The sequence below is a fragment of the Thermobia domestica genome, chromosome 3, assembly GCF_964235325.1.
Source record: "Thermobia domestica chromosome 3, izTheDome1.hap1.1, whole genome shotgun sequence".
NCBI classification, from domain to species: Eukaryota; Metazoa; Arthropoda; class Insecta; order Zygentoma; family Lepismatidae; genus Thermobia; species Thermobia domestica.
The window spans coordinates 212,839,810-212,911,898 of NC_137456.1; the positions used below are offsets into that span (position 1 = coordinate 212,839,810).

The 72,089-nt window shown below is 34.4% G+C and overlaps 1 protein-coding gene across 1 annotated transcript; it reads left to right on the forward strand.

Annotated features, from left to right (window-relative positions):
* Window positions 1-14,200: 14,200 nt before the first annotated feature.
* On the forward strand, window positions 14,201-44,890 carry LOC145680952 (beta-1,4-glucuronyltransferase 1-like). The gene is made up of 4 exons (XM_081752164.1): window positions 14,201-14,478; window positions 19,203-20,436; window positions 22,858-22,983; window positions 40,088-44,890. The coding sequence occupies exons 2-4, from the start codon at window positions 19,345-19,347 to the stop codon at window positions 40,298-40,300; spliced, it is 1,431 nt and encodes a 476-aa protein (XP_081608290.1). The 5' UTR covers window positions 14,201-14,478; window positions 19,203-19,344; the 3' UTR covers window positions 40,301-44,890.
* Window positions 44,891-72,089: the final 27,199 nt, after the last annotated feature.

Below are 72,089 nucleotides of genomic sequence, written 5' to 3' on the forward strand. Positions count from 1 at the left end.
AGTTCTCTTAATGCCAGTTTCATCAGTGACTAACCTTTATTTCATGAGTTTTCTCGTTCCGAACAAAGACACAAACCTGTTAGCCTTTTACTGTCTGAGTTTGAAAGGATGATGGTTTGACAATAAAATTTAATTTCTTTTTATTGTTTTATGATGTTATTCGAACCAAAGCCATTTTTGGAATCGGAAAGTCACATAGGTTGCATTTCTTAATAATTTATTTCATACACACTACAGATAGAACTACTCATAGCATTTTAATTACACAGCACATAGTTCTTTGACATCAAGGAAAATCTCCTTTGGTTATAGCAGCATCCAGTATTACCAATGGGGATTTCCCTCATCCCCCTTGTGATTCGCACACCGTCAACAGATACAGAACATTGTTGAACATTCCTCGAACCACTTCATCACACTAATGGCCTTGTGATATGGAGCATTTTCTTGTTGAAAAATGCCACTACTGTTGGGAAACATGGTTTCATGAAGGGGTGTACGTAGTCTGCAAACACTGTGCGATACACCTCGGCCGTCATTGTGCCTTGCTCGAGCTCCACTAGACACATGGATGCTCACGTGAATGTTCCCCAGAGCATTATTATTATTATTATTATTATTATTATTATTATTATTATTATTATTATTATTATTATTATTATTATTATTATTATTATTATTATTATTATTATTATTATTTAAAGTAAAATCAAATATCACGACATTAATTATTAGTTTTAATTAACTGAATTGAGTTTAAAATTAAATCTTGATTTCGAAAGATTAACTATTAAGTTTATCCGTTCTGTACCTTTCTAAAGTAATAAATGCTGGAATTTGTTTCATGGCTGTTTCTGAAAAAATACTTTCTTCAAAATATGATTAAAAATTATAGAAAGATTTTCGAGACATTCGAGTCGAGTCGAGGTTTTTACGAACAGTCTCGACTCGAAAATTAGAGTCGAAAAATACGTTTCTCTCGACACGTCTCGAATTTTACAAAGTGTGTCTCGACTCAAATTCCAGTCGAGATTTTAGACGTCTCGACTCGTGCGCATCCCTAAATATTCATATTTTAAATGTGCAATACTACCTCGCGAAAAATGACCAGTAGCGTAGCGTGGTATTCCGAAGTGGGGATGCCAAAGTTAGTCACTTGCACGACACAATACTATTGCAATCAGCAATACATAGCTATTCCGAGGAGAAATATAGAGTTATGAAAAATTTAGAAGGGAGGCCTCCCTAATTGGTGGCCTAGTGGGACATACAGAAGCAAATGTGTGGATTAGGGTAGAAGCCAATAAGCAATTGTCTCAGCTTCTTCTTGCCACTACCGTTGGGACGAGAAAACTCGACCCCACTGTTGTATAAACATTGTTTCCAGTATAGTTCCCTTGGGCAGCTTCTTTCTCCCCATACCATACTTCAATCTCGTTCTTTAAAAAGTCGCCCCTACAAATTTGTCATCTTGGGTCCGGAACTCAGGCCCCCATTCGTGAATATGGGTCTGAGTGTATACGTATATCATTTGTAGATGCATGTAGAAAGTACTTAAACCAACTCTGGGGGCCTGTTTCTGCGTATCTATTTCGTTGTCAGATATCCAGATACTGAAGGCAGTTGAGTAAATCTGTCTTCAGTATTCGGGGGACTTGTAAGACCGTTCCCATATTTTTTTTAAAAAAGCGATGTTCAGATATTTATGAAGTTGAAAAACAATGCTGTGGAGGATCAGGGGAGCAGAGTTGTCTTCAACATTGGGAGGAGGGTAGATTTGAGGGAAGAGGGCATATTTGAGGCCTTTTCTAGGGAGAGAGGAGATGAGACCCAAATTACAGTAGATGAATCTGATTTCTGAGGTGAATCTGTTGTAAGCGATTAGATGAAATTGTAGTACATATCAGTATTAAAAATCAGTGCCGTGAACACGTAATCTGAATACATGCATATTTATAATTGATATGTTTCTACTTATGCATCCACAATGATCCAAATTAAAATTTTCGGACACTTGTTTTGTAACAATATAAATAATGACTTCCCCAAAAGTATGGAAGAAAATCAACTATGTATGGCGCAACAATACTCTTATTTGAGCAAAATTATAATGATCACAATATAGGAATTAACCAAATAGTTGAAAATAGACTAACAATAATTAATGACAATGAAATATTAAAGAATACGATTTTTTTAAAAATGAAGCAAGTCAAGGTACATCAATTTCATCTCACTTTCCTTTGTGGCAGTCGCATACAAATCTTCACAATTTCAAATCGGACTATTAGGAAGCACAGTCCCCTCCACGATTCGAGGGGACATGTTCCCCTCATCTCCCCGGGATATGTGTCAGTGACTGAAGGGCCCAAGCAATCTTTGCGAGGAGCGAACAGTGCTGGCTCTCTTGACCTACCAGATCGGTGACCGTGATTCTACAGAATGCTTTATGTTTATGCTTGTGTGTGTGCTCCCTCAAAGAGTTTCTGGCAACGCCAATGGACATACTGTATATTTATGAAGAAGATTAATAATTTGCCTTTAATTACGATTACAATTACAATGCATTTCATTACGATTAAAGCATAACTATTCTTATACTATTATTTACATAACCAATTTGCTTCAAAAAGACAATTAACTAACCATTTTTGCTTTGTTCCATCTCCTTGATAGCGCTCGTACGTTCTGTTCAGAAACTATAGCTTAGTTCAAAATAGATAGAGTTGGAAATACTTGAATATGCCAGCGTATATCTAAAGCAAAATGTAGAGTTGCAGGGGTGTGAAAGGAAGCAGTTGGGCATGCGCATTCGACAGAAAGCAGACGAAAACCCCGTTGCTTGCAGTAGGCCTGGAAGCCCAAGGAACATAGCATCCGACAACAGAAAAACAGAAAATGTGCATCTGAGTGACGCGCATGCGTAGGTTCCGCTTGTCTCGGGGAGAGAGCGCATCCAGAAGATTGCAGAAGGAATAATTGTGATAATAACAAGCAAACAATTTATATATATAACGAAATACGTATTTTATCTTATTAACAGGGGATGCCGGGCATACCGGCGTTCCCTTACGCTACGCCGCTGAAAATGACCCCGAAGTTAATTTACCAATGTCTACTTTCTTCTTGTTAGATTAGTGATCGTGGTTTAGGATAGATTATGCAAAGTCAGATATGGTAATGTATGTTTACACTTTCGTTTCTTTCTTTCAAAATGTATTCCTATCTATTCCCATTTATTATTAATAATATATTTCTTGCATTTATTAACAACTATCTGAAAAACCCATTATTCGCATGGTGGCCGTATTTGGAAGTCAACGCCTGTAGTAGTATCACCGTTGATTTCAGCGAGTGCGAAAACTATGAATTCGACACTAATATCGGTCATTTTCTACTACTTTTACATGTCCCTGTAAACGTCTCCTGAGACCCCCTGGTTCGATTTAAAAAAACGCTTCATCTTGATGTGGGATCTGGACCAAGGTACCCGAGATCAAAATTTGGTAACTCTCGGTCCTCTCGTCTGGTCTCCAGGTAGCACACAGATACATACATACATACAGACAGACAAACAAACTTTTTATTTTATTTATATTAGATTAGGTGTATTTCAAACAGTGTTTCTTCCAGAAGTGTTTTTAGGGGGCACTGCTCGCCCGAAGCTCTGAGAGTACCCCTGGAAGAGACCAATGTAATACGTCTATAATATAAAAATAAAAAGAATAATATCAACAGTGCCTCCAGAATACGAAATGTACCCCCCGGAACATAGTTTCTGAAAGAAACACTGATTTTAAACACAACAGATAGAACCAACGGCGCCGACTTTGCAAAATGTATGTGGGTGAATATCAATGGCGGGGCGTGTTATATGTTCTCACGGGAGTCACGATTTTTTTGGTTGATTTCTTTTCAGTTAAAATATTTTATGAACACTGTCATAAAGGGCTGTGCTGTGATAAAGTAAGATATACCGGTAATATAAGGATAAGTTGGGGCTGTCGTAGCTCAGTCGGTAACACGGCTGACTTAAACGTAAAGAAACAGGTTTAAACCCGGGTTCAAGTTTAATTGCTATAATGCATATTCCCAGCATATATAATCGTGATATTTAGTGTATATTTTCAACAACTTACATGATGCACAATGAGTGCAAGAGGGAGTGATATTATCAATACGTTACTAAAAGAAAATACTACATTTATACAAATTAAAATGAAAAAATCATCATAAAAGAAAATAATTTTAATGTTATTGCAGAAAGAACTTGCAAGGATTTTGTTGTGGACATAAAGTAGTGACTAATTTAGTGTGTTCGTTGGTTGGCTTTGCACAAACTTGAAACAAATAATTATGCTTTAGAGGTTAGAAATTTTAACTTCCATCTCGATGTTTTAATTGTTTTTTTATAGTGGCAGGTGAGAAATATTTATTTTATTATGTTTCTATGAACCTAAAAGTCTTGCCTGCAGCGCCCTGACAAGATTATTTGTGTGAGTGCTGGAGCCAGGGAGCACGCACGTAATCGGCGCGCATGGACAGAACAACCCCTAGCATTTCTTACACAGCACATGGTTATTTGGCATAGAACGTTGCTACTATACTAGAGAGTTTCAGCTAGTTAAGCCTTTTATTAGCAGCCGGAGGCAGCATTCTGTTCTATCGTTATAGTGAGTCGCGTGTTAAAATACTCCTAGTATCAGCTTTTTCATTCTTCTATTGACCTTGAAGGACAAATCAAATGCCTTTCGAGGAATACAAGTTCCCTTTAATTCATGAAGTTGATATAGAAATAACCTTCCAACCTATGCTGTGCATAAATGCTGGAAGTCTTTCTAAAACGAGCAGAACGAGCGAGCCATTTATCAAACGGCTCGACTCGAAATTCGACGTCCAAAACAATGACTCGGCTCGGAACTCGATTCGAGAAATTTACCTTTGATAAGCCTCAAAACTCAACTTGAATTCGAGTCGAGTTTTAGCTCGACTCGTGCTCATCCCAAGGCATTAGAAAAAATGGCTGCTTATTATTATTCTGCTAAACTAATTATATAATAATAGCAATGTTGTTATGTAAAATTAAAAATACAGAATATAGAGAAGCGTAGGATACACACACTGATCTGAAAGAATTCCAATATTACATAACATCAACAAACTATTTTCTAGTAGTACAGTAGGCCTGCTCATCAGAACACAGTTTATTCATATTAACCACTTATTGTATATCGTTAATTATGGTACCCTAGTTTTCAGGGTGCGAATTACCGGGGGGATGAGGGGAATTTTCCCCCTCAATCACATTTTGTCCCCCGCAAAGATATCAACTGAAGTATCCCCACCGGTGATCTTCGCTTTCCCCCAAAAACCATGCTTAGTATAACGCCAAATTTAACTGATTTTGTCATTTCTTGTAAGTTTAATCTGCTAGCCGTATTTCAAAATGAGCAATGTAAACTGTTCAGTTTTGGTCATTCTAATTTCCCCACTATTTTCACCGTTGCTTAGTTTAACTATAATATTATGACTACAGTTGTTACTTGCAACGGTATCCTCATACCCTTCAGTTCGTCGTGAATATTGAATGTACTAATTGCGCATAACAAAGTAGGATATGTATTTACAAATGCTCTTAGTGGTTGGCCAAGAAGTAAACAAATAGCTTCTTCCATCATACTCGGGCATGTCATATCCATCCTCTACATTTGTATCGATTATCATCTTGTTTTCATTTTTGTTTTACTTCATTTTAGTTTGCAAGTTTGCATAACATTTGTAATATCCAATAAATAGAACAAGTGGACTTAATAGAACATAAGTGGACTATTATTGCTTGAGCATCACTGCCTTTTACAGTTTACGGAAATGAACTTTTCACACTGTACTCAAAATCTGAGTTCGGCCTATATATTCTCTCGTGGCTATATGTTAATGTATAAGCTTACGATGCGTCCGTAGTGAGCAGACACGTTAGTGAAAGTGAGTAAGAGCATAAGATTTGTTTTAGCATTTGCTATTACGACTAATTCTCCGTGTCATTCATTGTCTGTGTCTGTATAAGCACTTCAACTGGAGGGTCCGTTTAAAGTTAACCCTTCACTTTCTATCTTTCTTTTCGCTATACAGTTTGTTGTCCACGCCAATAATCTTGTCTGGAAAACTTTAATGTAATATTTATACTTCATTTGATAACATAGAACATAATGAATCAACTCAGCTGTATCCTAACAGTAAAGTAATTATGAGTGCTGATTTCCTGAGCTCCATCATAGACTTGACTTGATTTTGAGTTTAACGTCCCGTTTAGCACCGAGGCTATATGAGACGTGGACCTACTGATTAACGTGGAATCCGAACTACATGTGCTCCCGCCGGGAATCAAACGCGGGCCTCCCACGCCAAAGCTCCATCATAGAATCGATATTTGAAAAAATGGAGAGCGCTGCATTAGCGAGAAGTAGAAGCGCAAGCTCGAAATTTGAATTACGAGTCTTTAAATATTTGGCTTTCGATTTAACCTTGATGCCAGAAATCGGGCCCAGCAACAATCCAGTTGTATGATAGGCTAATATGTAGATTTTTTGAAGTAAATCCGGATTAACTGATAATTTTAGGGTTTTCATAACACTGAAGTAGGTTTTCTTTCGCAAGGCTGTTCGCAAAGTGGAAGATTTTAATATAAGCGGAAAAATTAACATGTGTTCGTGATCATGGGGGCCGAATTATTAAGTGAGTAAACCCTAGAGAGCTACGAGCACAAGAGTGAGTACAACATTTAAACACGTTCAGAAAGGTTAGGTGGGATGTGTGCATTTCAAACAATATATTCATAGTTATTGTCAGTAGATTTATTGAATTAACACAGATGTCACAACATATTTATGTGTATGTGGGGGTAAGGTATTGTCTCATTTTGAATTATTGCTCCTTCAGACTCTACGTCAAGTTGGTCTAATTTTATCCCCCCCCAATATAAATTGTCTAATTCCCACACTGCTAGTTTTTGATAAATATTTCCCGCCGGGGCACTTCAGACACTTTACTTTTAAATTCTGTCCACCATTATTCTCAGCCTTTAAGAAAAATTATTCTTTGAAATGTGCGAACGGTAAAGTACTTTTGTTCTCCATCTTTTTAAGAACAACATCAATGAAAGTAAAATAGACTACCGATACCACTGCACTAGTAGTTCACTTAATGAATGTATAGATTCAGAGCTATCAAAATCTATGACAAAATCCTCCAGGTGCTTGCAATCAGTACACGTGATTTCCCTGAAGCTGTTCTCATCTCCCAAAAACGGTGTTTTCCCGTTTGGCCTATTCCCGTTTTGCTTACAGACCTCCCAGCAAATTTATATCATTATCTCACTGTCATCTTATCTGTAAGAGAAACGATTATTTCCGTACGCACACTAAACGAGAGATATTTAGTGTTTGAGGGAATTTTTGAGTGTTTGAGGTGGGAAGGCTATATAAAGATAATGAAAATATTAATATACCTACTAAATATAGTCATTCCATTATCAAGTTAAATCTGTAGAATTTACTCAGTCTAAGGTATAATAAATTAAATGAACAGCAAAGAAAAGTCCAGAATTAACATTGCATAGTAATCCTTTTATTGTCTAAAATTCTCATACTAATTAATAAATATTGCAGTGAGTTTGCCTTTTCTCTAAATTGTTTTTAAGTTTCTATACTTAAATTTCTCAACTTATGTTCTTTTAAGGTTATGAGTAAGGTAAATTAAGTGTTATCATAATAGTTTTAAATGCGATTCAGCAACGTTCAAACCCGTCGTTGTCTGTTATCATCATATTCACTTTAAACGTAATTCCTTGTCTCAAGGCTTATCCTGGCTTATCATTAAGAGAAATTTTGTATAATAATTAATAATTTAACTGAAATAAGTTTAAAGATATTGAGAAGGTAATTAGCGCCCATTCGAGCTATTCTGCCCTTTATTCCAGAGCCGCGTTAAATACTAAGGTAAGTTGGAGGAATATGGCCACATGGGGAATATGGGCAATATTAAGCTTATACGTTCACAACTCCTGACCGTAAACATGAAGAAATTCGAAATCGGAATTGGCAACAATTGTGGAATGTAATTGCCTTGCTGATGGCCACTGTTTCATGCAACTCTGCACTTAGAGGAATTTGTAAAGGAAAAAAGACAAACATATTTTAAATTTTGTATTTAAATATTGCATGAACTTATATGTTCATAGTAAGTAAGATTTTATTGCAAAATATAAGACAACAGAAGAAAATCTATGTCCCACGCATATGGTGGGAACAATGGACTGTGTGAAGAATGGTGTGCGGAGCGCGCTGCTATACTGTACACAGCAGAATCAAGCTTTAAAAAAAAGGAAGCGTAGGTTATGGGATTCGAACTGAAGATCGTGGATAAAAACAAGATAATTTGGGAGCGTGCGATAACCGTCTACTCTACGAAGGTATGCTAAGGTTCAGACTGTTAGCAAACGCATATTAGAAAATCACTACCACAAACTGCCTGATCGCTTCCCATATTTTGTGGCTTATTTTCTTTTTTGTTTGTTCACGTATAAAATGTTTAATATCTATTATTATTAAACGGCTGTGCAATATGTATAGTAACTAACATTATGAAATATTTACGTTGTATTTCTAATAAAGCATAGAATCCCCTCTCTCTCTTCCTCTCTGTAAATTTTGCCGCGCGTTTGCCACACTTACGAAAACGGAACTTGGAATTTGGCGATGCGTTTCGGAGATTTCTTTTGTTAATCATGACTTCTTTATTTCTTAATTTTTTACAGTAACATTTTTGGAAATGTGTGGTTTCCTTTTTCTGCATAGACATGCGACAGAAATTCTGGACAGAAGTCTAGTTTGATCTTTTATTTATACTCCATTCCTAGACACAGACAAAACAGCTTTCCTCCATTTTATTGTTTCTTTAAACAGATCATGTAATGACCCATACCTTCGGTTTGGTCTTACTTGTCAGCAATAAACTTCATGCGTCTAGATTCGTTTTTTTGCCTTTTCCACTTGTGCTCAAGGAATAAAATTGGTTCTGTGTGTGCGGGAATCAATCCGTGGATTACAAGATCTTAAGACCATCTTGCTATCGCATACTCTACGAGGGAGGATGGCCAGAGCAGAGAAACTGATTTTATTGTTCAAGAGACATACGCACATTACTCTGGCTTCGTTACCTCGATCGTTACACAACTAACTTTGTCTTCAAATTTTACACGTGATTTCGCCAACAAATTAGCTTAAACGCTACATGCAACGTTGATAAATCATTAAAGGAATAACACAAATTATAAATAGGGATCGAACTTACAACTGTAGTCATAAGAACGATTCTATTCAAGGTATCACCTCAGCTTCCTATCCAGAAAAAGACCCGACTTCGATTCCCGGCAGGAGCTTATGTGGTTCGGGTTCTACGTTAATCAGTAAGATCAGTTAATCAGTTCAATGATTTTCTTATATCTTCCATCGCTTCAAGGGACAAAAGATACTATCCCGCGGAAAACATGCATAAACTTATGTGACAAACAACACACATCAAGAGAGATAGCGAAACATAGATATAGTGAAAAGAGACCGGAGAATCGTGTTTCTAGAATCATGTTTCAAAATTTAATGAACATTAATGAAAAAGTAGTTTAACGTCCTTCGTTTAAGTCCTTTAGGATTTAGATTTCTGGACTTTCGGCATCTATGGCCATTTAGCCCTCACGTTTGAGGAATGACGTTCCTCGGTGAATACACTATCCGGGGAAAAGGAAGGAATAAAGGATAGGGGAAGGATGAAAGCGGCCTGGGAATTACAAGTTAGGTCCCACCCCGGCATTTGCCTGGTGTGAATGAGGAAAACCCAGAAAAGCCTTATTCAGGATGGATGGCTTGAAAAAGCTTTTACATTTTTTCGACCGAGTGCTCCCATCGGGAATCAAACCAGCGACTGCTCGCACCAAGTTTTTTTAGGCTAAAAGATAATTAATAAAAGTTAGCTACCTAGTTAAAGTTTCAATTATTTTCTAACGGGACTCGAACCCCTGACTACATGCACCTAATGCGCACACGCTAGCTACTAGACCAGCAGGAAAGGATAGAACTATATTAACAATGTCATACAAATTCTCCGTGTGTTTGATGTTTTGTTTTCTTCAGATGTGTTCGAGTCTTACCGAGTCACATGTCTGACTGATTCCAGGTCACAAAATTCTTAACCAGTTTCATCCCTACTTACCAATACAACGTTTGTTCCAATCGCAACAGGTGAGAATTGACTGTAGTGAGATAGATACTCTTTTCTGAAAGCGGAGTTCAATTTTCAGTGGGAGCTCATGCGGTTCGGATCACACGTTAATGCTCTATGTCTCGTATGACCTCGCTACAGAACGGGACGCTAAACTCAAATCAACTACTACAACTTATAACATATATTCTAGAAAGGGCTCTTCATATAATTTTCTTCATAATAAACTTATCTTCATGTCAAACAGAACAAACATTTATACATAACAATAAATATTTAGTAAAACCTCCAGCAGTATTCAAAAATTAAAAAAAAAGATTGACTATATGGGCTTCCACCATAAATAGGTTCTAGCAAGCGAAGTGTGTTACATAATGTTCATGAAATTAATTTGTGTTTGTTTCAATGTAGTATAATTAGCACTTTTTGTAGTATTACAAATTACTAATTTAGAAAAAATCACATAATTTTGAAAGTATCTGTGTACGCAATTACAAACTAAATGTATCTGGGTAGGAAATTACATTTTGAAAACCGAAAATTTCGTGCCGCAACCCACTCCACACCCTATTCACCTAGTAGTGTTAAAGTGAAACGTTCCTCGTTGTATTCTGTGGTTGTTATTGTTGTTGTTACTGTAATTATTTTAAAGACAACAGTTTTATTATGAAGTTTCCTAAGTTACAATTATTACAAAGTACATGTACATCTACAATAAACTTCTAGTATATCTTTGTTGATCAATAAAATTACAAATCTTTGGAAGTTACATTTACCAAAAAAGTGTACAGTAATTTAAACTGTACCGTCATTATACTGAAAAAGTTACGAGACTGACATTTTCGGGAAACACGTAGTGGATAATACCAAATAGTCTACTTGCCAGACTTTGCCATTTTCAATAAGACTATCTTCGGGAAACTTCGGTAATCTTCGGAAAAGTTAGGTAATTTTCGGAAACCTTCGTGTGGAATTTTTGGAATCGGATAGAATTCTTGGAATTTGTGGTTCTCTGCATGTATATAAGAGATGCAAAGTTGCGTTGCGAGTCAGTATAAAAGAAGTTGTATGCTGAAGACGTTGCTGGTTGTACGTTGTGTGGTGCAATTAGCTTCAAGAGAATTTTATTATGGGAGATTGTAAATTACAATTATCGGAAAGTAGAGAAGTTTTTACCGATAAACTTAGAAGTACATCTACGGCAAACTGAAAAAGTTACGGGAACTTGATCATTATATTTAATAGTTATCGGAAAGTACTAGTGGAGTTGCCGATAAAACTTTCAACTGCATCGTCGGTAGACTATCAAAGTTATGGGACATTATAATTTTCAAGAGGAACTGCTGATAAAGTTTTAGCAATATCTTTGGTAACATTGTAATTTCGGAAACATTTAAGTGTATCTTTGAAAAATAAGAGACAATTTGATTATAGTGTTCTAACAAACAGTAATTGAAAACTAAAAGTGGGTAGAACGGGAGAACCGAAACGGGAGAACCCCGAGAAAACCCACGAGCACGGCGTTTGTCCGCCACAAAGCCCACACGGCTCGAGCTGGGATGAACCAGGAATCCCAAGCACCGGAGGTAAACGCTCTACCACTGAGCCACCGCTCCCACTTCTCCATGAGAGGTCTCAGATCTAACAACTATAAGTTCCTTTAGGAGGCACGATGGTTCAGTGGAAAACTATTCATTTACGGGCGTACTGTGGTGAGTTTGAGTCCCGATTCGAGTATTCAACAATTACATTATGGAAAAACCAGCATGTACCGTAGATCTCGAGTAATACACATTTATTTGATAGGGTACAATAGGAGAAATCAATATAAAAGAATAAAACTCACTTGAATTCTCCTAAATTGTTTGGAAAACTCTGTGTAAAAGACGAGGTTGCCCTCTTTCTGTTCAAGGATGCATATACTGGTAACCACTCGCCCGGGGCGAGTGGTTCATTGGTGCGGGCGAGTATATAATATCATACCTAAAGCCTATTATAGACGAACAAATATTCCATCATATATTGTATCAAATATTTAATCAAAGTCGAATTTGAACGTTGAGTTGAGTTGATTTTGAGTTTAACGTCCCGTTGAGCAGCGAGGCTATATGAGACGTGGACCTACTGATTAACGTGGAATCCGAACCACATGAGAGGAATTTGAACGTGTACGATACCAAGTTGTATGCAACTTTTGAGTTGGTTACAATATTTGATACAACTGTTCTAATTTAGAACTAGTTCTATTTCTATCCAACATTGTATCAAAGAAAACAAACGAAAATCGATATGCGGTGGCACTAAAATTGAGTATGTGGACACGGAAAGCAATTGACATTATTTTGATGCATACTAGCAGTAATCTGTTTTGTATAACTATAAAATTAAAGAATATTAGGGCTAAGTATCACAGGTGACTTCCCAAAATTGGTTTAGATTAATAATATTCCGTGAAAATAAAAAACAAACATTTTCGTTCACTTTTCTTGATTTAAATGATTTCTTAAGACGTTCTGATATGTTGTTACTTTGGCGCATGCTCAGATAATTGCGTATAGATTGACAATATGCATGCATATGATGTGCCTGGAATGATTATGTGCTATCTTATTATATGTTATTATTTTTTCACGAAATTCATTTGTAATGTCTTATAAATGCATTCGCAATTGATTTTTTTTAGCTTAGGAGGGAGTTGCATTCATGAGTGCAGATTGACTTTATGAGGACTTTCTTTAAGGTATAAATACGCGTCGGACGTATATCATTATAAAAAAGACTGCAGAAAAAGCAACTTACGTTAGGTGGCCATTGAAAGCAAGGATGATATTTAAAAGATTTAGAGCAAGAGGATAGCAGGTTACCCACGAGTTAGCACAGGGTTGGGTTCGCAAGAGGCAAGGCCATCAATGACTGAGGGTGGGCGCGTAAATGAGAATAGTCAGAAAAACACTTGATGTTGCATAAAATCACATAGGTTAGAGTACGTAATATTTTCACATTTCTAAATATAAATTAGTAGTTCCATACAATGTGAAAAATTCCTCCGGAATTTAATATCCTATAGAATCCTCTTTAATAGGTACTCTCTCATTTTAAATGTAAAACGTAACATTTTTATGACGGACTATTTATTCTTAATCTGTGCCCCAAAGTTACAAAAGTTACTCGAAAATTAACTGAATTGTATGAAATTTAAACATCGGATCAATAAATCAAATATAGATTCATACGTATTTACTGGACAAGAAAGGAAAGATGAAAATAAGATGTATTTGGTAATAGCAATAAAGGAAGGAAATGAGACAGAAGTAACTGTGAATTGTCATAAAACTACACACATACGTTTCAGCAACGTAACAATTGAATCAAGAAATATAAACAAATGAGCAAGGATATTCGTCTTTATATTTGGTCGTTTATAATGGGTGCGAAAGTTTTAGTCAACTTATTTGACCAAATTACCATTAAAGAAAAGTTTGATACAATATTTGATGGAAAACTATGACGATGTATAACAAGCTTAAGGTAAGTAAATGATTTTTATTGTGGTGTGTGGGCTAGTAGGTTTGTTTATTGGGCTAGTAAACCTTTGCTTATTTGCACCCCTGAATCGTTTAACTACTTGTATTAAAAACGGAATTAACATCTCGCTTTAGTCAAGCTCCTAATACAACGCTAAAAACGACTATAATTCCACAGAATATTTTACTATAAAAGAAGTACGTACATATGCTTTTATGCATGGGTCCGTACAATGAATCTGCACCAAATTCTGCGTACAGCAACGCAACGCGAAAATAGAGAGTAAAAAAAGAAAACTAGTATGCCGATTATCGGAGGTTTTGCGTTGCATTGACACAAATCAGTATAAATCGTGATTGATTAATTCTTACATTTATTCTTTACTTTCTAAGTAGTTCTATGAGCGAACTCCATTACCTGGCAGTACTGTTGAGAAAAATGAGAAGGAAATTTTTAGAGTATTCTGTGTGTGGAGGTTTCTGCTAGTGAATTTTCGGGGTCGGAATTGACAGTAATTGCACAAATCATAGACGTTAACAATAATTGTTTCCTAATGGTTGAAGTAAACATAAGTATTGGTGTGCATTCGTTCGTTCTTGTCATTGTTTAATTCCAGTAAATAATACGTGTGCGTGTAACAAGGAAAATTTGAAAATGGAATCGTCAATATTGACGAGACAAGTGAGTATTCTAGTATTCAAGAGTATAAGGGTTGTTTATGATGCATAACGAAAAAGTTTCGACTTTCAAGCATCAGTCCAATACCATAATGAAACCAGACGTGGTCACATGCGTGTAATTTGACAAGCTGTTATGAATGTTTCCGTAGAAGTATTCTACTTTCAAATTAATCGTTCATGTGTTGGCGCCGTTTTATTTTTACTCCGGTGGAGCATCCTGATAGCGGCCACTGTGATAGTCAAATTAACCTGTTTTCAACGTTGTAGTACTATTAATTACTAAGATTATATGGCCCCCAAGGGTCTATGTTTACTAGAAAGGGTCCAGCTCTTTTTTTTTTTTTTTTTTTTTTTTTAATCTTACAATTCTGGTAATTTCTCTTCACATTAGGTTAATTTATGTTATGTCAGTGTAGGGGTCTTTTCCAAAAAATGACAAAATTTTGCTTATTTCTACTAATATTAGGTTAGTTTAGGGTAGATTTCGTTACGTTAGGTTATGTCTAAGTACTTGCATCACCCATTTCTCCTGTAAATTTTGTGTTTTTTACGTGCTTCAGGACCCCTTGTGCTAAACATACTCCGACGTTCTGTTACTATCCTGACACATGCTCAAATTTTAACTGGATACTGATTGATAGTATGCGTGTAAACTGACGTACCCTTGAAATAATCACGTTATATCTTATTATATACATTTATTTTATCCGGAAATTCACTCAACGTCTTAGAAATTATTTTTTTGCGATAGGAGTTCCATTCATGCGTGCACGTTAACTTGACGAGGATTCCCCTTTACGGTATGAATACGCATCAGGACGTATGCCGTAGAACGTCTCTGAAAAAAAAAAAAAAAAAAAAAAAAAAAAAAAAAAACTAAATGGACACTACACAAAAAGGGTAAGAGTGCAGCAGAGGGGCCGCGTAGGGAGCAAGCGCGTCAAGGACAAAGAGTATGTGCATAAATGAGTATTGTGCAAAACACATTGGTTATCGCATAAAATTTTAGCATAATAATAAGTTAGAACACAAGTAATGGTTTTATACTTGTAAGTCTTTGCAAATATAACATACAGGTTTCTTCCATCGTGCAGAAATACTCTGCTAATAGAAATTAGTATGTTACACAGTCGTCTTTGATATTCAGCGTTTATTTTGACCCTAGTATAGCCCTTGTAATGGATTTACACTTACAAACAAGAAATACCGGTACTGGTTTCCTACATTATAAACGATTCCTCCAACAGTGGAATGTAATATCCTACACCATCTTTTTTCATATGTACGGCATTTTAACCATAAAATTGCCATTTTTATGACGGACTATTTTTAGTCAGTACCGTTATTTTAATATACCGTGACCTCAATTACTCCTGTTTTTCCCTTTCATTTGTGATTGTTGTTAAGAAATATTTCTTATATTTGTTTTTTTTTTTATTTTTTTTTTTCATTACATACACACGCATCTATTTTGACTGCGTAAAAGTAGTGCCTTTACATTGTTAAGTGTTGGAAGCTCCGCACTATTCCGATCTAACGAAAACGTTGAATCCTTACCTTATCACTGCAGTGGAAGATATAACTTCTTTCCTGTTCATTTCGTACTTCTCTTTTTCTTTCAGGTTACCCACCAGTACTATAATCAACCCCCCTTAAAGTATTACGTTAATAAACTTCAAGAGGAAGGTGATTAGGGGTGAAGCCCCTTAATAACATTTCGTTTCATTGATACATCAAGCTGTAACGAAAATGTTTCACTACTTAACGGGGGATTGGAGGCGAAACTCCAAATTTTAAAAGCTTTCTTTTCTTAAATGCACATTAGTTCCCTTTCCTTTTGTAACTATAGCTTTGTTAGTTTCGATTATTTACGTTTCGCTTCGATTTAAACATAACACACTCATTGCTTGTATTTCATGGAAAACGCAGTGGATGTCATGGGACGTCAAGACTTACAAAACGTCTGCGAAATTACTTCTTATTTGAGTAGTTTGTCATAGAAAGGGATAAGTATCTTGTCCCTACGATTTAGATTTCGCTCGTAAGGCGCGATGCCATATGGTCGGTATGCCAGATACTAATTTATGTCCTTGGGACGTGCATTTTGTCACTGGGATTTCTGTGGTACGTTTCTTGGTTCCTTGTGGAATAACCAAAAAATAACTTCACCGCATTAACGTATTGTCTCATTGAAGAACATCACACTTGCATTCATAAAGTAAATCTTAAACTTATTTGGTTAATATGCAGCTTCGGTTTCACTTCGGTATGCGCTTCCGCTCCTCTGAAACGTTGACACATTGTGCTCTGTTATCAATTTATCTAATATGCCCTAATACACGTTTTCATGTAGTCCACAATTTAAAGTTTGTGTTTCTTTCTTATTACACACCCTACACTGATGACTTTGATTGCCTTTTTTGTTAGTCTGATACTTAAATTTAATTTAATTCCATTTCGGGGCCGCTGTCTGCGGTACTTATTCCTTTTCTCTTCCCTTGGACTGGAATACGCTCCTAAATTACTTTTCCTTTTGTAAAAAATCCTGTAATGTTTATTTAACGTAGGTCTTTATATTGATAGAACTACTACCCGTACAGACTGAGAATACGGAAACATTTTCATATAACAATGAAACCCACAAATCTTCGTGAAAATAGTATCCTCATATCTTCTATACTCTTCTGTTAGCGCATACCAATACTTCACTTGGAACAGATAATGTTAAGTGTGTGTGTATGTAAGGGGGAGGGGGCAGAAATAATTATTGAGAATATACATTATATATCTAGATCAGGGCGCAAAATCTCAAAGTCATACGCACTCGCTAATCCAAAAATGATGGGCGCCAGTATCTCTCAATATACAAATTATGAGAGTTCCTCCCACGGCCTTTGGTTTGATAAAAAAAAAAAAAAAAAAAAAAAAGCTATTATATCAGGGCATAAAATTTCAAAATCAAACAATTTAATTCAAGATATAATCAATTTTGAAGTGGACAATTCATATATACGTTAAAAAATATCTTTCGATTGAGGGTGGGAAAGGATTGGCGAATTAGAACGTTGTGAAGACTTCACTTTCCATGTCCGTTCTGAAAACTTTACGTTTCGTGATTTCTCTCACTCAGTGACAATTATTTTCGTGCGAAAGAGAAACTGCTCAGTCCTGTGAGTTTAAGCAGGAACTATTCTTACTGAACAGTAATCGCCAGCTCTAAATTTCTAGTCGCCAATGGCGACCGGAACTTTTGCGTCCTGATCTAGATTCCTGGTCGAAGGATTGGTCGACGTGGCCCATTGGAATAAGCCGCTAGATCACCTGATTTATCACCATTGAACTTTTCCCGGTGATGTCATCTAAAGGCAATGGCATATGGCGAAAAGATTAGAAATCTGGATCATTTGGAGCGACGGACGCACGATGCATATGCACAAATCACACCTAAGACATTGTTCCGTGTCCGTGTTCGTACATGGTTATTACAGTTATGTTAAATCTGATTACACTATTGTAGCCCTGTTTCATATGTCACATGGCTCCCTCCCCATTTAAACTTTTTGATCGAGATTCAAAATGGCGGACAGCAAAATAAAGGCCGTTCAACCGACACGCACCATAAAGATTCCCCCATAGCCTAACGTGTCGCTACATTTACCAATTCCGGCTATCTACACTCGCTTTCATTTTATAAGGAGTCGTAAGGGACTTTTGACTTACCGTGTATAGTAAAATAGCGATGAGTTTCAAATCAATGACTTTACTTGTTAGAGAAAAGGGCTTTGAATCCATATTTGGTCAGTGATGGAAACGTTGATTTCTCACTTTTATCTTTAATTTTTCTGATGATTTTTTTTTAAAGAAAAGGAATTATGTAACCGAAATACGTTACCTACAGGAATTCAGCGACAAGCAAATCTATATAGTTTATTATTATTGAAAGCTCTTTCTGGCTCTTGTACCAACTCAATGACTTCCGTCGCAGTAAAGCAAAGAAGTATGTATTCCATACGTTTTGTCAATCAAAAAAGATTTTACAACCCGAAACGTATGTAAGCAGCAATAAACTGAATTTATAAGAAACGGCATGTTTGTCTTTCATGTGTGAATAAAGGATTAGCCATGAGAGGTCCAGAGAGGTACCATGTCCATACACAGGATGTCTATTGGTCACGAAATCAGAAAACGGTCATGAAAGTCAAGAAAAAGTCACGAAAGTTAGCTTTTGGGTAACGATTTTTTTTAAATATGTACAAATATAAGTACGGACTGAACAATTTTGTTCTATAAAACGTCAAAATTCACCACTAAAAATGTCTATGGTCAGCTTTAGACGCTACCGAACCGCAAGCAAAACATACATCTATCACATTCATGAAAATTCAGCCTAATTTGCACCCAGATTTGCTCTTGAGGATGGTAAGAAACTTTATGGTCTAATAAAGAAAAGGTCACGAAATTTCATTTTGGAATTTTACTAGCCACCCTGATACACTGTTCTCCAAAACACTTCATTCCGTGATTTGATAAGAAACGTTCAGTTCCGATACACAATCCCATATGGGAGCTCTGCAATATTCTAAAAGAAACGTTCTCTGAATTTTCTTGCTCTATTTTTGGATTCCTCTTTTGTCTTTGTTTAAATGTCTTCAATGATAAAATAATAAATCTTACTTCTATTTATTCATTTCTTTCTTTTTTTTTTTTTTTTTTTTTTAACTCTAGGTCATCCGTTATGCAAAGTGCTTCAGTGACAATGGAGACAAGACATTTGAACTGTACGTAATTTGTAATAATACTAACGTATTTTCGTGTAATAGAGGGAAGTGTAATCACATATGAATCAACCATTTTCATAGGAAATACAATGGATTTTAGATGTATGAAATTTGTATTTAAGCACTTCAAGAGAAAACTATGGTTCAAGTTGTTTCTGATACTTGGTTCTTTATTTATATTATCGGAAATAGGACTCTTTAAGTACAAAATAGATAATTCGTCGTATTACATATCATACAGTAATGAGTTTTCTCGTGCTATGGGTGATTCTGCTCGTAGCGATGATCTCCTCTTTGTTCATATAAAGGACAATAATGCTGACTCATTGTCTCAATTGATGAATTTCCTGAATGTAAGTGCCTGTAAGATTAATTTTAAAGATATTCCAATAAGCGAGAAAAAGGACAAAGAATGGATTTGGAATAAATTTAATGTCTCAGATAGTCCCCAGTTAGGAAAACAAGGACCGTTCCGAGTGATATACAATTTTGTCGAAGGAACGTGGAATGGTGATAAAGACAGTGTGACGTATGCTACACATGTTACACCAGAATATTTACATCATGTAGCTGAACTCGTTCAAAGATGGGATGGACCATTGAATGTTGCCATCTACAGCCCTGGCACTGACATAATCTTAGCGATAGCTGTTATATTACACATGTGTCGTTGTTTCGGAAATATGAATAAAGTGTCATTTCACTTAGTGTTTTCCATCTTTCATCCCCCAATACTTGACTGGTCAGTTCTTCCACAGTCATTTCTTCATCAAGTGTGTTTTCTGGTTATACCTAAGATGACCACATATCGGAAATCTTTCAATCTTACGTATCCTGTCAATGTCGCTAGAAATGTAGCGAGACTTAGTGCTAGAACTATGTATGTGATGGTCTCAGATGTTGAACTTCTACCTAGTAAGAATTTAGTGCCCGATTTTATGCAGCTAATAACACGTATTAAGAAAAGCAGGAAAGGTGTGCCCAACTTCAGTTTCGTCTTTGTGGTTCCTGTATTTGAAGTAGAAATGGGTGAAGCAATACCCTCTGATAAGGAATCCTTAGTGAAATTGTACAAAAAAGAGTTAGCAGTGTATTTTCATCGATGGGTTTGTGCGCATTGTCAGAAGTTCCCAGGCTTACCACGCTGGATACAGCGAACAGGAATCAAGGGTTTGCTCCAGGTTAGAAAATCTGTGTTCTGATTTATTTTATGCTTTGTGGCACGTGCTTGTAAAAAGAATCTGAATTTTTGTTAAATGATTATTGTTTTCAATCACAGCATTTAATGCATGTCGCAAAATGACGCTTACTAAGTAACATTTATTTTTATTATTATTATTGTTAATGTTCGTTTACGAATGTTCTTTTATGTAATCACATACAGTAGTGTTCAGTAAAATATGGACTTATTCGTGGTTTTCATAGTTATGTGACCAGATATTAAAGTTACAGGATTCTCCTAATGCATGATTCATGAGACTCTAAGTATTGCAGTGATCCCTATATTTATATCTATGTACTTGATGTAAGAATGTATTGAAGTACCTTCGCTGAGTGCGTTATCGAATAGTATTTGGTCTAGGAATTAATTCGTGCGGTTTTACAAAAGATGGCGTAACTAGCTTATTGTCCCATAGTTTCGTTGATCCAAACATGCGTTGAAAACTACTGTCATTGAGCATCTTGTTTAGTATATGTCAGTTGCTTGAAGCGGAAACAACAACATTTTTTCTTCAACTGAAAATGGCGCATTTTGTGCCTGATAAAGTGTTTTTGCGGGGAGTTATTCTTCATTGCTTTAACATGAAGAAAAGTGCTACCGCAAGTCATCATATTTTAGTGGAAGTGTTTGGTGACCATGCTCTAGCTGAGCGAACGTGTCAGAAGTGGTTTGCACGGTTTAAAGGTGGTGATTTCAGCTTGGAAGACCAAAAGCAATTTGGACAGCCAAAAGAATTTGAAGATAAAGAATTGAGAGCATTGCTTGATCAGGATTCGTGTCAAACGCAGGACGAACTTGCAGAAGCATTTGGAGTTGAGCAAACAACAGTTTCCAAACGTCTCAAAGCCATAGGAATGATTCAAAAGATGTCTTATTGGGTTTTACATGAATTGAAAAGAAAGACGTTGAAAGAAGAAAAACCGTTTGCGAATTGCTGCTTCAAAGACAGAAAAGGAAGGGATTTTTGCATCGAATTGTAACTGGTGATGAGAAGTGGATTCATTACGAGAATCCTAAACGAAAAAAGGCCTGGGTGAAGCAAGGTGAATCAGGTCCTTCACAACCGAAACGAGATATTCATTGTGCAAAGGTTATGCTGTATATATGGTGGGATTTGAAACGTGTGGTGTACTATGAACTTCTGAAACTTGGTGAAACTATTAAAGGACACCGCTATCGACAACAACTAATGCGTTTGAAGCAAGCTCTGGCCTGAAAACGACCAGAATGGAATAACAGGCATAATAAACTTATTTATCAAGATGATAACGCTCGACCACATGTCGCAAAACCGGTCAAAACCTATTTGGAAAATGTCGGATGGAAAGTGTTACTCCACCCGCGATATTCACCAGACACTGCTCCGTCTGACTACTACTTGATCGATTGCATGAATAACGATTTGATTGGACAGCGGTTCACTTCTTCAGAAAATATCGAAAAATGGATCTTTGATTAGATTGCGTCAAAAGATGAGGAATTCTTTCGACACGGAATCCGTAAATTGCCTGAAAGATGAGAGAAAGTAGTGGCTAGCGATGGACAATATTTTTGTTAATGTATTCATTTACTTTGTTTTTGAAATAAAGCTTCAATTTTTATTAAAAACCGCACGAATTAATTCCTAGACCAAATAGAAATAGCACAAATCAGGATTTCTTTGTTTTCATTTACATAGTGTGTTTCCGTTTCTTCGCTCTTTGTATTTCTGTGCTTCCCGGCTTTTTTTATCAATTTATTTCCTGTTTTTTCCCGTTTTCTAATGTAGTGTTGAGAAAGAAAGCTTTTACCTTGCGTAGTGTGTATTAAATTTCCATAATTTTCTTGTCATTCATCATACATATGCCGAAAAAAATCGTACTTTTTGTTTCTGTAATGTAACAGTTGAAAGCATCTCGAGTGTAATATCTCTTTTCCCGTTTATTTTAGTTTTTATCCGTTTGAGTAAAAGAAAATACCTGTTCCTTGTTTCATTTATAACAAGTTGTATGAATTATTTCCTCCGTCGTCTGTGCATTAAATTTGGTATTTTAATCCTGCATAAGTTTTAATTTTCTACAGTAGTGTTATTAGTATTACGTTTATGCTATAACTGTAAATAAGAAAACCATTTGATACAGTGTTTGACTCTAATGAAAGATAGAAGTTGCCATGTATGACGTATTCAAAATTGTATTACAGGATATATAGTTTAAATTAGATATAGGATATGCATATTCAGGCATTTCTAAATAAACTAGATATTAGACACTTTTTTATACATTAGTAATGAAGAGTTTAATCTAGTAGCTGAAAGTTAAAAAAAAAAAAAAAAGTTGATAAGTTATCTATATAATCATACATTGAACAAAGAGACAAATATATTCTTCCATTTTCGTAGCCTTTCCTTGCTGTCAAGAGGGAGTATCCTTATCATCGTTGGGAACCGATTTTCATTGGAACGAACAATGAGCCCCTGTACAGTGAGCAACTTACTTGGGAAGGTCTGCAGGATAAAATGACACAAGTAAGTTCAATGTTAAAAAAGAAAAGAAAAACTATACTAAAATCATACTAGTAATGTACCAGTTTCTGAACAAAGAAAATAATGTGATGATATATTTTTTAGTAAAATGCTTCCTTTATTTCATTAAAAAGAAGCAAAGTATGAGTGAAAAAAGTTTAATTTAAATATTTTGAATTTTATTGAACGACTTGAATTATCACCCCCCCCCCCCAAAAAAAAAAGTAATATATATTTTAATTAGTTTTTTTTTAAGCCGAAAGGAAACAAAATTCTCTGCAACCGTATAGATGTGTTCGATTAGTATTGTTTGTTAAAAGTATAATAGTATCTTGTTTAGTAATAAAATATAATTCCCTTACCTCATTTAAAAAAAGTAAAGTGTGATTTCATTTATATTGACGAATGGAGAAAGCAACCGATTTTTATCTTACTATTTCCTTTATAGGTGCGAATTATATGATACACAAAGAGTGGAAGAGTACATGGGTGGACTGGGACTCAAACCCAGGATCTTTGGCGTACATTATGTACTTTTTTACTCTTTTCGTATCAGTTTTATTTAATTATTTTGAATTTATTGAATAACATATTATACAACCGAGGATTTTTATTACTTTGTTTTTGAAGTCGAAAGGACGACAAAATTCCATGTAACTCATAAATATGTTTTATTATTATTATTATTTTCGTTAAATATATACTATTATTATTTTCCGTTTCTTTTGTCATGTAAAATTTCTCGATCTGACCATGTATCGAAAAGGAAACAATTTCGACTCCAAGATTTCCCGCAAAGATACAGCAGGCATCTAATACATACATACATACATTTACATACAAATTCAACTCTCAAATAAAACAAAAGATAGGATTTGGAAGAATATCTTTTGCAGGGCGTCACCAGTAATAACGACAAAGCAACTAAATCAAGCTTTTAATAAACATTGGAAGGAATAATGGTTACAGATTGACTTTTGTAAAAAATGTTACATTATGACATTTTACTTAGCTCACAGCGGACAGTATTAAGACAAATGATGATACTGAAAATTGAATAGATATGCCATTATTGTATTCAGTTTCATACAAATTACATACTGTTTTAGAAAAGCATAACTTTAACATAGCTTTACTGTCTTCAAACAACAGAGAGAATAAATGGGTTATAAAATTTTCTTCCTTAATCCGTTGTATTCCGTAGATGTCTATGAAGTCGAGAAATGTAGGAAATTATTTAATTTTATAAATTTATATAACTTTAAATAATATTAGAAATGAACTTAGCAGAACATTAGATTTAGTTCTTGCAAATATAAATGATATTAAAGTAACATGTGAATCCCAACCTTTAGTACCTGAAGATGCTCATCACCTTGAATTGCTTATTGATTTTCGCTATAGTAAGAGAACCCGTACTAAAAGTGTACTTAGTAAATTAGATTATAACTTTTATAAAGTTAATTTTTAGCAGTTATATAGGGAACTGGCATCTGCTAACTGGGAAACGGTAGCTAATAGTTCTATGGTGGACGAGGTGATGCTATCAAGCGGCTTAGGCCTCGAACCTCCCCAGGACCTGACAAAATCCCAACCATATATAATTAAGGGATAATGATATAATCCCACCATTTACTTAAATACCCATTGCAGGCCATATTTACTAAGTCACTAGTTAGTTCTCACTTCCCAACAAGCTGGAAAGTTGCTGATATCTGTCCAATTCCTAAAGCCAGTAGAAATAATACTGATGTAAAAAGTTATAGACCAATAGCTATAATCTCTGCACCTGCTAAAATATTTGAAATTGTTATTCAGACAGAAATATATTCCCCTGTCTCCTATTACTTCGCAAAGTCAGCATGGTTTTCTACCCAGAAAACTAACAGTAATTAATCTTACTGAGTTCACTCACTTATTAGCAAGAGAAACTGTTAATAAAAATCAAGTTGACACAATTTACACAGGCTTTTGATGTTATTAACCACGATATTCTTCTTAGCAAACTTAATTTTTCTCTTACCCTACGTAAATTTTAATTGTCATGTCTTCGTGAACGCAGACATGGTATTCGCTACAAAGATGTCCTGACCACCGGATTTTTAGTTCATTCAGGTGTTCCACAAGACTCGAACTTAGGACCTTTGCTTTTCCTCTTACATATTAATGACTTAACTGAAGTAATTAGGTCACAAAAACTGTTATATGCAGATAATTTAAAAATTTACCGTGTCATGCACTCAGAAAGAGACTGCATTAATTTGCAAAATGACATCAACGTACTTCATGAATGGTTTGAAATTAATAAGCTACCACTAAACATTCGAGAAGCAGTGTAATATCTTATAAAAGAAAAAGAAATTACTTGGAACTTGAGTATCATGTTACATACCACTGCAAAGAGTTGACCAAATAACTGATCTTGGCATATCAATAAGATCAAATTTCTCGTTTGATATTCACCTAAATCGAATTGTAAATGAGGCTTACAGAAATCTCGGATTTGTAGTGAGACTTGGAAGTGAATTCAAGAACACTAATGTTCTTACAATTCTATATGCTGCTTATGTACGTACCAAACTGGAATATGCATCCATAATATGGAATCCTAGTGCGCAAAAATATACGCACCAATTAGAAGCAATTTAATCAAAATTTTTTCGCTACTTAATATATAAAGACACGGGGATTTGTCCTCGATATGAGAAATATCTAGAATTTCTACTAAGCTATTCAGTGTATTCTCTTGAAGCAAGAAGAGCTAATTTCCTTCTGTTTTTTGCATAAACTTACACACAATGATATAGATTCGCCAATTATTGTCCAAAATGTCCCTTCATGTTCCGAACAAGAAAATGAACTCGCGGCTGCAATCATTTCATGAACCACCACAGCGTACTAATGCATTAAGTATATCGCCTATTAGGAGAACATGTAAAATATATAATAATGTCCGAGGTGCCTTCCATTTCAACTCAGGCAAAAAAATATAAAATTGTACCATCACCATCTCAGATATTGTTGAAACTTTTTTTTATAGCAACTAGACATGTTTTTAAGAGACCCATATTTTTTTGTTTTGTCGAAAAAAAAATTCCCGCCATGTAATGGGCCATCAAAGACGGGGAGTACAATTTATGAATTGTGGAAGACATGGAAAATGGTCAACTTCGGAGCCTCACCATTCGCCTATGGAGACAGGTAGAGTTATAATTCTTGTTGTGGTATGTACATAGGGATATAAATAAACTATATTTTATTGTAGTTTGGTTTGCGCATGCGTATCTTTTTGTACATAAATTAACAAATGAACGTCAATTTATCTGAAAATTCGAAGTTTGCGAATTTTTTTCGAGCACTTTCGGTTCGAATTTTAAAATTCTGTTTTCGCGGTTGGTAAGACCTAGCTACCCGCTTTCCGAAAAAAATTTTGTATCGCTTCTGTGTGCAACCGTTTTGTCGCAAAAAAATCGAGAAATTGTAAAATTTTCAAAAATCGCCATTTTTGGGCGCCATTTTCTCGAAAACACCATTTTTTAAAATTCTGAAATTTTGTCAGATGGTTCAACTTTACATGAATAATAAACACACCAAATACCATTCTCGACCAATGCTTCGTGAATTAACTGCTGCCTTTTAAAGTTAGCGAAGTTTCGTTAACTTTGATGTCACAGTTAGCAACACTGGGAACAATAAAAGTGCAATGATTTGATGATGTTTCTGATTCACATTCATTAAATGAAGAATAAAAGGTTTTCTTGACTGTTTTGTTCATTATTTTGATCAAGAAGGCTCTCTGAAATAGTAAAATGAGCCTCCCCCTACTCCTCCGTTTTCTTAAACCGAAATAATCTGAGGTGGAAATTACGATTACGAAACGCACAAATTTCAAGTTCACTTACTTAAAATGGTCTTCGGAAACAAAATTTCACTTATTTTTTTAATTTTTTACGTGGACCAATCATTTGCTTGGTTTGTGTTTTCTTCGCTAATAGCATGTAACCGTGAAGGTGCTCCAATAGGTGTTGGCTCACTCACAACTCGTCCAGGAGTGGATCTAGGGGAAAGAAACTTTTTTTGTTTTATATATAAATATAACTGATCTCAGAGTTTGGAGCTCTTAAAAGTAGCTCTAAGTAGCAGTATTACGCCCCCCCCCTTCCAGAAGTCCGTCCTGGATCCGCCCCTGCGTAGCACATTGTCGATAGTCACAAATGCTGAAGGTCCATGTGGAAGCATAACAGCACTTCAACTTCACGTAATTCATGATTTATTCATAATATTTCTGCTACACACCACTGGTTATCATACATATATGATGTTACAAAAGTTCCTTTTTGCAGATTTCTTAAATCTACACTTTGAATTGCAGAAGTTCGATTTGGGGGAAGCATGAAGTTAGTTCATGGTGACCCGTTACTGCCATAAAAACTTCGCCATTTTCCGAAAGCCAAAGATAACTTCGTTGAATACCAGTTACCGGTCGCATACTTTCCCTTTTTTTCTTCCGGAAGTCGTCGAATTCAGTTCCAGGCAACAGAACGAGAGTAATACCCGGAGTTTGTACTTGCACTATACTCACGAATTCTTCTGCGGCTTTAGTGGGGGCGCGGTGGCTCAGTGGTAGAGCGTTCACCTCCGGTGCTTGGGGTCCCTGGTTCGATCCCAGATCGCGCCGTGTGGGATTTGTGGTGGACAAACACTGTGCTCGTGGGTTTTCTCGGGGTTATCCCGTTTCCTCCCACTTTCTGCATTCCACCATTTCATTCATTTCTCATAATCACCGTCTCCTTTAGCCTAACCAGGATAAGTGTTGGACGTGAAACAAAGATTTCATTTCATTTTTTTTCTTCTGCGGTTTTAACACTGAGTATCTGTATTTGCCTAAGATTATGCCGCGTTGCCACATTCTTTACACCTCCCCCCCCCCCCCCTCAATAACGTCGCAGAGATCCTTGCATGGCCGGTTTCACTGCAAAACCACTGCTTTATCGGACTTGTCTGCATCTCGAACATCTGAAAGCGATTTTTAAAGTGGGATGCAGCACCATCAGAAATCACTGACACGGTTTGGGAAATTGTAGACACTTATTTTCTCGTATTCAAACCTTTTTCTATAAAATATATTTTCGTTTTTCTTCGAGTATTTTTAGAATTTTGTCTATGGCTATGAGTACATGAGCCGAATCGTGTGTTTTATCGTCGTTTATTACAACAAAACTGTCAGTTGATTCATATTCCGGTGATAACTCTGAATTTCACTTTGCAGAATAACAGTCCAGTTTTCAGCGAAGTCCACATGAAGTAAAATAGAATTTGTATCTTGAAATTTTATACGGTGCTTTTCGGTAGCAATTAGTTCTCTTTGGATTTTCTTGATGTAGTCATGAATTACAGTTAAACCAGCAATGTACGATACGAAAACAGAAAGTGGCATAGTTTTTTTTAACGAGATTATTGTTTTCCCATATGGCATACCTAACACTTTCATTTTCATCAGGATCAACAATTAAAGACTTCAAACTTATTCCTTCCACTCCAGGACATTCACCACATTCTTGAAGAAGACAGTTGTCATTTTCTAGGATCATACTACTAAAGGAAATAGGTCACTCATGACAGCTTCAATACAGACTGCACCTTTGATTCAGTGGCAGGTTGCGGACTGAGCCACTTTAGTCGAATACTGTAAAATTCCGAGTGACCCATTCTTATGTTGGGATTGTTCTGTTTAAAAAGTCAGTAAATTTCTTTGGAACGCGTAAGAAAACGTTTCGATTTTTTAAACTTGTTGTCCTTTTTCGATCACTAATGACACCGCACTTAATTGAGACTTTGTTTGGAGCATTCCAAATCATCACTGAGGTAATAGTTCAGGCTTTGTGTAGATCATCAGAATTTATTGGATGGCCATTTCAAGTAAACTTAAAATTTATGTGTTTCGTAATCGTAATTTCCACCTCAGATTATTTCGGTTTAAGAAAACGGAGGAGTAGGGGGAGGCTCATTTTACTATTTCAGAGAGCCTTCTTGATCAAAATAATGAACAAAACAGTCAAGAAAACCTTTTATTCTTCATTTAATGAATGTGAATCAGAAACATCATCAAATCATTGCACTTTTATTGTTCCCAGTGTTGCTAACTGTGACATCAAAGTTAACGAAACTTCGCTAACTTTAAAAGGCTGCAGTTAATTCATGAAGCATTGGTCGAGAATGGTATTTGGTGTGTTTATTGTTCATGTAAAGTTGAACCATCTGACAAAATTTCAGAATTTTAAAAAATGGTGTTTTCGAGAAAATGGCGCCCAAAAATGGCGATTTTTGAAAATTTTACAATTTCTCGAATTTTTTGCGACAAAACGGTTGCACACAGAAGCGATACAAAATTTTTTTCGGAAAGCGGGTAGCTAGGTCTTACCAACCGCGAAAACAGAATTTTAAAATTCGAACCGAAAGTGCTCGAAAAAAATTCGCAAACTTCGAATTTTTAGATAAATTGACGTTCATTTGTTAATTTATGTACAAAAAGATACGCATGCGCAAACCAAACTACAATAAAATATAGTTTATTTATATCCCTATGTACATACCACAACAAGAATTATAACTCTACCTGTCTCCATAGGCGAATGGTGAGGCTCCGAAATTGACCATTTTCCATGTCTTCTACAATTCATAAATTGTACTCCCCGTGTTTGATGGCCCATTACTTGGCGGGAAAATTTTTTTCGACAAAACAAAAAAATATGGGTCTCTTAAAAACATGTCTAGTTGCTATAAAAAAAGTTTCAACAATATCTGAGATGGTGATGGTACATGCTCTGCCTGAATTGAAATGGAAGGCACCCCGAATAAAATGCCCAACAATAGATATATTTGATGTACGTATAAACAAATTCATTGACTACATGGTTTAGCATGTAGAACAAATGGTAGGTAATGTAATCATTTATGTATACTACTAAACACTGTCAGTTGGTATACACCTGTTGATTCAATATACAATAAATAAATAAAAGTTTCATGTACTTGTCAAGCCACTTACATAGGCATGGTGAAAAGGAGTACATACACTAGGCTGAAAGAACATATTTGAGAGCTAAACACAACGATTTCCTAATATCAGGCCTTCTAAAACATCTGAAAGATACAAAGCACACAGCCGATAAAGTGATGAAAAGATCATCATTCATAGAAAGACAAGGATATAAGATCTTTCCCGTTCAAAAAAATAAATAAAAATAAAAATAATAAAAAATAAATAAAAAAATAAATAAATAAATAAAACGATATTTGCATTCTTTACAGAAGTTAAAATAACTGCCTTGATACCTTTTGTCGTTGTTATCAACCACAGAAGAAGAAGCAAGATGAGTATGTTATGAGTAGGAAGAAATTTTGTTAAACAATGTAAACATTTTTATATTTTTTATTGTATTTTCTTTTTACTTTATTTATTTTTGATTGCGTATGAACTAATTATCATACGTTCTATCCCACTACAACCTGAAAAGTTTTAGGTTAGTTAACTGTGTCGTGAGAATAGCGATAGGTAGCAAAAGTTCAGTGATGCCAATTGAAGGGAAATTTCCCTTGGCGCAGGGAAATTTTGAGTAAATTTTAGGGAAAAGGGAAATTGCTTGTAATATCTCAATATTGCAGGGAAATTTGAACCTCTCTTCAATCATTTATAGATTGAATGTATTTACGTATCTAATTAATCTCATTAAAATTCAGTATAAATTCAGCATCCTATTTGTTCCAAACACAATCCGTTGCACATATTTCACATAAATTATCTTGCTTTGCATTCGTTATCAACATTACACATCGATCAACATATTCAGTTAAATTTGAAACATTACAACAATGCTTATTTAAAATCTTTTATCAAAATTAATCTTCCCATTGTTGAATTTATTTATTTATTAATTGAAGCAATTTTTTTTTTTTTAACAGTTGTTTAAAAAATATAATGAACCATTCATAATTGATTTACAAAATGGCAAAGCTTACGAAATAACATGAAAATTAATTCTATCACAGAAAGAGTTTTAGAGTACAGGTGAAAGACTTTTAGTACATTTATATGGGAAATATAAAACCCCAATACCACAATGATATTATGAAGATACAGAGCAAGAAATTACAGATATGAAAAAATATAAGCTATTTATGCATTATGATCTTATGAATCCGTTAAATAATGGATATTCTATACATGAAACATTTTTCAAGAATGAGCCGCTAAAATAAATTATTTTTGAAAATTTATAAGGGAAAATTTATGTTTAATTAAGATAAAAGATTTCTTCTAACTTGTGTGAAGGGAAGGAGCTTAAGATACTAATCGCATTGCCTCTTTGTATAGCTAGGCTAATGCGTTGTACTAAAAATTGCTGTTGAATTAAATGCAATGCAATAAGATTAAATATTTCTCAAATTATCACTCCAACTATTATAACAGTTTGGTTTTCCCAATCAGAAGATGTTTTTCCCAACCAAAAAATTGATTCTGAAGAGGATTAATCAATGTAAGAGAAGAAAATCTGCGTGTCGTGAATGTAAATATGTATATATGTGCGAATACTGGGTCATTAGTGTATGTGTGTTTGTGTAAGTTTACAGATCTTCTAGTGACTGTGTGCACAGAATTATGAATTCTTAAGGGTCAATGTTCCGTTAAGGGGGTCCAGTGCCTTTGACACCACTTCTTTCTATTGATTTTCGTTTGATTACATAATATAACGTTATATTAGGTTAGGTCAGGTCAGGTTTGGTTAGGTTAAGTTAGGTTAGCTTAGGTCAGGTTAGGTTAGGTTAGCTTAGCTTAAGGGGGTCCAGTGTAGTTTTGGACCCCCTTAACGGAACATGGACCTTCTTAAGAATTGCGCATCTCTAAACTTTGTATTGTGCTTACGAACATTCCTCGTGTACAGTCAAAGACAGTAGCAGCTAGAGTTTTCTATGTAACTGTTCGTATTCGTTTCAGTAAATATGGGAGTTCTGTTCTTAAGTAAGTACATACCAAATATATACTTAATAATTTCTTTGTACCTTATGTTACATTAATATTAAAATCTATCATGATATCTATAATAAAAATTAGTTACGTAATATTTATTTTATATTTTTTATGATTTATTTAGGTTGTCCGTCCTGACCGAGGTATTTATAGGGTTTTTCCTCAATCACACCAGGCAAATGCAGAGATTGCACCTTTAACATAGGTCCTGGCCTACACCTTTCCATATCCTTTCCCCTCCTCTATAGTGACGCCTTAGATACCTAAACAACAAATCAAGTTCAAATTCTGCGTAAGCTCAAAGGAAGGCTGTCAGGTATCTGCTTGTATGTGATTATAAGATTGCGGTGAGGGGTGGAAGCGAAAACGATTAAAAATACGTTTACTAAATACAGTACTTGAACGTTTTGGATGAAGGGAAATTTTGTCCGGAAAAGGGAAATTCTGAAGCTTGTGAAGGGAAAACGGCTCTGAAGGAATTGGCATCACTGCAAAAGTTCGACTAACATATTTTTGTGAGCTTAATTGTAATAGCATACAAAAGAGCAATTGGAGTATCTTAGAATTTATTGATAAGAGTGCTTTTCAGGAGGCTAAAGGGTGTTTTCACTTAGTCGATTTGTGGTCGATTCAGTTAACTGACGGCACTTTCGACTCAGTGAGCTGTGTAAACAGAACTTTGATTGAGTCGCCTGTTGGTCGAAGACGATGAATTGACTGGCAACTGAATTTAAAGAGGTTATGTTTTCTGTGGTCGATTCAATCAAATCGACCAGCGAAGACAACTACGTTGCCCAGTGGAAACTAGAACGCGAGTGCATTGGAAATAGCCCATTTTGGAACCAATAAGATTACATACAATTAACCCGGGAACGGTCGAGTGTTGATTTGTAACGCGAGCGGTCGACAGGTGAGCGCGGCGCTCACTTACAATATAATCGTTTCTATGGCTGTTTATGACTTTACGTGGGATTTATTTTGAACACATTTCTATATGTTGACATTTTGTGATGTATTATTATTATTATTATTATTATTATTATTATTACTAATAAAGTAAAATCGCAAATAAAATTATAATGCGTTTATACAAAACCATTTCTTATTATAAATTATATCAATTTTTATTATCAAAGTTTTTATGAAATCAATTTCTGTTATCCCATGAACAATACAATTAGTTAATTATCATTATCACATAAGGATTACATTTTCTTTTAAAAAAATTATATAATTATAGCGAGTTTTCAGTATATGCTCTTCATATGTTTATACTATACATATTTGAGTTGGAAAATGTTTAATGAAAGTAAACACTATACTTATGTCTCTTGGTACTACAGTAGGTATTTCAATAAGACACAGTTCTTTTCCATGTCTCATCACTGTCTTGATGTCACCCATTACGCTTCCAGCAGATGCTGACAGTGTGTTTCCTACAGACTGGCACTTCAGAGGCAACATATCGACAGTTTGTTTCTTCATTTAGCAAGCCATAGCTGAATCTGCTCCTTGTTATTGTCCATGATCTCAGAAAAATCACTCACGCCGTCAGTCGACAGGTGAGCGTGGCGCTCACAAATTACGCATTGTCACTTTTATAAGGCCAGTGCTACTCCAATGGAAGAGAATGAAAAGGTTACACTTCATTCTTATACACAAGACATATCAAGAGACAGCTAGACGGCGCCTCAAGTCTGTGACCCCACTAGGGCGGATTTGAAACGAAAACATATGCCAGAGTGAGCGCTGCGCTCACGTGTCGACCGTTGCCGGGTTAAATAGTAACAATAAAAAATGAGTGTCCCGAAATAAATACTTCACAAAGTCTGCTGCAGCTGCGGTGAATATATACCGAGAAAATATAGTTTGGTTTCATGAAATAAATCGATTTTTATGTCACATTAAACAAGGTGAAATTTCATAAATATTGCAATTCGTGTAGATTGATAATTTCTCGTTAACAAAACAAACTTCATTTTTGTGCTAAAGAACGATTTCTATTTTATATTAGCAATTCTATTATGTAGTTTATTAAGACATGCGAGTGTACAGATTGATAAATAGAAATCTGTATTATTTTCAAATTTTTCCATATTATAATCTTAGAAAAAAAAAAGATATAGGTGGCCTTATATTAATACACCCGCTATTCTCATAGATCATTAACAGAAATAAAGTAGAAATTGAGAGCATCTGACTGTACATAGTGAGGGAGTATTGGGATGCTGAAAGTGAAAAGGTGGGTTCTGTTTCAAACTACTAGGCCTTACAATATATAGATTCTGCATATAAAGTATGGATCGTATCTAAGTTGATACATGCTTTTTATGTTTGCTGCCTGCATAAGTTCCTTAAACATTCCGCACTCTGAAAAATCACCAGCTTTGCCCTGATCTGAACCGAAATAGATGTCAATATGGCTTGCTGTAACCATTTAGTACATTTTATATGCGATTTTCTACGACAAATCGTTATGGCGTATTTTTCTAGACATATAATTCTTTACATAACTATCGAAATGCGCCAAGAAAAGGATTAAGTGCAGGGAAGAAGGTCCAAAACTATGAAACATACAAATTGTACGGGAAGAAATGATGAGTCGGAAATTTTTTTTACGTGTAATTTATAGGCTAAATTAACCCAACCTAACTCCGTAACAATTAATTACAAAATCTTAATGATTTCAAGTCTTAACATTTTGGACGTACTCTGCGACACCAAGATCCAAGAAAATATACTCCACAAAAGACTCGGATATTACAACAAAAAAGTTATGTGAAGATATTTTAGCAAGAGAACCTCATTTTATTAATCTGGATGTACTATAGTTACAAGTTTGCCGCTTGCATAGTTCTCTTCCCCTTCCTAATTACCCTTTCTTTAAGAAACAATAGGTTTTATTTGTAAAATTTTTATTTTAATGCTCGGCTGTTCTCAGTTTGTATCCTACACCATTTCCACGAAATGTTCCATAATTGGAAATATAATAACAGGAAAGTCGTATAGAAAGTACGACAGGTAATTGATGCATGGGACAAAAGTACAAGGACGATGTAATTAATAGTATGGATTAGAATACTAATAATAAGTTGGCGTATTTTGCGGTTGGCTTGAGAACTCTATTGAAATTTATTTCATTCAAATATGTGATCCTTTTAATCTCAAAGTCGGTTTTTCTCCTCAAAATCCATTATCTTGCCTAACATCGTGTTCTTTTCCTTTGTTATTGCTGTCTTAATTTCACCTTGGAGTTATTATGCTGTATCATAACATATTGTTATAGTAGCTTACCGCTTTGGTATGTTTAGAATTGATATTACTTGTCGATTTCGAATCTACAAAAGAGCAAGTCGACAAGTAGTCTTCAATTTTGCTTGAAATAATTGAACAGAATCCAAAGAATGGGTTCGAGGTAGTCGCTTCGAGTCGTGCGATTAAGTCGAACAAGTGAATACAAGGCTTAATGTAATGTTAGAACTCGTTTCTACACAGAACTCTGTTATTCAGTGACACGGCAATCCCAGAACTTTGGGAACAATCCTCATATTTATGAAACGCAAGAATATCATTGTAATAGTTTTCCAGAAACGTCATCCAAAAATAATCCTCAGCATTAAATTACTCTTTCTGGAATAATTTTCGAGAAATTAGAAATACAATATGTAGGATTAATAGTGAAATATTTATTTATGAAATATGAAGTAAATCATAAGCTTAATTTCTAACCTATTACATAGTGAAGAATGCTTTGAAGTACGAGACATACCTACGAAAGATCATCTTTGCTAAGATTTTACCAAATAAGAGGGAAACATAATATAATGTCAAAATGATGAATAATTCAAGTACCAATTAAAAAAATACTACTTTCCTGTAGAGTAATTCATTGATTTGTATTTGTGTTCTTTGTCAAGCGAGGTTATATAGGACAAAACTGAAGTTTAAAGTGTGATCTGAAGAAGTATGTTTTTCCACTGAGAATCGAACGCAGGAGTTCTGCTTGAAAGGCATACTCACTAGCCACTAGCTACTAGCCAGCTAGGAGAATAACCATGAATAAAAGTTGTTCTGACAATAAAAAGATACCTCAGATTCAAGGAACATATTAGTATTTATTTATTTATTTATTTTTGTATGTTGGTAATTGAAGTTTGAAGTGGGAATGGGTTAAGCAACATTCTAACAGGATACTTCCTACCAGTAAACTAACCTTTCTGAAATTCTATGAAAAAAAAATAATAAGTTTGCTGTGTTGTAGGGTTATTAATAAATTATTTATGTGAGAAATATATACAAAATTGCTTGCGTAACTTGTCTTAAGTTGTCGGGTTTTTCAGAGAGAGAGAGAAAAGGGAACGTTTTACGAATTTCAGGCGAAAAAAGGAAGACATATGATATTTATAATTTATAGTTCCACATAGCAATATAATTTTAATTGGAAACTGGAGCAATTTCATTTAAAATAATTACAACACATAAAACAAACGTGTACATGGATCGTACAATATATGTTTCCCTAAGCTGTAAAAAAAAAAATATATATATATATATATATTTTTTATGATATTTGTAAACTGTACATACGTGTGTAGGTGGGTCTTTTCTAACCTCCTCACATAATCCCCATTGAGATTCAGACATTTGTCTCACCATTGCACCAATTTGTTCAAAACCTTTGCAAAAAATCAGGGCTCTGGCTATTTAGCACTCTCTTCACATTCCGCTTCACTTCTTCATCACCAGTTGACAGGAGACCAGGTCGCTTTTGTCGAGCCTGAATTCTTCTTCAGGGAAACGCAATTCGAAATAAGCGACATGGACTCTTATTCTTGACGATAACGCCCACCACCCACTGAGCAGTAAACAAGACATAAAATTGAAGAATTAGAGTGGGAACGGTTGCCTCACTCTCGATACAGGCTCAATTTAGCTCCGATTTACTTCCATCTTTTTTTCCGTGTTAAAGTCTGTATTGCATGGGGAACGTTTCGAAACAGATGAGAAGTGAAGCGGAACGTGAAGAGAGTGCTAAATAGCCAGAATCCTGATTTTTTGCAGATGGTTTGGACAAATTGGTGCAACGGTGAGACAAATGTGTGAATCTCAATGGGAATTATGTGGGGAGGTGAGGAAGGACCCACCTACATATGTATGTATAGTTTAGAAATGTATCTTAAAAAACAAATATTTCACAGTTTAAGGAAATGTATATATTGAACGATTCACGTATATTACAATTCCCGGTGAAAGCTCATGTGGTTGAAGTCCCACATTAAACTATAGGTCTTCGCCTTATGTAGTATCTGTGTTCAAAGAGACGCAAAACTTAAATCCAACTAACTAAGTATATCTACATCTCTTAATTGTCCCACATCCTTTTTTTGTACGTTCAAAAAATCCGAGAAGAACATATCGAAGTTCTCAATCACTTGGAGATCTGCTTTTGTTTGTGACATTTATATACTACGATCGATCATAACTGCGATATGCTAGAGACAGTGTTGACAGACGAAGACCTAAGATGTTAAGAACCGAACTATGTTTAAACATAAGGTTGAGATTCTGGTCAGATAGAAGATAAAAACGCAACTTGTTACATTTTATTTCTGAATACATCGTTGGGTTGCCTTGATAAGATTATGTGAGAAGTCAGTTCCTCTAGTAATGAAAAATACATGCTTTTCGCACTAACTTATGAAAACATTTTAAAAGTGTTTAGAACTGTCATTTCCTTTATTTATTTATTTATTAAAAGAAATACGGAAGAAATCGTTGTGCGGGGAAAATAATAACGTATAATTTAAAACATACCAGAAAAACGTAAAATCTTGGGAAAAACATAAGATCTACCAACCCTAAACTTATTGTAAGATTGTTAATGGAATAAGAGCCATGTTCAATTCTGTGTTTCAGAAATATATCTAAAAAAATACTTATTTTGTTTCCAAAATCTAACGAACAAACATAACCCTAGCAGTAAATTTACTATTTCTGAACTTTTACAAGATAAATGAATGATTTCGTATTGTTGAATTGTTAATGATATAGTTATTTATAAAATATGAATGAAATCACCGGAACTATTTTGAGTAATTCGTCTAACCAAGACTCACCCCCATTAATAAACCATCGTTTCTGGAGTTTTAAGAGAGGTATTTAGTTATGTTGTTATGAAATGTGTATAAAATCATCTGATCATCCTAAGAGGTTGAGAGAAAATCATCATGAACAAGCATCCAGCTGCCCTAGTCAACAGCTTTTGGATTTTCAAGGAAAATGACTTATGCTGTATTATAGCCTTGATAATGTATATGAAACAGAAGAGTGACCAAATGGTTTCCTGAATACGATAATACCGATGGTTAAGAAATCGAACTCAGAGAGATGTGAGGACTCTACAACTATTAGTCTCATCGCATGCAACAAAAGTTTTGATTCGGATACTGAACAGAAAGTTGTATAGAAGAACAAATGAAAAAGTTGAGGAGAAACCGTTAGAATTCAGGGGAGGTAAGGGCAAAAGAGATGCAATTGGATTATTAAGGTGAATCACTGAAAAGTTTACAAAAAAAAAAAAAAAAAGACGTGTATATTATATTTATTGATCTAGAAAAGGCTTCTGATCGCGTGAATTGGAAATTATTGTTGAGAGTTCTAAAGAAGATTGAGTTGAATTGGAAAGATCGAAAGTTCATAAGAAATATGTATATAAACCAACAAGTAAGTGTTAGAATGTTAGAGTAGGTGAAGAAACGACAGAGGAGAGGGTAGTTGGAAGGAGAATTTGACAGAGATCCCTGCCTACATTATTTAATATCTATCTAGAAGAGTTGGTGAAAAATAGCCTACATAATGAAGATAGCATTTCGGTAGGAGGTCGAATGGTTAGGTGTATATGGTTTGCAGATGATGTGGCGCTTGTTGCGGAATCTGAAAACAAAATCAATAAGATGTTAGAAAATTTGAAAACAGGTTATAAAGAATATGGAATGAAAATAAATGTTACAAAGGCTGAAGCCAAGGTAATTGGAACAAAGCGATCGGTGTCAAATATAGAGACAGAAGGGAAGAAAAAGGTCAGATGACTGATACCTAGAAATTATAAAGTGCGAACGTGAAATAAAAGCAAGGATAGGAATGGCGAAAGAAATCTTTAGTAACAAGAAAAGTCTATTTTGCGGGACCTTGAATAAAGAGCTGAGAAAAAGATTCATAAAATGCTTCGTATGAAGTACTGTACTGTATGGGACAGTAACATGGACTTAAGCAAACGCGATGAAAAACGAATGGAAACTTTCGAAATGTGAGTGGAGGAGGAGAGTAAACTGGATCGAGCGGAAAACGAATGAAAGGGTGTTAGAAATTGTGAGGGGAGGAGAAATTGGGTGGATAATTCTAGATATTATTGAAAAGTGGAAGATAAACTGGTTAGGACATTGGCTAAGAACGAACTGTATCATAAGGGATGTGCTAGAAAGTATGGTGACAGAAAAGAGACGGAGAAGGCGAAGAAGGCTACAATTGATAAACGGTATCAAAACAGAAAAATCGTACGTAAATATGAAGAGGTAGCTGAAGAGCGTAGAGCATGGAAGCTTTTCAGTTGCAGCAAGTGACCTGACAATAATGGCAGAATACCTATGATGATTATGATGTTACGCAACATTGTTTGATCCGCTTTTTTTCCTTTTCTATTTTCGTCATTTTCAGTTTTTTACCCCCAATAAACTATGGTTAATTCTGAGGTAAGGGGAAAAGCGATTTCTCTCTATGTACGCGATTGAATCCCACCAAAAAGTTAAAATTTAGTGCCGCTACTCTGGACTCTATGGTCTCGTAAGACTGCACATACGGAGGAACGAACACACAAGTAGATAGCCATCCAAACGGTAAGGGTTATGTATCTATAAATGCTTACAAATCTCAAGTTCAATTTTCATCATCGCAAAATTTTCTTCACTCCTATCGACGCTAAATTAAATTTTAAATTTAGAGTACTAAAATATGGATAATATTACTACAAGAAAATGTATTTTAAAAAGTGGACAATGACTGTAAGCTATGTTTATTTTACAGGTTTATGAGATGTGCTTGATGAACTATAGATTCATTATCTTAGATAGGGCATTCCTAGTTCATACTCCAGGAATGAAACGACGTGCTGACCGAATGAAGGAAAAGAGTGTTTGGCGTACAGAACAGGAGCGCAAGAATATGAGAACATACAACCATATCGTTGAGGAAATGGTCAAACGCCATGGTGCAAGGAAAGCTTGTAACACGCGTTAAGTAAGTTGAATTAATTCTAAATTTTCGCTGCCTGGAAATATTTTTGATATCCATTATGTATGCCGTTGTATTTTGTCTGCTGATTTGTTATGCAACAACTCTTATTGTGATATACCTAGTAATATTTTGTATAGGACTCTTCGAATAAAGAATATTTATTACTACATAAACATATTCTGACCAAAGGTTTCGTTATGTCTTTTATTACATTTAAATTTTGCATGAAAATATTTTTTCATAGACATTCAAGCCAAAGATTGTTATTATAGATAAAATAGACTATTTATAGAATGTTATTATGTTTGAGAGGAAAAAAAAGAAGTTTGTTTTTAAAAGAAATTACAATCATATATCTATAATAGTTTTATAAATTGCAATTATTTGCTTTTTGTGAAGTGTGCTTGTTTGAATGCGTAAATAAATAGGGCTTAAAGTGAATCGGAACGTAGTTATGGATGGATATTTACTTGGCATTTATTTTTATTATTACACATAACTTTATGACTAGAAATTGATGTAAAAAATCGAACGAATCTAAATACATTGGTTTTTCAGAAGTGTTGGATTTGTCTAACTAGTTTTAGAAGATTTCACCAAAAATATCATATAAAGAAATCGTATTCGTATAGCTTAACGGTCGTACGCAGATGAATAGTAATAAAAGTCTGTATGTCTTGTAAAAGGCTTATGCTGATACCGAAAGCTAGGGCTTGTAAAACAGCGTATAGAAATGTGTAATGAAAAACAAAATCTCTTCTATTCTTGATCAAAAGCTTTAATACTAAATCATTTTGTTGTGTGGATATGAGTGTCAGGTTTTTATAAGAAACAGTCATCTTCATTTTGGACACTTTACCTCCCTGTTAGTCACAAACATTAGCTAACGTAAGTCCTAGAAGTGAACATTGTCAAAAGCTCTAAAGTTTTAACAATAATACTATTTTTAAACCTTAATTTATATTCCAACGTATATTGAAGATCACTTTAAGCCTTCACAGAATATAAGGGCCATCGTTTACACTGTGGCGTTGTACTAGTCTCATTCTAGTCATGTGTGTTGCATTTATAGCTTGAAACGAAGTAATACTTACAAGCTACTTGTCTCACTATGTATCAAATACATTTTATAGAATTTGAAACAAGTGAAATAGAAATCCATTATTTTAAGAGAAGCTTGTGTGGCTGCACGTATGAAATTGTGTGTTAGTGTTTATGTAATTTTATTCATCTATGTGGAGATAATATATTAGCTTCATTCGCCTTTTGCTTGTAACTGAGGCAAGCATATCCTAATATAAACTATAATTACGTACTGTGTTGTGATAACTGTAATCAAATATCTAAAGTGTTCTAAGATTAATACATTAAAATGATAATAATAGTAATGTTAACCTTACGGACAAGGCTTTTAATAAAGCACGATGAAATTAATGAATCATTGAATAATCATATTTAAATTTATTGTACGTGTTTCTTATATTATTTTACATATTTCATGAGAGTCTTGAAACACGCGTTAAATGTGCTAAGAAATAATATATAAAGTACTAAGTAAAAGTAAAATAAATAAACACAGGCTTATAGAGACAAAAATGTTTTCTTTATGCATTAGAAAAGCTGATTTCGGCAATGTTCTGAGCTCGAGTGGAAAAAAGACTGCCACATTCCAGTATTTCGTAAGACATTAATTGTAACATGTAGGACTTTTTTTAATTAAAAAAAGCGATTTTCTATATTCTATGCTTTTTCATCGTTTTTCTGTTAGAATATGTTTATTTTCCTTTTTTTTTAAATACCTTTATTAATAGATACATTTAGTTGTAATTATGAAAAAAGAAGTAGTTTTCTTTCTCCTTGTGATATGTTTTAAGTGATACAGTATTTTTACATTTTATTTCCAGTTAATTGAATCGTAGCAAATTTGAATACTCCATTTATATTAATGAAAACTGCAACTATTTATGTATTCAGCTTTCAAACAAAGTACAAATGCAACTTCGTTGTTTAATAATTTACTCTATATTATGTATTATTTGCCATCTTTCTCAACAACTGTCATATTTGAATACAACAATTTTTATATGTTTTTGTAACAGGTTTTCTACTTTAGAATGAGTTTAGTTATGTACTTTAAATGTTAATAATTAGTAATGAAGTTGAACATTTTTAAGTATTACGCTTTGCAAAATAACTTCGACTTGGAGTAGTATTTCATTCGTTTATTGGTTTACTAATGTATGAAATAAAATACGTTAATATGTAACTTAATAAGTAATTTAAAGGTCAACATTGCATGATTTAGCTATTGATCTTTTGTTTTGTTTATTTATTTATTCAAGTTAAAATATCTTGTACATAGCACGAAAGCAAGAAATTTTGTCAGAAAAATAATTAGGTTCTCAAAAGTATTGAGAGTAAATATATATATAAAAAAAGAAAAGTTCACGATTTCTCAGTGTCACATAAAACGTAGTTTACTTCTTTTTTCCATAAGTATAAGCTTTGCTTTGTATATAATTAAATACAAACTTATTATTTGCTGAACAAAACAATATATTCACTTTAAAAAACTAAATACCTGTGACAATTTCTCCAACTAGCTTTTTGACTTCATCGGACACTATGATATACAGGAGTAATGTACAACCTTGTATGCAAACAACCGCTGAGACATCTTGCTTCTGATTGGCTCCTTGCATCAGCTAATCCCATTCAAGTATACTGATTTTAAATTTTCATATAGAGGCTTTCTATTGTTGCCAATAACACAAAGTGACAATATAAACTAATCTAAACTAACAATTAATTAACTTAAATAATGAATAAATATATAAATACTCATATGCATAAAATGCTCACATAAACACATACACATGTATATATGCACTTATATAACATGTACATCAATCAATCAATATATAAAAACAACCATAACAAATCTACATATTCAATTCTTATATTTAAACTTTTTTTAAATAACTTATTCCACTGTTGGCCGATGTTAAGTTCTGAGTTCCAGTTACTTAATTATTTAAGTTACTTATTTTTTTATATATATATTTGACTTTTTTACAGAAAGATAAACAGTAAATTCTGAACAGTTAGTTATAAAAGGAAAACTTCTTCTAATAATCTTCCAGGAGGTAATGTACCTAAAATGGAAGCCACATTTCCTCGCTGAACTGCTATGCTGATACGTTGTATCAGAAAAGTAGTAGCTCGCTTGTCACCAGTGTCACCAGTAGTAGCTCGCTTGTCATACGTTGGTCTACTTCTTTGATGAAATTGAGCCCTTCGAGGCCCCAAATGCCGCTCGATTCAATGGCTACGGGCACGAACATGTATCTATCGAGTAGATCGTTATATTTTCTTCTTTTCCCGCATTCTCTGCGGGCTGCAATAGCTCCTTCTCGAGATGAAGAAAGAGTGAGATTAGATGACGGGAAAGTGTCAGAGCAGGTGAAATCCCAGAGAAGAATCCTTCCCCTCTTCCATGGTACCTGAGTCATGCCATCTGGTCTTTTGCCATCAGATCTGTTACACCCCACAGGTTCACGAACAGATGGAACATCCGCCGATGTGAGTGCTCTACGTTCGAATGCCTCACTTGTCTTCCGGAGCTATTTATACAAGACAGACCTTGTAGACCATTCTGCTTGACTGATGCACCACATTTAGTGATTCACAGATGTCTACTCCTAGGCGAAGTGCAACTGCAATACGAAAACTTTCGTTTGGAAGGTGCAGTCCTAGGGTGTGTGAAGGTAATGCCTGTAGCCAAGCACCTAAATTGGTGATGAGCAGGCGAGAAGTCTAGCCTTATCCTCTTGACTGTCTGCTTCTTGTAATAACACTGATTGATATAATTTGATGATTGGCTTGTCCTAAATTGATTGCGAACTTCTGCCCGTTATTTCAGGGGGACTTAAACCAACTAGGTTAGACCAGTCAGATATGCAGTCTTGGTCATCGGATTCTATGTGAGGCTCATTCAGTTGGTTGAGAAGTATCTCAATGGTATGCCGGGAGCCATAGAACGACGCTAAAAATGAAGGATACGCCAAATCGACAATCCGACGAATACCAAGACCTCCAGAATCAACTGAAAGGGAGGCTTGTATCCATGCGTTACTATTTAGGTTACAGTTGAGTAACGATTCCAGTCAACATTTCAGAACGGTGTCAAACTTCTCTAGTAAATCGGCTTCACGCCAAGAAGTAGAACAGCGTAAAAAATAGATTATTCTTGGTATTTAGAACGATGCACGAAGAAGATAAAAAGTTGAATATGCGGAGACTAGGGCCAGACGTGACAAGAAAAAAATCTAACTTTTTAGTTTTCTCGACTAACAAATTACGTGTTGCCTCAGGCGAAAGGGCTGCACCAAGTAGAAAAGCTGACGAGGTTGTGATAAGTTGTATTCCCGGTGCTGAATTTTTACATTGTGAATATAACACTTCCATTTGATCTTGCGAAATTCCTAAAAATCCTACTTCACATTTCATAAAATTTAAGTGTAGTCCAATGTCTGCTGCCATAGATCGAATATTGTGTAGTTCACTTATAACTGTGTCAGGATCTCCTGCTATGGTGCTGTCATCTAAGTACCAGATATTTAATTCAGTGTTAATCCTAGACACTATGGACTGAATTGTCATGGCGAACAAAGCGGGACCTAGAGGATCGCCTTGTTGTACTCCACGTTGCGAGAGTATAATCTTATCCCCTAGAAATAGGTTACTTGGTTGCGCATAGCATTGATAGACATAGTGATAAATCGATGGAAAATTAGTTTTAATTGTGAGTAGCATTGCATCTCGATTCAGTTCATTAAAAGCGTTACGAAAGTCTTAATTTCATAAAAGCCTTTTGTTGTGAATGGGGAGTAGAAAAGTAAATGCGAGCTGCATGTGCTGCGGCTTCGGCTCCATTGGGAACGCATACTCTCAATTGGTTCGGGTAAAGGAAACTTACGACGTATTCTTTAATTCTGGAACATATAACTTTTGCTGATATTCTTCTCCAAATGTTCCCCACTGCAATTGGTCGAATTCCACCGCTCTTCTTATTAAGCGCAATAAGTAATGCTCCAAAAAAGATTGGTCTTATTTCCTGAGGCACATTACCTGAAAGGATTAAATAAAGTAATTCTGGAATCATCGTAGTTAATCTTTCTTTTGAATCTGACTCATGATGTAAAAGTAGATCCTTAAGAATCGAGGGACGGAGACCATCAATACCCCCAGCTGATCCAGATGGGAAGAATTTTACAGCGTATCGTAATTCAGAAACTGAAACTCTTGGTATATTAGGGTGATCTTCAGGAGGGTCTGGTAATGAAAATGTGTCTGAATTGTTAATTAATTGTTAGTTTAGATTAGTTTAGTTAAGATTGTCATTTTGTATTGGCAACAATAGAAAGCCTCTATATAAAAATTTAAAATCAGTATACTTGAAGGGGATTGGCTGATGCCAGGAGTCAATCAAAAGCAAGATGTCTCAGCAGTTGTTTGTATACAAGATTGTACATTACTCTTGTATATCATAGTGTCCTATGATTGTTGAATTAATATTGAACCATTCTTAAAACTGTTATATATACCTTGAATCTGATGAAGTCAAAAAGTTAATTGGCGAAACTGTCACAAGTATTTAGTTTTTAAAAGTAAATATATTGTTTAGCTCAGCAAATAATAAGTTTGTATTTAATTTACTTCTTTTTCCTGAAATAGTAATGGGAAAAGAAACAAAGTAGAAGTTGCATTATAAACAGTTGAAAAATTTACTAGTATAAGTGAGTCATAATTATACTAGTATTTACTAGTATAATTGAATGGTAGATACAATTGAGAAATTGTGTATTCAAGATATTTTATGTTGTGCTGGATAAACGTATGAAAAGAGGAGAAAGCAGTATCATACATAATTACTAACTAAAGTTTTTAAAGAATTATGCGTTTCAATGACAAATGAAAAGTGAAACAAACAACGTAATAGGAATTTATAAAATTGCATTGAGCAACTTTCTCGGTAATTGATCACAGCACAAGTGAAGAATGAACGAAGTTTGGATATGTAGAGTCTGATTCGAAAAGTCTGATTATTTATTTCTCAGAAAAGCCTGATCATTCATATTCATAGTGGTAATGAAATCAAACAAATGTTAATCTTCTGTGGCCAATTAAGATCTTTTTTTCAAGATACTAACATAGAAGTTAAGAATATGACTTTTAATATGTATGTCTTGAGTGACTGACTGATCAACGCCCATTCCAAACCGCTTAAGCTAAAAACTTGAAATTTTGACAGTGCGTAGAATTTGTAACGTAAGTTACGACCAAGGAAAGATTTTGGGAAATTCTACGGGGAAGGGGAGGGAAATTGGGGTGACAATTAATTATTATAGTAAAATGTCCATATCTCCGGATTTTTAAAGGTTAGAGACTTGAAATTTGGTAGATGAAGTTCCCATTAAAAGTAATGAGGGGTTAAGTTCCAAAGTTGGTCGTCCGTTTCTAGCAACCTTTTGAAAATTTACTGGGAAAAAATGAATAATTTGCTTGTTTGTGTGCATGATAATGTATAAGGAGAGGGAAAGATGTGTTTATTTTTTTATATAAACGATTCTGAACATCTAACTATTTGGCAAGCGTAGGGAACTACTTGGTGCAAGGTTACTCCATGGCAGGATTATGGGATTGTAATGAGCATTTGTTTTGTAAACATGGCTGGTGATAATCAGGGAGATCTATTAAAAGTAAGTAAAAGTCATGTCTTAGTAAATCTAAAAATAAATTGTAGAAAATGCGATAAGCGAATAACTAAAGAAACGTGCAGGAAGTCATATTTGTCAATGTAACGCTTAGTAACATAACAAACATGGCGGCAAGGTTCTAGAACAAAGGTCTCCCTTCCCATTTAACTGTAATAAAGACAGAAAATAACATGCCCTGCGGGGCTCTAACCCGCTGTCATTCGCTGACGCTTGTTCGGCAATACTGTTTAAATTAAATATTAAATTTTAGTACAAAAGGGAAGCAATTATGCTTTTGGCCCAAAGCTAGGCAGATGACGAACCTCAGAATGAATGCCATAATTAGAACATGTTTCATCGTTTTTTGAAATTTTTCTAGAAGGGAAGAAAAGGAGGCAAGGAAAAAAGTGAGGGTTACAATTGTTATAACAAGATGACTTATCTCGAAATCCTTTAAGTGTAGAGACCTGAAATTTGGTATTTGGAATTTTCATTTAAAATAATTAAAGATGTATTTCGGTGTCTTAGATTTTCCCTAGAAGAAGAAAAAAGGATAGGAGTTACAGTTGTTTGTTATAATTAGATGGTCACATCTCGAAATCCCTTAAGATTAGTTATGAAAATTAGTATTTGGGCTTTTTGTTTAAAAATAATGAAGGGCATGTTCCAGCGTTTTTTGTTTTTAATGTGTTCCTTAGAAGCGAAGAAATAGGGTGAGGTTGTAATTGTTAAAATAAGATGGTCATATCTGGAAGTTTCTTAAGGTTAGATGGCTGTCTCATGGCTAAGCGATTAGCGTTCACGCCTTTGTCGTGGGAGACTCGGGTTCGATTTCCGACGGGAGGTCATGTGGTTCGGATCCCACGTTAAGTTGTAGGTTCAGGTCTCGCATAGCCTCGCTGTTGAAAGGGGCGTTAAACTGAAAATTAAATCAAATTAATCCTTAATTAATCCTTGGTTATAGACATAAATATAGACATAAGGTTATGATAAGGTTAAATCAGATCAATTTTATAGAGATAAAATTTGGTATTTGGACTTTTCATTTAAAATAATTAAAGACTTGTTTCAGCGCTTTTTTATATATATATTTTCCATACAAGGGAAGGAAAAAAGTGGATAGAAAAGATAAGAGGTACAATTGTTATAATAAGATTGCCATGTCGCAAAATTCCTCAAGGCTAGAGACATGAAATTTGGTATTTAGACTTTTCATTTTGATGTTTTCTTTAGAAGAGAAGGAAAAATGCGGAAGAAAAGAAGACGGAGTTGGAGTTGTTATAGTAAAATTGCCATATCTCGAAATCCCTTAAGATTAGAGAGATATCAAGGATATGAAACATAATATATAAACTCCTTATTCAAAAAAAGTGGATATATGCCACAACGTTTCCCGACATTCCATTTTTAGCAAGAGGAGAGAGACAATTTCTATTTTTTCCCTTCTCAATATATAAAAATGACTTCGAGTTTGTCAGTCTCATCATCAGGAGAAAAGAGGAGATGAACGATTTGAAATGAATTTTTGAGCATAGTTAGCATTTGAGCCGATATGAGTTTTTATCATTTCACTTTGACTAAAATGAATATTCTAAGGGTGAAAGGGCTTTAATTTTTCTCAAAGAATAATACCATAAATGTCTTCTTGTGTGCGAAGAACGAAAGCAATGGCTGAAATATACGGTACAAGGCCGCCGTAGACCGAGCAAATTTGGGAGTCTGGAGGCGAAGTCGCCAGCTATTCTAAGACTAGTGTATGTATATATACAGAACTGCGCATGTGGGCCACGGTGGCTCTGTCGTTGAGCGTTCACCTCTGGTGCATGAGATCCTTAGTTCGATCCCAGCTCGCGCCAAGTGAACTTTGTGGTGAACAAACACCGTGTGCGTGGGTTTTGTCGGGGTTTTCCAGTTTTGTCATTTTTCATTTCCTTCATTTCTCATCATCACCGTCTCCTTTAGCCTAGTCAGCATAACCGTTGGACGTAAAACTTGAAGAACTGCGCATATTTTTCTATCTAGAGATTTGAGTTCCCTCGAAACTGTGAGAAGCAATGACGAACAGAGAGAGAACATATATATATATATAGAAGTTTGATGACGTATGTCTGTTTTGAACCTTCGCTTCGTATGTGTGACTTAGAATAACCAAATAGTAATCGAGTAATTATTCAAACAATGTATTTCATACGTGAGCTTATCAGCAAATGTATAAAATAATTTTGCCTGTTTCGAGCTGTATGTAAAAAGTTATCATTTAGTACTAAACATTATATGGTATTTAGAGATAGAGTAGACTCTGGCCTAATGTAGCAGAAGTGCAGGCCAGATAGCAAAAGATCGAATAGGTCGGAGTTTGCAACTGCCCCACCTATACCACTTTTTTATTTTATTTTTATTTTACCAAACCCCGCTGATGTTTTCTGATCTTTTAGTATAGGTAATACTTTATAAACGTTTGTTACATATTATACTGTCCTTTTGAAGAATTTATCACAGAGAAAGGAAGTCCAAATATAGAAATACTGTACTCATTTTAAGATAAATGTTATAATATCTAACTTGATAGCAGGAGACGTAAAATGAAATACAATATACAGTACAAATACATACAAATTTAAAATAAATAAAAAAAAATGTTAACGTAAAACTTATTATTTAAAATATAGATTTAAACACTTGTAAAGAAACAATTTTAAACTTACTCTATTGCGCACTGATGACTGATTACAAAAAATGTGGAAAGGTACGCCTAAGGTAAAGGAGTTAGAATTTGTAGTTTGTAGTGTTTGAAATTGTCTTTGATAGATGAGTGATTGTCTTTGACAAAGTTGCGTTTTTATGTAGGCTTTAAAAGTCGAGTAGATCGTTCCAAAAAGTTATTCTTAATTTTATTACGGATATTTTTTAAGTAGAGTGGATAGTCGAAAGTCTACTGCAATATAATTTGTAAAAGAATGTTCTACTTACAATTCCTTCTAGAGGAGGGTTACAAATTTGAATGTAAATGCGCCATTGCACTTACGTTTAGACTCAAATTATATAACTGGAGGTCGCGATAGTTAAGTGGTAGAGCGCTGAACTCTGGTCTGTGGGGTCTCTGGTTCGAACCCAGCCCGCCCCAAGTGAGGTTTATGGTGAACAAACACTGTGTGCATGAGTTCTCCCGTTTCCTCCGACTTTATTCCACCATTATCACCCGTCTCATCGTTATCGTCTCCTTTAGCCTCGATGCATAATTATGTGACGTTAAGCTAAAAAGAAAGAAAAAGTAACCAACTGATATGGCATAGAAGTAGATATTCCATATGACAGGTTGTTAATGACATAGATAAAAGTATTTGGATGGTAGATTAAAATGTAGCAGAACAATTTACTGATTTTGGAAGGTTTCAGAGAAGTATTGATTGACCGTTACATCTATTGTGGATTCTTCTGTGTATATCTATTTTCATTTCTTGGCTGTTGTTGAATGAAAAATTAAAATAAGGAAACAACCATAAATAATATCTGTAACTTACTGAGGGATTATTAGTCTAATCGTAGACAGCTTGTAAGAACAGAAAGACAAGAGAATGAACCATAGAAATATATTCAAAAAAGAAATACTAATGAAAAAATCTTTCTTCGCCTTTATTGGGACACTTAGATATGACTCTAGTTTTAGTATAATTAGTTCGAATCTCATATTAAACTGTAGGCCCATGTTTCATATAACTTTGGTGGCGTATAGGAACGTTAAATTCGAAATAACGAACAAACATATATATAATATGAATGACACAGAAATAGATGTTTCAAAAATAGACCATTCCTAACACAGAAGGATTTGAATGGTAGATTAGAATGTGCAAGAACAATTTAGTAATGTTTGGAAGGTATCAGAGAAGTTTTGTTAGAAAGGTGATCGGAATTTTAAGCAGAAATAGAATTACATTCGGTGTGATTGATGGTTCTGAGTAGGATTTAAAATCAAACAAATGTTTCCCCAAATAAACAAATTTAAAAGAACATGTAAAACATTGGCCAAATTATGACACAACATGGGCTCTCTAAGCTGTAAGATATGTTATAACTTCAGAAGGGAGACAGAATGCGTTATGTCAGCTTTTCTGTGTTGAAGGAAATAGAAATTTTATTTGCAGTTATGAGACATATAAATTAAAATGACGTGGACTTCATACAGTGTGCTGACATGCTCAGGAATATTACCAATGATTTCACTTACATTAATTGATTCCTGAATAATCCATGCACTTCCAAAACTTCTCATATAGCATTGTTCATGGAGATACAAATGGAATAAAAGAAGTATGGACATCAAGGAAATACAAAAGAACATTCGCACCGTGAAGTGGTAGTGCAGAGCGGTATTGATACAATTTATTCGTCAAGTGACGATGTGGTTTGATCTGAAGTGGAAAGGTCAGATTGTGTATTCCTTTGCTAAATATATATTATTATTATTATTATTATTATTAAAAAAAAAAAAAAAGAAGTGAGCCATACTGTCTGTTAAGTGAAATTATACCATTGGAGAAAGTTTCTCAAAACTGCTTCTTCCTGGTGAGTCAATTCGTTTATATTTTCTTGGATATTATATGTCTTACTCATATTCTTCACCCTCCTTTTCTGAACAAGGATCTATGAGTAGAGCCGAAAGCTCAAAAGTTCAAGGATCATTCAGGAATCAGAAGTTGAATTACAAATGTAAATAAATTTAATCATTAGTTCAGTGGTCATCCCTTAGGTAACTTCCACTTTCAACACAAGAATATCAATTCGAAAGTTATATCTCGAAGACTTCCATTAAAATATACAAATGATGAACATATGATTGTGATAATTGTTTAAAAGATTTTTCAACGTATTTCTTACAAGTAATTATAATGCTTATAATTTTCGTATATTTTCATGACAGTTTCAGTTGAGTTAGTTTTCTTCTTTATAGTTAAATACAATAAATTACTAAATTAGTAAGTATAGTAAGTATAACACATTTTCTTTTTATTGAAATAGTCTAAAAATAATTCATTTTGAAATATATTAAGTTACTACACTTTGCAGCAGGTTCTTTAAATGGATTTTATGAGCAGATTTTCAGCTACGACTGCACCTTTTGTCATTCTTGTTTATGAGTGCAAGGGAATAAGTTTAGGTTTCGTGTAGCAAGTTTTTATAGGCAGGAGAATACATTCCCTGAACCATACAAAAACTGGTTTTTTAGTTGTAGGTTTTGCTCACTATTTTCGTCGCTCTTTCCTAAGAAAATTAATCTAGAAGACTTGTAACTAAAAAGTAATGTCATACACACTTTTCATGTTAAACGCACATTTTAAAATTAGGTCATCTTTTTTGTAGTTGATAAAGATTAAGAATTGATCAATTACAGAGATACATTTTATTTTATGATTCAAAAATTAAATATATGGAAAACAAATTTTATAGATGTGTGGCACTAAAAAGATAACAAATTTTATAGATGTGTGGCAGTAAAAAGATAAACTTCAGTAGTACAAATGTCTCCAGGTCGTTGCGTATAGGTGTAGTATCAGCATGTAGTTTCGGGTGAGAAAATGTGTATCTAAAGAAAAAAGGTGTTCTATATATGTAAATATATTTGTGTGTAAAGATTCACAAATGTCTTTCATTTCGAGAATAATTCATACAAGGCCTAGTCATCTTTGGTGGTTTAAAATAGCGTTTCAGATGTTTGTTCTTACATAAATTTCAAGAGAATAAGGTGATTAATGTTAAAAAAAAGTATAAATTTGAAGTAAAAACCTGTTATAACAATACAAGTAATGTGAAGACATCATAAAACATAACTTGCCTCGTCCCACTTGATTTTATATATATGTACATATATATAAACCTTATATATATATATATATATATAAACCAGTCAACCTACTAAAGTAATAGCAAACTGAGTATGTAATTAAAAATAAAATTTAAAGATAAGTGGGGTGTATAACATAATTAAGCAAAGATACCATGTTTCAATAATATATATGTGTATGTGTGTATGTATGGAAATCGTAGTGGAAGCAGAAATACTTATAGCATTAGTACTGGAGAAGTCCATAATGAAAAAGCAAAGTGAACATATACACAATAGAAATTCTTATTCTACAATGCGCCCTTTCGGTGTAATTCATATTATTGTACACTTAAGAGATCATCTACGAAAGTCTAATATCTATGTTTTGTATAAAAATTAGATATATATTAGAGTTAAATTAAACACGTCGGAGTCTATAGCATAGGATTAATAACCTCATAAATGCTTGCATTTATGTACTTTTTAAAGAATATATAAAAGTAATCGTTGTTGGTTGTGATTGGCATTAGGAGTTAGGAACGTTTGTTTTATGTGAGTGAAACTTAAATAATATGGCCAATACTTCAGAGCTTGTTAAATAAAAATAAGTATTTGCATTAGTACGGGCTATTACAAATATTTGTATAAATTATACACTGTACATTTTCTTAGATGAATCAAAAACAAGAGAAGAGGTTAGCTTGTTTTATTAATAGTGTAGTGACAGTATTTTTTCACTGACGTCTTTCCTCACACTTATTAAATATTCTCAATTGTGAACTGGACCTGTGCGTTTCAGTAATTATAGTTTTCTGATTGGATATTAGAAACATAATTTGAAGTTTTATTCAAAATTTGTTCGCTAAATACCTATATAAATCACAAAATGTTCAAATCTGGCAACAATACCCTAAAGATCATTTATGAAATTAAATTAAGATCAACTTTGTTAAAATCAAAATATTTCATTTTTTAAATACATAACTTCATTAAATGCTTAAAAGATTAACTTAAACATGTACTTAACGTAAAAGTATGAATTAGATACAGAAGGAGACATTGATTATTTCCATATTTCGATGTCCCTCATTTTCATTTGTTCCAATGAATGTGTGTTTATCTTCGTCTTTTGGTCACTTGTTGAAAGAATTTTAAAATTACCTGTCTTATGACAGAAACATTGTACATCAGTAATGAAATATTCCCTTTGGACAAACACCGTGCTTGTGGGTTTTCTCGGGGTTCTCCCGTTTCCTCCCACTTTCTTCATTCCACCATTTCACTCATTTGTTATTATCACCGTCTCCTTTAGCCTAACCGGCATAACCGTGGGACGTAAAACTTACAGATTTCATTTCATTTTGAAATATTCCTTGTGACATAGTGGTTATCGTTCTTGTTTTCGATACGAGAGACCAGAGTTTAATTCCCATTACAGGCACATGTGGTTTGAATCTTAAATTATAAACTCATATCCCATATAGCTTTAATGTTGGAAAAGGGATTGTAACGGCCTAGAATTTTTGGATTCACTAAAGTTAACCTATGCCGTTAGTATATAATTTTGCATTCTTTAACATGGTGTTTACAGAGTAATCTTATCTTTTGTAGTGCTTGAATTTTATTGTGTGTTATATTGTACATTTCCATATATTTCAGTGCTGGTTACGTTTATGTATACCTGCACCATGTCTTAATGGAACATGATGGATCGTTCCATATCGTTAATATTATGATAGCTAGGATTTCGTTTAAATGATGTTTTAGTATCTTCTTTACATTAATATGTATTCATGTATAAGTAATATAAAATGGCGGACAGAATAATACATGTAAAGTTTAGGTCAAATTGAGGATTTAGAATTAGAACTGCATTTCTCGAAAGTTGAAGGGATGACAAGGATTTGTACTCCATCTCGGTGATTCAGTTTTTTTCTTTTTTCTTTTTTCTTTTTTTTTTTTTAATAGTAATTTACTGTCTGTATTTAGATTTTATGTTTAGCGGGACAATATTAAGATGTGAGTTGATCGAGAACTAAAATGATTTATGTAGTTAAATTGACCGAAAACTAGAAAGATTTATGTAGTTAAATTTTAGCGTTCGGTTCTGGGGACCATTTGATATTTATTCATTAATCTATTGTTCTATATTAGCGTTAAAAGTAAGAGAGTTTCCTTATATACATATATAACTCTCAACAATGACAAATTATATAGTTGGATTGAGTCTAATAATATTTATGGGGTTGTGTTTGAAGCTGCTGTAATTAAAAACCTCTTTTTCTTATAACCTTGAACTTAGTATAACATTTTGTTGATTACTACTGGCAACGGTTTTTGTTGTATAAATCAAATAATCTTGAAATAATTCCGTGTTTGACTGACAAGCAGTTGTGTAATATTTATGCCAAGCAAAAATGTTGAAATTCAACATGTTTAAAAGTTGTTAGATTTAAGAGTGTCCTCTATGCATTTTTACCTGCGTCTTGTCTTTTTATGACACCTCATGATTAGTCTCTTCTGATTTCACGTATGAAATTTCATCGACATGATTGATACATGAATATTTCTATACTTATTTTAAATCTGTTTATACTTTCCCTTATTTGTACGTATACATAGGAAGTATTTAAAGTAATGCGATGCTATCCATTTGGTTTCGTGTGAAAAGAACACCGATTTGGGCTTTTTGTATGTACGTCCAAATTACCCGTAGCATATTAATGAGCTATTGTCGTTGTTGTTATGAACAGTTTCTAGATTTTGTGTAAACTTTACATTTTTCAGAGATATACTATTTCCTGAAATTTCCCACATGTTTATACAATAATAACATTCTCTAATCTTTCGTGACATCAACTAAGCTAACTATACATACTGTTTGGAAAGTGTTTACTTTCATTATAGTATGTAAGTTGTATGACGTCCAGTTACAGTGGAGAAAAAATCGGAAATACAGTATGTCTATTATTATTATTATTGTTCGAAAATCCAACTAAATCAACTGCCCAAGACTTCGTTAAAGTTCATGTAAGCAGCGACACTTGATAATAAGGTAAAAGTGTTAAGCACATTAATTCCATTCTTCTTAAACTATTAGAAAGTATCAAATTGACACGTCATAATATTAGCTTTTCTGCAAATATCTCCTTAAGAAATTATTATGCTTTCAAAATTTTCTTTTGCTATTGCGTGACACGCTTCCAAAACTACTACTGCTTTCAATAGCCGTTGAACAAAAAAAATTTGTCATACAACTCAAACCTTTCATCTAAGTATTGGCATCTGTGTAAAATATCCCAGTTGGTAAACGTGGTTCTCAAATGTTAGGTAAAGCACAGAATTATAAGTGCATTGACAGTAAGGTTTAGAGGAAGGAACTATTTTCCTTGGGCACAAAAACCGGTTCAGGTTTTTCACCGAAACCGGTTTCGGTTTTCAAAACCGGTTCGGTTTTCTCCCAAACCGGTTATCGGTTTTCTACAAAACCGGTTCGGTTTTCTCCAAAACCGGTTTGGTTTTCACCTGATCCGGTTTCGTTTTTTTTTTAAATTTGTTCTATTTCTGACCAGAATGGTGTTTCGTTGTTCTCCGGAAACTGAATCCATTTCCACAGAAATAGTTTTATGTGTTTTCGAAATGTTTTCACCGAAACCAGTTTCGGTGAAAACCGAACCGGTTTTGGAGAAAACCGAAACCGGTTTCGGTGAAAAACCTAACGGTTTTGAAGAAAACCGAAATGTCGGTTTTTCGGTTTTTATAAAAAACGGTTTTGCCCATCCCTAGTTGTAACAGATAGTTTCTGTGGAATAATCGCCATCAGTTTGTTGTTTATTTTGTAACGAAAGACATTGAGTCATTTTGCAGGATCCCAAAATCACTTCTCATAATAATTTAAATAAGCTACAAGCCAAACATCTATCTACACAAGTACTAACAAATAATGACTATTTGCTAACTATATATGTATAGATAGTCACCTGACTAGTTTCAGCTTCAATGATTCAATGTTTTTCCGTAAGTTTTTATATTCATCGTCTAATTAATCTGGTAAGCAGTATGATATATGTTAGCTCAGTGGAAAGGATCATACGTAATATCTTACTTGACTTTTTTTTATTGTATTTTTTATTTTCTTAAATAATGATCTCCGCTGCCATTAATGTTGAAGATGGAATTTTCCATATGTTGTATTTTAGATACTTAGAAGTGTAGTAATAAACAGCGTTAAAATTATTGTAGCCTAACTATTTATATAATAATTTGTAATAATATATTCAGTACAAACCTTTGAATGAAAGAATTTTTCGGCGGAAGTTGATACAAGAATAAAGAGTTCTTTATTAATGCTGTGAATTATTGTAATTTTATTTATGTGATACTAGTTGTAATAATTTGGTACTGTCTGTTTTTTGCCATAATGCGTGCCTATTGTACATCCATCCATTTAGCTTAAGATCCAGTACTTCTAACTATCATAAGTTCAGAAGAACTTTGAATTGATCATAATCTTATTGTGATATTCAAACTGTAAAATTGATGTGTTATTAAACAATGTATTTTTCACACCTTCCAGTCAATTGATTTTGTGCAATATGTTTGTTAGAAGTTGCGCATCTTGTAGCCTGTGAGTTTAGTACAATGAAATTAATTAAAGGTATTTATTAATGTATACCCGTGGCTTTTATTTCTTAATTGTGAGCATATTATTCAATCCATGAAATATACATATGCACTTCTGTTCACTAAAGCTTAAACTGCCTTCCAGAGTCTGAGTTCAAAAAACCGTACCTAGATTTTTACTCCTTCGGGTCTGCACTTACAGAGAAATTTATTTTCCTTCTATTCTGCCACAGAGTAACATGCTTAGTCTTACAAGAGCAATAGATCATCTGCACATTTCTGCCAAGTAAATATAGAATTGGCATATAGAATACATAAATGACAAAAAAATATATTTATATGTAGACAGATACAGGCCAAGAGAAAAAGCACGAGCTATGACCTTGAGGTCCGCAGTCGACACAGTTAAAAAATATTGGTGTTTCCAATAGTGTTGCTTACTGCCATAATCGTAAACTAGAATTTAGCAATGTCTACCATTACTGAGGAGAAATGATATACACGCTTTGATTCCATCCCCAGGCTTACTTTTCTCGCCTTCATTTAAAACGATCTGATCACATATTCATCTGCCCTAGTATTTAACATTTATTTATCTTAAATGAATATTCAAATGCACAAGGTGGGTTTATGATTTTTTTTTTTTACTTTTTTTAAAGCGTGGATAGCACAGAAAATAAAATTTGTGTGAGAGAAGAGAAATAAAGGTTTGCTTCCATTAATATCCAAAGGACAACGCGTAATAATCATGCATACTGGCGGAGAAACTGTTTTTATTACAGATGGGTTAGTAATATGCACATCTGGAACAAAGCTTGGCGAGTATCAGAAAGACACGAATTACGAAAACTATGAAAAGTAGTATAAGTCACGGCTAATTCCAATTTGACGGATATTTCAGTTCTTGTGATAGACAATGCATCGTGTCACAATGTCCAGTTAATTCCTTCTCCAGCATCATCATCTCTCAGAAACGTAATGATCGGTGATGGCTTGTGAGACATATTTCTTTTAGAGAAGATATGTAAAAATCATGACTTTATAGCTTAGTCAAAGTCAATAAAGCTCACTACCAGACATTTAAAGTATATTTCCTACTATTTTTTAAATAGCTGAGTATGGATATTTAGTTCTTCGTTTGCCACCGTATTATCCATATCTAAACCCGACAGAGTTCATTTGGGCTGCAGTGAAAGAATACATAGCAGTAAGAAATACAACTCTTTCCTTAGATGATGCGATTAAACTCTCCAAAGTGAAATTCACAATGATAACAGTGGTAGAGTAGAAGGCAAGGTGATAAAGTACGAAGATGTCTACAAACACAGGTTTAAATGGAACCTCAATGATACGTTTTACGGAAGATATAACAATAAACTTGGCTGAGAATGGTGATAGTGATTTGTCACAAGAAAGCAAAGAAGAAACTGAAAATGGAAATGATGAAATAGAGGATATGGACACAATGAGCCTTTATAAATATTTCAAGCTACATGTATCAATTACATTGAATATTTATCATTTATTGTTAAAATGTACTTCAACGTTAGGATCCGAGTGAGTTGAAAACACTACCAAGTCCCCCCCCCTCTCTCTCTCTCTCTCTTTGCAGCACCTTCCTAACCACTAACGTTCTTCCTACCCTTCGATGCTTATACCTCACGCTATAGTTCGCGTACAATAGATACAAGTCAAGAATAGACATATTGAGTTATACGTGAAGATACAAGTCTGTAGGGAACAGAATCACCGAAAAAGATAAACAAACGGAAGATTTCTGTAGCCATGCTTTCGTGGTTAGCGTCACGGACCTGTGTGGAAATTTTCATTTTAGTATGGGTTCGAATCCTGTCTACCAAAAATACTTTTTATAAATCTGGATTTTATTGGAAAGAACATTCATGTGTCATGTATGAATGTAAGAAAATTATAAATATATCGCAGTTACGTAATATAGTAAATTAAATCATATATATTAAACCAGATCATAAATCGTTTTTCTTTTGTCTGTAATATATATTCTTGAGCAGAAAACAATATGGAAAGATGTTAATCAAAGAATCTACTTATTCAGTATTTCATTATGTCAAGAAAATAAATGGTCACTAAATTACAAGGGCTGCATAAAAGGTATAGCAACACTAAATGTAATCGCCTCCCATCTCTACCACCTGCCACGCGTGTGGAAAGCGGCGTAGACCGTCAGTGCGTCAATCGTTGTCGATATCCCGCAGAGATCGCCGTATGGCACGGATGATATCTTCTTTTGTGTCGTAATTCTTTCCGCGAAGTGATTCCTTCATTTTGGCAAAAAAGTCTGAACCAAGTTCCTGAAAACATTATTGTGCACTGCACCCACGCGCCATTTCAATCTTGATCCATTCACGTTGTTCGTCTTTTCGACCACTTTCTTCCTGTACTTTATGGTACTGCTGCTTGTGACTGAACAACACACGATCATTATCACTCATCACACTTCCTCGTCTTACATCCTCTTACTAGCTACAAGTCTCTTGTAGACAGGGCCGGCCTTAAGCCGATTGGACCGATTGCACCCAATCTGACCCCACGCCTAAGGGGGCCCCGCGCTAGTGCCGTCTATTCTACTATCCAGTCTAATCAACTCTCCAGTGCCGATTTAACAGCATATTAGGCATCAAACAAGTGTGTTGTGGTCCCTATGACTACATTTTGATCCTAATACAAGTAATTAATACATGCCGTTCTGCTCGTGGGGTCCCCGGCCAAGTGGCTATGTTACCGTTAAGATGGCTCGGCTACTTTTGGTTGTCAAGTATATACAACAACGTATTGCAATACAGATACATCCACGAATTCCACAAGGGCCTCTCCCTAACAAGTAAATGAATAGTTTGTATTAAGTTTCCGGCCATAAGTAAATAATTTCTTAATTTAATGCTGCAGTAGTTTCTATATTTTTATACGTTTACAACTTCTGTTGTAAAAATAGATATTATGTCCAGGGAGTATTCTGGTCACCTCCAACACCCCTAAAGCCAATTATACATCGTCATACTTTTCCATCAAATATTGTAACAAACTTTTCTCTGACGGTAATTTGGTCAAATAAATTGGCTAAAACTTTCGCACCCATTATAAACGATCAAATATAAAGGTGAATATCATTGCTCAATAGTTTGTATTTTTTGATTCAGTTGTTAGGTTGCTTAAACCTATATATGAGTTTTATGGTAGCACCTGTTGGTGTAACTATAATCAATAAGGTTGTATAAATGAATGGAATGACTATTCACAATTACTTCTGTCTCATTTCCCTCCTTTATTTCTATTCCCAAATATATCTTACCTTCATGCTTTCTTACTTGTTCACTAAATACGTATGAATTTATATTGTATTTTCTAGTCTCATGCTTAAATTGCATCTCAGTTAATTTCCGAGTAACTTTTGTAGCTTTGGGACACGTCAGTCATAAAAATATTAGATTTTACAGTTAAAATGAGAGAGTACATATTAAAGAGGATTCTGCATGACATTAAATTCCGGAGGAATTTTTCAGTGTAGGAAACTATTAATTTATATTTAGAAATGCGAAGATATTAATGCTCTGACCTATATGATTTTATGCTGCATCAAGTGTTTCTCACACTATCCTCATTTACGCGCCCACTTTGTCCCTCATGCTCCTACCTCTTGCGAACACAACCCTGTGCTAAGTCGTGGGTCTCCTGCTATGCTCCTGCTTTGAACCGGTTAAATATCATCCCCCCTTTTAATGGCCACCTAACGTTAGTTGCTTTTCCTGCAGTTTTTTTTTTAATGGTATTCGTCCGACGCGTATTTATAACTTAAAGAAAGTCCTCGTAAAGTCAATCTGCACTCATGAATGCAACTCCTACCCTAAGAAATAATTTTTAAGACATTACGAATGAATTTCTTGAAGAAATAATTAGGCCTACACATATAGTAAGATAGCACATAATCATTCCAGACATCATATGCATGCATATTGTCATTCCGTACGCAATAATCTAAGCATACGATAAAGTAATAACATACCAGAACGTCTTAAGAAATCATTTAAATGAAGAAAAGTGAAAGAAAATGTTTTTTTTTTTAAAAAAAATCTCGGAATATTCTCAATCTATACCAATTTTGGGAAGTCGCCTGCGGTACTTAGTCCTAATATTATTTAATTTTATAGTTATACAAAACAGCTTACTGCTAGTATGCATCGAAAGAATGTCAACTGCTTTCCGTGTCCACATCATACTCGATTTTAGTGCAACCGCATAGCGATTTTCGTTTGTTTTCTTTGATACAATGTTGGATAGAAATAGAACAAGTTCTAATTTAGAACAGTTGTATCAAATGTTGTAACCAACCCAAAAGTTGCATACAACTTGGTATCGTACACGTTAAAATTCCACTTTGATGAAATATTTGATACAATATATGATGGAATATTTGTTCGTCTATAACAGGCTTAATACTCTTCCAAATTTCCGTACACACACCCCTGGGAATAAAAATATTGTTTTCTTTGAGTTTGTGTAAAGATGTATATAATTATTCTGGGTTCGCACCCTCTTTCGTTTCGAACACCCCACTAAGTAAAAGTTCCTGGCGTTCTTACTGATTATGTCATGTGATACTACCATGATACCGAGATGGTATCAAATATATCAGCCTCTGTGTGACTTCTTTGCATATCCTTTCTCTTCTTATAGCTATATTAAAAATACAAAACCTGAGAACAAACTTTGCCCTTTCCTGCGAAAAATCTCGTGGATGTATTGTTTTTAATTTTAATTTTAATTTATTTATTTTTAAAAAAAAGCGTCAGGAAAACGGAATGTATACTAGTGCGTACTGAATAGGTGACTGCTTATGAAGGTTTGTCTTCTAACTCAAATAGTCCAGTGGAAAATATGTCATCCATCTTCCATCAGTTCCTTAAGGTTTGTGACCGTCTCATGTATGGGAGTGTAGATGTTAGTGTATTTTTAATATGTTAATTAATAATAAGTAAAGTTAAATTCAGAACTTTCATTCGTTAAGAAATTAAGTAATTTCTATATTTCAAACATGTAGTAGCCAAACTATATATTGAATTTTAAATACAAACATTAAACATATTCTTCACCTCCATCGATCAATATTGAGAAATTCACAAACAAGGCTCCTTCAGAATTTCCGTTAGAAGTTAAAACGCTATTTGTGTGGTCACATACAGAATAAAATTACAAAAGTTTACAATTATTACTGGAAATTAAATCTGTCATTCATTTCGAACATTATAAAAGGATATAGTTTCTAATGCATTGAAATTTCATTTCTTATCAATAATATGAAACGTTGCAAATAGTTGTAAATTTCCATAACTGTTCTCCAAATGGATTTGTATACAACCAAAGGTAGTTTAGTCAAGTTTAACAAAAAAAAAAAAAAAAAGCTTCTTGAAAACAGCTCTTATTTGTAAAAGAATACGTAATAACCACTTTTGGTCGTTGCAATGATCTGTCCAAGCAGCTATTCAGTGTAGTATAACAACAGAAGATGCTTCTCTTATATGTAAAAATAAATAAATAAATAAATAAAATTACGGTTTTGATCACCATTTCATTTTGTCTGCAGTCGAGAACGATTTCAAGTTGACTATATCTTTCATAAGTAGCTATCTATGATGTATCTTACTAGCGTACATTATGCTTTTCCTGACTGTATTTTTAAAAAGATACAGCTGTTAAGAAATTTTTGAGCCAACGAATTCATCTCCATGTGCATTTCATTATGTCTTACACATATAAACTTATGGAAACAGACTTCACCATTGTATTTTGCGTAAAAGTCCAGCTCAATTTGGTATATTACATGATGCCCTTCCTATTTAAGTCGAGCGAGATACAAGATGGAAGTCATAATAAGGATACCCTCAAATAGATGTCTACTTCCTCCCGGTGTCGGTTAATGTGTTTTTTGTTTTTCATCCATTTACCCGTTTTACAAATAAAATGAAATTTTCAAACTTGAAACACATTGTTATGGCTTATTCTGATCAATCAGGATTTTGGTCATTGCGGCCGTCTTTATGGACGGAAGCACATTAAATTTGGCTTACGCTCGTCTCTTGATATTCCGCATTTCTCTGCCAAGTTTGGTCAAGAAACTAGATTTTGACATCGATAAGTTTACTTGAAAAAAGAAGAAAACTTAAATACTGGTACAAAATATTCTTTAAAAATTGGGAGGCAAAAGAATGAAATATGTATTTTAAAATTCATTCACTCACTATTTGCATTCCCATTTGAATTATTTCTCTGAAAAACTAGCTGCTATAAACAATGAACAGGGTGAGTGTTTTCACCATAATATTTTGCAGATGGAAAAACGTTATAAAGGGAAATAAGTATAACCACTAAAATAGACCAGCAGGGAGAGCAATATATATATATATATATATATATATATATATATATATATATATATATATATATATATATATATATATACAGGGTGTTAATGAACTATACCGACAAACTTTAAGAGGTGATTCCTCACATCAAAATAAGAGAAAAAGTTCATATGGACCTATGGCAAAAAGTGCATAGTTTCGCTGTCCAAAATCGCGAAAAAGTATAATTTCATGAGGCTTTATTTCGAATTCGAGAGACTGTGAATGGTGGTCCTTATCAGCGTAAAGGAAGTCACATATACGCAATCCAAAAATGCATATTTCATTAACGTTCAATGGGTGTACAGAGTATTCCTTGCAGGGTGAAATTCCCAGACATGCCATCAACCGAATTTTGAGATATGCTCTGACTTTATGATTGATCCAAAGAAGGCAAACGATAAGACATGATAGCAGTGAACACGGAATCTTTTGGTGCTATGTCGGAAGTGTTAAGGATCGTTAGTAGTACGATCTTTCGTACTCGGGAAAACGCATGCTGCGATATTTTCTTTCACGCTTATAAGTGAAGAAAACCTGAAATATACCGTGACGAAATACATATCATCACACGTTATTGCGAACACAAAGAAACATGGAGCTGTCGGTTCCTAGCACTTCCGCTTTCCCTCCGAAGCATTGGATGTCCATTGTTGTCAAGGTTTACGTCTTGCCTACTTTGGACCCTTCTTGAAATCAGGGTACATCTGAAAACTATATTGAAAGCATATCTGGAAATTACACCTTGTAGCGAATAACCTTTATACGTATTGACAATTGATGAAATATGCACTTTTGGATTCTGTATGCATGGCTTCCTTTACGCTGATTGGGACCACCATCCAGTCTCTCGAATTCGAAATAGGGCCTCTTGAAATTTGGCTTTTTATGCGTTTTTGGACAGCCCTAGCTCTGAAACTATGCACTTTTCGCCATAGGTCCATATGAACTTTTTGTCTTATTTTGATGTGAGGAATCACCTCTTAAAGTGTATCGTTATAGTTCATTAACACCATATATATATATATATGTATTGGTTTTACAGGCCTTGGTACAGAAGTTAGTTGTAAACGTGGGGGCCCGCACCACCTAAGGCCGGCCCTGCTTGTAGAGCTGAGACACAGTCATCCGACGTGGGAACAGTATTACCATTACCTTTTTCTTTATTCAATCTACGTACAAGCTATCTTTTTTTTTTTGGTACTACAGAACTGCAGTTAAATTTACTAATGAAACTTTGGCGTTGCTTGTCATCTCGGAAATAATTGTAAAGGAAAAGTATGCTTGAGGCAAAATTCGACACGTAGTAATAACGTAGTGTTACTACTTGTGTTGATTTACTGATAATGGGAAAGGAGGCTCAGTATTGCATTGTTGCTTTAATCTCTAATGGAATTGAAACCTTATATAGGCCAATCAAATTAGAATTTACTTATATGGTGCTAGTGAGTACAATGCACTTTTTTCTTCATAGGATTGCTGAAAAAGTCTTCCTCATCAATATATTAAAAATCCCCAAAGGTGAAAAGAAAGACCTGCTTTTCCCGGGAGGAGACTGATTCAAACTATTTCAAAAGCGAGAGAACTTCGCAGTAGATTGGATATAGAAATTATTATCAAGGAAAAATCTGCAATATTATCAGCGTTTAACAAAAATCGATAGAACTTATTGAGCTGAAGAAAGTTATATGTGTGAGTGTAAAAGCTCATGCGTAGTTTTCGAGAAAATATGGGAATACGATTTTCTTTGTAAACCTAAAAGTTGATGGTGTACAAGAACCACGCTACTTATTAAGGTAAAACTGATACGGGAATTTACATTCATTAAGATATTTATTAATGTTATGATAATAACAAGACAGCCCAAACATTTATTTAACTCTTACACTTTTATTTCGTTAAACTAAAATAATGGCTAGCGTTGATAGACGTATCAGTCGATAGGTGACATCAAACTGACGAAAATGAGATGCTTTATTCATTCATTCATTCATTCATTTATTTGCCTGTTTCATTAGCTTACAAAGCATGAGAAATTCTCATGTAAGCATTACAGTTGTCAGAAAGAAAGAAAAAAAAACATACAATATTGTTAAGTACCAGAGGTATACATCATACATCTTTCTAAAATATAAAACCACATAAATAGGATACACTAAGTATAAAACATGACAATTTACATCTAATTAGGTAAATGTTTGTACCACACCAGGCATGTACTCACGGGTAAGTATCTGTTACCAACTCTTCAGTTAATGAGTCATTTAAATATTCTTTAATTGTATAATAGCACTTTTCAGTGAGTAGATTATATAAAGTCTTACCAAGAATGGAAACATTGGTCATATTTTTCAAGTACAGAGGAAGTTTATTATACAATCTGACACAATTCATGTACACGGTTTTGCTTATATTAGCATATTTTTGATGCATCACAAATATGTCACTACCTTGTCTTGTATTATGGCTATGAACATTTTTGTTAAAGATAAAAAGATGCTTGTTTTTCACAGTAAAAAGAATAGATTTATAGATGTATAAGCTGGGGAATGTTAAAATTTTTGCTTCTCTGAAAACCTTTTTATATGTCGATTTTGTGGGTAACCCAAAAATTATTCTAATCGCTTTCTTTTGCAATCGGAAAGTGCTTAAACTATTTTCAGCAGATCCCCAGTGTATTATGCCGAAGTTAATTAATGAATTAAACTTGGCGTAGTAAAAGCTGAGAAGTGCTTCTCTCGATACAGTACCTTGAAGTTTGTATAAGGCAAAACACACGCTACTTAGTTTAGTTTTTTTTTTTTTTTTGTATGGCTTCCGAAAAATCGAGAAAAAACAATCATATCCCTGAAAAGCGTGTCGTTTGTTGTTAATGTTAATTAGGTTTTTCATTCTGCTGGAAAATATTATTTACTTATGTAATGTATATGTAAAAAATAGAGTCAACTAGTAGATTGCGTCTATTGTTATTTGTGTTATGCTAACGGTGAAACTAACGCAAATAAAGAATGTCCCATAAAGAACGCACCTTTTGAGTGCATCATAACATATAATTTTATTGATGAAATTAAGTAATTTACATATTACATATTTACATTTTTTTCGCAGCGTATGCTACCTATATTCGTTCATTGTTAACGCGTTTCCGGCACCGTCTTCAAAGAAGTACGTCCCAATTACGCCTTCAGCCCAAATGCCACACCACACAGTCATTCGTTGAGTTGAGTTGAGTTGATTTTGAGTTTAACATCCCTTTTCAGCAGCGAGGCTATATGAGACGCGGACCTACTGATTAACGTGGAATCCGAACCACATGAGCTCCCGCCGGGAATCGAACCCGGGTCTCCCGCGTCAAAGGCGCGTACGCTAACCGCTTAGCCACAGAGGAGCTCACAGTCATTCGTTGTGGATGTAATGACTTCTCTATAATTACTCGAGGATTTTCTGAGCCTCAAATCCTGCAATTGTGTTTGTTCAAGAAGCTGTTCAACAGAAAATGGCCTCAACATTAAACATTGCTTTCTTGATGAAATTGTTGTCCACTCTTTGTTTTGCAAGCGCTTAATCGGCAAATGCTCGGCGTTTTGCGTGTTCGCTTTGCTTCAGTTCTTGTATCAATTGGATTTTATAAGCTGAAGAGTGCAGATCTTCTTTTAGAATTCGTTGCATGCTGGTTCTGGAAACATTCAATTGTTGTGAACTTCGGCGAATGGATCTCACCGGACTTGTAGCAACATTATCACTCACGATGGCGATGTTTTCGAGAGAACGACTAACACGAGGACACCCCGAGGGTTTAATGTCCACGACCGAACCTGTTTTCTCAAATTTAGCAATCAGTCCCATCACAGTCGGCATATTCGGTGCATTGTATTGATCAAATATTCCACGGATATTGCAAATTCTCTGCGGAACATTCACCATATTTGTAATAGATTTTCACTATGACAACATGCTGTTCCGTCATGAAGTGTTCCATCCCTACCCGTACAGAAAACAGACGACGATGATGCGCTATTCAGCGCTCCGTGACTACTAACTACAAAGACAACAGATGAAAATTGTGTGACTATCAGTGCTACCACTTACTAGAACACAAATGGCATGCGTTTCAAAAGTTGCATTCTTTACGGACACCCTTTAGTTCTAACTAGTTGTAAAATACTTTCTTAATGCACTTTACAATTTCCAGATGTATACTAATGCAGGGCGCAAAATTTCAAAGTCAGACGCACTCGCCAATCCAAAAATAATGGTCGCTAGTATCTCTCACGTACAAATTATGTGAGGTGCCCCTTCCCCCCGCCTTTGGTTTGACAAAGAAAGAGATTACATCAAGGCATAAAGTTTCAAAACCAGACAATTAGATTCAGGAAAATCAATTTTGAATTGGACAATTCATATACATTTAAAAAAATATCTTACCTTAAGACTTCACATTTGCGTAACGCTCTTTCTCTGCACTGAAGTACCAGTTGTCAATTGCAGTTTTCGGATCAAAGTACTTAAGTGAATACCCATTGATGGAATTTGCCATCAAATAATCCAATGTGTCAGTCTTCAGTGAATTTTTGTAGGCAGTCTTAACTCTGTTGAGACTGCTGAAGCGTCTCCCACATGAAGCAGTGCTCACAGGTAAAACTGCACAAAATGTGAAAATTGGAAGCAAATTAAGGAATCTGGTAATGACATTTTCACTGTAAATCTTTTTCAGTACCTGATTAAAAATCAATGAAGGAAAAACAAAAGTTCATATTCTTCCCACTCTGCTAAGATTTCACATTCCGTGTTTTTTTTTTTTTTTTTTTTTCACTTCATCACAATTATTTTCGTGGGAAACAAACTGCGCAGCCCTCTGAACACTGATCGCCAGCTCTAAATTTCTAGTTGCCAATGGCGATCTGGCGAAAGGAAATTTTGTTCCTTGTACTAATGTATATTGACATAACATTTCTTTTGTAATCATTTAGGGAACGAATGGATATTGTTTAATTATATTTTAAATTGAATTATCTCTGAAATGTTACCGTGAAATCAAGCATGCAAAGCCACAACCAATATTTAAGTGTTACATTTCTAGTTCAAATAGATAATTATAAAGTGCCAATAAGTAGAGAATAGTAAATTTTCAAATCAATAAGATAGATTTAATGCGTAGAACACTCACAGGAGGTTCAATAAATTCTGTCCTCGTTAGATTTGCCGAACGTCACTCATATTTTGAAGCTTCCTCCTAAATATATGGCTAGCAAACGTGTCTTTGGCATGGGATACCAGAGTTCGATTCCTAGTAGGAGAACATGTGATTCAGACTATGCGTTAAATAGTAGCTCTACGTCTTAGTGCTGAAAAGGAATGATCGAATGAATTACTCATTTGCTTTAGAAACGATCGAAATAGAGTACATCATGAAAATATCATCGCGCCCCTATTTTAGAAGTTGATAAATATACAAGAAATTAAGGTAGTTAAGTTCTTCATCATTATTTTTTGTATTCATTTCTAATTACGCTCGTAATAACTATGTATATTAATGGGCAAGTAGCAAATTATTTTTTTTATTACAGATTGAAGCATTCAAAATAAATTGTTTTGTACTTCTTGAACAGTTTGAATTCTTTATGCTGAGTAAAATATGTAAAATAAAGTTAAATATTAAATGATTCTGTATGTAAGATAAATCTCTCTATATATATACTGGATATACGATTACGCAATTGCACATTCGTTGTTATTTTTCCTTTAATATGATATTTGTACCTCACATCAGAATTTAAAGAATACCTTTAAAATGAAAACATAATCGAATTCCCCAAGGCCGGGGGTGCATAGCAGGTTTCACTGTCATTGCCAATTCAATTTCTGTCTTGTTGAACTCAGGAGTTCACATTATTTTGAACCAACGGCGTAGTGTCTCTCCTGAAGCAATCGTTGCAAAGTAAAAATTTGTAAAACTGAATTTGTATTCCCGTGTATAATGTACAGTCTTGTTAAAAATATTTGACCACCCACCTTGCTTTAGAAAGCTTTATCATGGTAACTGTAAATAGAAATTCTAATACTTCGAGTCTAAATGAAAATCTCAATCGGTTAAACAAAATCTACATTTAATTGATTTAACTCTAACTTTATTTACGAGTACAGGACTTTTAAAGACAGCTGGTCAACTGTTAGGTTTTTGAACAAGACTGTACACGTGTTTTCGTTTCATTCAAGAGGAAAACTGAATGGGTAGTTTTTGGAAGGATCAGACTTACAAATGAAACAATAAAGCAAACACATAACTTCATATGAGGATATTTCGTAAATGTCTTAATCTTGGCAGAGACTTATTAAGTATGAAATATTTTTATGTAGGTAATTATCGTAAAATGCAATATAAACTCTAGATACTGACACGGAACAAATATTTTACAATATATATGAGTAGCATATCTACTAATAACCCGGGTTTCTGTAGTGTTTCACCAATATCAACCAAGAAATAAAAGTATAAATGAAAATGTTTTTTTTTTTTTTCGTGAAAGTAGGCCTTTAATAAGTACGAAAATATCACGTATACCTAGGTAGTATAAAATGTAAGTAACTTGTCTAAAGATTAAAACTAATACTAGTTTGCCTACTAATATTTTTCTAAATATCACAAGTAAATTGTCGACCAGATATATATGATATGCAGGGCTGGCTTTATCATGTGTGCAACACGTGCATTTGCACGGGACGGCAAAATCTGTCATAAGTATCCAAAGGAGAGAGGTCCGGACCCTCCTTTGAAACCAGGGTTGAAATAAAGAAGGATGAAACAAACAAACAAACAATCAATCAAAAAACGAGAAAAAAAAAAAAAGAATCAGCGTCCACTCCACTCCAGCCTTGCGAGGAACGCATTAGCTGAATTACTTGCAATACATAGTGGCGAATGGGAACTTTTGAAATTTCTGAAAAGATTAACGGAATTCTAAGAATTTCTGTTAGTAGTCAGGGGAATTTCAAGCTTTCGGAAACAATAAAAAAATCTGATTTTCACGAAGCTTTGCACCTCTTGTAAACAATGCAGACTTCAGTGCAGAAATGTTGCCAACTAATTAAACAAAAGATGTTATATGCAAATTTGTGCTAAGAAATGAATAAACAAACTGAAGGAGAAAAACAATGAGATTAAAAATAAAATGGCATGGGCTTGTGATAAGTGAATCAGGAACCATTTTCTCTCGTTTGCAGTGGCGTACGCACTGCTCTCTTGAATCTTTGAACTACTATGTAAACACAGATACCCATCAGGAGAAAGAAGAGCAGAAAGTTGAATTTCTTCTACCAGTGTAAATTACAAATAAAACTTACTATCCTCACTTCTAACGTTTCCTCTGGCTGAGAATCTATCTAAAATGTTAGGATTCAGAGCCACTATTACATGATGACTTAGTGTTCCTACTAGCAGATCTATGATTGGATGGATGGATTAAAGTTTATCGTCCCCTTCAACAACAAGGTTCTATAAGATTTGGACCTACAGCAGAACGAGTGATCCAAACTACATGAATTTCCTCCACGCGGGTCTCCCGCCCTACGACGAGTACGCGGATCATATAGTGACAAAGGAGTTAATTATCAGAGCTAGAAACATGTGCAGTTGTACTCACGACTTCTATTCAAAATTGAGCTCTTGGGGGGCTGCGGTGGCTCAGTGGTAGAGCGTTCACCTCTGGCATATGGGGTTCCTGGTTCGATCCCAGTTCGCGCCAAGTGAACCTTGTGGTAGACAAACACCGTGTGCGTGGGTTTCCTCTGGGTCCTTCAGTTTCCTACCACTTTCTTCATTCCAACATTTCATTCATGTTTTCATCATCACCGCCTCCTTTAGCCTAACCTGCATAATCGTGGGAAGTTAAACTCGAAAAATTTCATTACATTTCATTTCAAAATTGAGCTCCTTGTACGTTTCCATTATAGGCGAGCGAGTATTTGGAACAAGCAAATGTTCATTCTGCAAGAACTTGAAAACTACTGAGTTTACTTATTTATTGAATAGAGAATTTATCATTTTATTTCCTTTGTTATATGTAATAAAATACCTATAAAATATATTTTGAATCCTCGTGACTTATCCTTTCATTTGATATCTAACAGAAAAGTTACACCATAAACTAATATCA

Excerpts from the sequence above, each read along its gene's own strand:
- LOC145680952 (XM_081752164.1), top strand. The coding sequence starts at position 19,345 with ATGGATTTTAGATGTATGAAATTTGTATTTAAGCACTTCAAGAGAAAA. Across the intron at positions 20,437-22,857 it reads GAATCAAGGGTTTGCTCCAG|CCTTTCCTTGCTGTCAAGAG; the intron begins GTTAGAAAATCT and ends CCATTTTCGTAG. Across the intron at positions 22,984-40,087 it reads TGCAGGATAAAATGACACAA|GTTTATGAGATGTGCTTGAT; the intron begins GTAAGTTCAATG and ends TTTATTTTACAG.